Here is a 70270-nt window from a genome sequence, read left to right on the forward strand (position 1 = left end):
GACTCTTCACGTGTATTACGAGATCCAACTTCTCATGTTACCATAAATGTTCTTATAAAAGATAGGCAATTTTCTGACAGATATTGTGTTGTTTCAGAGGCTCAATTATTTCTGATTAGAACTTCCTTCTGTAATGGCATTAGTGACTCATTTCGCTTTTAAACCCATGGTTACCATGGTTCAATTCTGAAGCTATCCTTGAAAGCAAAAAGGTTCTGCAGTCTTCGTCTAGAGATGCTTGACACTCAGCTAGCCATAGCCATGAGCAGTCTGTTGTAGCTGCCCTTGCTCTGAGGTCCCTGCCAGCCTCCACTATTCTGTGGTTCTGTGAAAATATGGTCAACAATTTTCTTTCCCTTCTCACAAAGCCTTCTGCTCTTTTCTCTTCCCATAATTTGGAGTGTTCAAAAGGAACTTCTCTGGTAGTTATTCTGTAAGCTTAGATTGGCCTTTGCTGGTCTATTTATTTCCCCGTTCTAGGTGTGTAAAAAACATTATGCACAAATTTAGACACCACCATTTTATTACTTTGCTGCTTTCCCTAAAAACTTTTTTTTCTTTTAATTCCATGATGAAGTCTGAGCAGTTCAATATTTGGGGATCTGCATAGCTTGTTTGTTTGTTTCTCCTCAGTAAGGTGAATATGATTTCATGAGAATTTTTGTTAACACAATCTTGCTTATTTACGACATGTGAATACCAAGCACTGTTTGCTTGGAAAAGAAGAGGTAGAAGGAGACTGTTTCCATGCTAACAATTTCTGCGTGTTTGGTCTCTCTCTTTTAGCACCTTCTCAGGCCTATGCTTGTTTTTGTTACTGCTTCCGGTCTCTAATGTCATTTTTCTTCTGACGAGGAAGCCAGCTTCAACCAAAGAATGCCCCACACTGTCCTGTCATCAGTTTGTAGAGACAACTCCACCCATGTTGCTTAACCTCTCCTAAGACATTGCCCACATGTGGAGCTCTGGCTCAGAGCGTGCCAACTGTCTTACTCTCCGTAGACGCTCAACAGCTTCTTCAATCTGGCTGGAATGAGGAACAATTCCCATATTTATAGCTTACAAACATATTCTTTGGCAGATTAGGCTGACAGGTGTAAATGGCTGAAAGATGCGGATTAGGCTGACATAAACCTAGCTCCAAGAGACATGCCCATAAAGCTTCACTTTCAAATGGAAAAAGTTAAACACTTTCAATTCATGCGCATCTGATGAATGAATGACACTTCTGACCGCCCAAGAGCAAACACCAGCAACAACCAGTCATGTAAAAAAAAACACACACAAAACACAGCTATGGCTTGATTTTTTTCGGGCAATTTCATTGTGTGAATTAGAAAATTGCACACACATTTCATAGATGAAAGGAAAAAAATGTGCTAATTAAACATCCCAGTTTGGACATCAGATTTCTTGAAGTCATGCTGAGTGCCAACAGTCAGTAATTTTCTTGGACTAATATTTCCATCTTATATCTGTGTGGAAACAGCTGTCATTACAGATGTTGTGTTGTTACTATGGATCGTATAAGGAAGAAACAAACTCTGACGAAAGATTGAATCTCTCACTGTTTGGAAAACTGCAGGGCTTTCCTTTTCTCCCAAATGTAATTAAACCAGTAATACACTTTAGGTTGAAAAAGAGCACATTTTTTGGAAGATTGCATTTCACGTAACACCATACTGACATCTCACCATAAGTCTCCAGAAAAAGAGGTCTGTTGACCTTTCCAAGCAGAAAGGAAACATGCTTCTAGCTGACACATATAGCCTCTTTCTGCCACATGTAATGTGAGTTCTCATCTATGTTAAGAACATTCAGACAAACCTGTTGTATTAATGGGAGACATTTATGGAGGCTGTGAACCACCAAGATCTTTTCTTTTAAAACTGGTCTCAACTATTTCCCGAGGTAGATGATGCACAGTATTCTTTTTTTCCCACATAAGTCAACACATATGCAAAACATTATGGGAGGTTCCTTCCTTTCTTCGAGATGACTTTCTCTGCCTCCCCACATCAGTTTGGCTATACCAGCTCTTCTAAAGAACTCCACATGTTGATGAATAAACTGTCATTTCCCACTTGTAATAAGATTACTCAGTCCTTGGGAACAGATTTATTAGCTACAGTTATTTCATGTCTAATCACAGCCTTGCTTTTCATAAAGAAAAAGAACAAGGATGGATTGCATTTGAGAGTTTGTGGTACTAAATATTTGGATTAGGGCTAGGTAGACTTTATTACTTGGAAGGAATGTAAAAGGAAACAATAAAAAGACAGAGGGAGTAGGCTTTTTTATAAACTTAGCCTAATAAATATGAAGAGTCTTTCAATGGACTTGCTGCATGTCTCAGAGGTTTTACACAGGCCAAATGCACCTTCTCCATACTAGTCCAGCAAAGACGTCATCTGTTATGAATAAACGATGGGTGGGAACAGCAAAATGCAGTGTAGGGAATAAACTATAACACCAGAATAAACAGGCCTGATAGCAACTGTGTGATGGGAGAGAAACTTTGTGTGAGGTAGAAACCACATTTATACCAGATGCCATGGGCAGCTGTCCTGGAGGAGAAGGGGTGTGATGGGACCCAGTTGTAAATGCTACTCTCCCAAGAACCAGCCATGCAGGAGATTATTTGGGGAAAAATAAAATCCATGTGCTGCTTCCTCCCTTTCCACTTACCTTCCAGGGTGGAGTTTAGAGGGAGGATCTGGTCATAGGCTCCAGCTGTAGAGGCAATTCCAGATGTAACCAGATCCAGGAGAGTCCTTTGAGCATTTGGAAAACTTTCTATATAGAGCAGATTTGGACTTTTCATTACCATGCATTGACTCTTGCGTGGCTCTTCATCTTGGAATTCCTTCCTTATACTCCCTTTGCTTCAAATTAACGCCCAGCTGTCTCTCCTATTGCCTTCTCCCTTACCCTATTTAACTATCCCGTGTCTTCCGATAAGGAGATGTTCTACTCTCCTTACTTTTACCTCTATTTGATATTCTCACCTGTGCAGCCCCTATCTCCCTGATCATAACATCACCATGAGGTCTGCTACCATTCCACTCTTCATTCTTGCTGCCCGTGAAAACCATCCTTGACTCTATCATCTTGTCCATCTAAGGAGACGTTTTCTTGCAGCAAGCTGCAGCAGCAATTCTTCCAGGGCTGTCCTAATGTGGTGCTGAGACACAATCATTCTCCTTATTATTGTTAACACATATTTAAGCACAATATCAATCTTTTTTCCAGTTCCAGAATCTCATTCGGTACCTTATTGTATGGCCAATGCAATTAAGGTAATTTTCCAATCATACATTTTAATGTAGAAGTTTCCCTTCTCTTAGTATAATTTGTTGATGTGGTTGCAGTTTTGGGAATTTAGTCCTAAAAGGTACCGTCTAGTTCAAAAACTCCTGCAATATGGGAAGAAGTGGTATATTTGAACATAGTCAAATTCACTGTACATACATTTTAATGGTGGAAACTTTGTTTTTGTGATGACTTCACTCCTACAGCACACTGTAGCAATCATCTTCTCTATTTTCAAGGGAGAGATATGCTAACCACAAGGTCCAGGTGATGCTATTGGGAATTATAAGGCTCGCTAGCTCAAACCTCTCTCACAGAACACTTGTGTTGCCAAGTTACACGTGGAAAACAGTGCAGTGCTGCACTGCTAACGCAGGCTGCTGTTATAGTGCCTGGTACACTTCATACTATCACAGCAATTCAATACTGCAGTACATTTACCATTAGAACTAGAACTGAACTGACAAAATGGACAGCTTGGGGCATTCTACCAGACCCCAACAAATAGCACATTTTTGTTTTCCACATAAAAGCCAAGCTTCAACTCAGCAGAGCTAAAGGACTCTTGGAAAAGAGGTATTTTTTATGAATTTTGGAAATGAGAGCTCAATCCTGCTCTATTGTGAGTGCCTGCAGTCATTCCTACCCACGGTTCAAACTGTGGTTTTCCACAGGCATTTTCCATGGACCTCTGGCACTTTACACTGTCTATCCAGAGCCATGCAAAGATGCAGGATATGGTATAAGTACTTCATTTCTGGCGTGAATATGGGATGACTATTTATAGTTCAGTGCTTCTGCAATATATATCCTGCAATACAGTACCTGTAGATACCATGCATTGCACACTTTTGTATGGGCCCTTAACAAAAGTTCCTAAGAGTATGGCATGTTCAGTGGAGGTATTAAAATTGTGTCTTATTATGGCAAGACTTTAGTTAACCTGCAGTTATTAGCAACCAGGACACGAAATAACAGTTATGCAAAGGTGGTTTATGTGAAAACAAAATTAGTCAAGCTCAACCAAAAGCAATACTGCCCTGCAGCAAGAGAAGTGGGAATGGTGTGCATTTTGGTTTCATGCAGGGTTTCTTTTCACTGTTTTCTGCTCCAATAAAATTTGCTCACCAGACTCTCTGATGGCCTTCTCTTAAGGAGTTTTTGCTCAATCATGTCACATTTGTCATTCCTGCTTTCTTAATCTGCTTTTTTACTGCTTCTCCTCACTTGCATTGTGCTTTTGCTTTTCTTCAGCTGATGGCCCAGCTGCTATTGTGTACATGTTTCCACTGTTTTGGTCTGTCAGTGTTTCTTGTATGGCTCTGTCTTTTTATTCTTTTCCTTGGTATTGCTTAGCAACATCAAATTATCATGTTACCACTCAGTAATATAACTATAATGATTATTTGTATTGTGGTGGTACTTGGAAGCTATGATCAGAGGTTGTGACACATTAATGTAGTCCCTGTGCAAGTTCACCATGAACGACAATTCCTACTCCAAAGAATTAAAAAGTGTAAAAGAAGAGATAACACAGGAAAGTAAGTCACAGCTTTGAGAGGGAAGATGGAGAGAAGAAAGGAAGGAAGGCGGGAAACAGGAAAGGAAGAAAAGAAAGCCCAGGAGCGATGCTGCCTAGTTCGCTGCATCTGCAGCTCTGGCCTACACCTTTTTTAATCAGTTTCAACCCTAATCACTATTCCTTTACATTGAGGGGTTGCTGTCATCTTAAATGATGAAACCTGACATATGTAATGTGTTCTTTTTAGAGTCTACTGGGGTTTACATCAGCTCCTGAAATCCCTGAATTGCAATTATCATCTCAAAGATGTTTCTCTCTTCCAAAAAACAAACCAGTTTATTCTTATGTAATGTTTGTGGCCAAATTCTTCCAGCATGCTTATACGTAAGATAATGTAATCAATATAATAAAATTTTCCTTGCAGAAACACATCCACTTTTAAGGCGTGAACAGTTCTTAACACTTAAAGCTAATGAAGCAACTACTAAAAATCCTCCTGCAGCTGGGGCTTAGAAGGTTGATTTTTGCACATATGGACATAATAGACAGGAATTCCAGAGATTCATAAAAAAAAAAAATCCAGATTTGAATGACAGCCAATTCGTGAATTAATGCAAAGACCATAGGCTAGATCGAGTGGCATGTATGCTTTTTTGATTAAACTGGAATATCAGAAGCATTCTTACTTTTCTTTAGGAAAATAGGGGTACGTTTCTTCCTATTCATTTTTAATTAACACTGACAGGATGTAGGGAGCATTAAAGAGATATATTCAGTGCCAAAAATCCTTCTGTGGTGACCAGGGTCTACACTTGGAGAAGTTTCAACAGAAATTGATAGCATTAAGGGCAAAGTTTGTTGAGGGAACATAAATACAGATTCATGAGATGCTGCCCACAGCTGCAAAACCAGCATGGGAAGTTCCTATTGCTCTTGTACTACCACTGGTCTTTAATTCCCATCCAATGACACAGTTTATTATCTCCTCAGCTGCAGAGTTACAACTGGTCATAGTGTTAAACTGTCGAATGGCTCACTGGAGTTATTATAGACAAATTTTCATAATAAAGGAAAGTGCCTTTATTCCCCATCCTGACTGCACCACTAGTCTTTGGAGTGCAGATAAGTGAATGCAGGATATACTCACATTTTTTTTCAGATGGTTTTCCTGCCATGGCCAATGCCTTACCTGACTATAAATTTGCATTTAAAGAGAAAGTGAGAGAGAGGGTACACTATGTTTAAAAAAGAACTAAAAATGCTAGCAAACACAAGATAATTGAATATTGCTGAGCAAACCAATACCCTTCTCCTTCAAACAATTTAACAAGGCTGGATTTTCTAGCTAACAGAAAGGAAAATTGTACTTTGTGGCATAATAAGACTTAAATTAATGAAAACACAGGGAGCAAATCAATTATGAATTTCTGGTTCTCTGCCCGCTTACAATTCTTTTCCTTATTTTTCCTTCTCTATTTTTCCTAATTCTTCCACATTTGTCTACATCATAGTTTGGACACATTTTAATGGAATTTTGAATACAGAATCTCTGAGAGAAATGTGGCATTCTACATGTGATAAATGTAGTTAAAGCATCTAATAGCCATTTTGACAATGAAAGAGGGCAGAAGTTATGGTTCCTGATATGCTCCTGCAGAAATGAGGCAGGAGAGGTAAATGGGATCGCATTTGCAAATGGGCTACTAATTTTGGATACTTTTGCTTAATTTGTTACTACTCTTGGTTAATACTGTAGAGCATCTTTGAGCCCTGTGATGACAGCTAGTAGTTTTAAATGCTTAGCACCATGGAAATTCTTGTCTTGAAGTATCCAACAACTACCTGCATTCAGAAAAGGGCTTAAATATGAGACCTCGAGGCTAGGCGTAGTGCACTGGAGTATTTTTGTCTCCTTCAGAGGACACACCTGGCTACTAAGAGCTCACAAGATTTCACCACATCTTTCAAGGGTGGCATGCTGCTGTCTCATCCCCAGCATATGCCAGTGGCTGCATCCTCTTATGCTTCAAGTCACAGCAACAAGATTCGGCCTATGATGGCCCAAGGGGAGCAAAATTAGTTTTTGTGTCAGAGAGGTACTCCACCTGCATCCCAATTTTCTTGGACCAAGGACTTTGATGTTTTCCAAATTCCAAATTTCCAAATTCCAAATTTCTGAGAAAAACAAACTTCATTGGGTTCATACTAAGCAAATGGAAATTTCTGCTTTTTTTCCCCCATTTTTTTTCTCTTACCATTATTTCTCAATGGTTCCTCATCAGAAACCTCCTTTCATTTGAGACTTACAGTCCAGTAACAGACTGTGAACAAACAGTAAAAGAGAGGGAGTTCCTAAAAACAGTAACAGACACCTCCCTCTTTGTCTTCAGTATAAAAAAGCCTACAAACCCAGCTGTCTGATGTTAGTACAGCATCTGAACCACAGTGCTGTTTAACTCCTTAAGAGCTGAAATGCTGTATGAGCAGGGAGAATAGTCCCTTTTTTTTTCATTTGGCATTGGGCAATATAAGCATTACCAAAAGCTTGTGCTGTCTCCCAAGGACTTTCTGCCTTCACAAGTTCTGCTCCGACTACGAATATGCAGGAATCAGCTGAAATCGTCATTTGAAACAACTCTGTGTCCAAATGTATCACGTTGCTCCCTGGAGAGTGTTTTCCCATATGCTCTTCAAATTACAGCTGTTCAGACAATCCTCTTAGATCTAAGTAATTCAAAACAATGAATATTGTACTCATGCTATTGAGGCACAAAATGTCTTCATACTTCACGAGGAAATATTTTAAACCAATAAACAGGCAGGCAGAACATTCACAATTATGGTTGCCAATTTGTCCTCAGTTCACACATTTTTTAAACAAAATGCTGTTTTTTTCTGGGTGGGGGGCGGGAAGTGAAGCCAGAGATCAGCTGCAAAGGAAATGGAAGATAGCTGTCCTGGGGTGTATAGAACTGTTGTCACTGCTGCTGGCATTCCCCTCCTCTTGCAGTCTCAGAAAATACCATCAGCCTTATTCTGAAAGAAGCACTTTGCTGTCAGAAAGATATTTAATAAATTTGTTTCCACAGGAATGCAAGTTTGGTCTCCATTTAAGCAGCAAATTCAGTCTGTCAGGTTTGGGGAGTGGTGCTATTATCTTGGCCTCTTTTTTATTTTTTTGGTAGAGAAGAAATTGAACCTCTGGCCATTATACTCATTTGGAACATAACATGAACCCAAGATTGGTTTCACTACATTAACTGCTATTAGTGCTCCTCAGTTGCATAACATAAGTATAAAATGTTGGCCTTAAACAGGCAATATTCATTTTAAATCTATGCAGCCTTCTAGAATTTCAAGTGAATGTCAGTCAACAATTTTTGAACCTTTGCAATTTTTAACTTCTTTTTTTTTCCTGTAAAACCATCTTACAGTTACCTTCTAGTAATAGTTCCCAGTTTTCAATGTTACTCTTAGATTGTCGACTATCTGTTCCCTATAAAGTTTTAAAGGAGCATAACATAACTTAATGTCTGCCTAGTAAACCCAAACTTTTCCCTTCTGTGACAGTTTGCAAATACTGCTCATAGAATTGACAACAGAACATTTCCAGGGAAGTTTTCAGAGACAGCAGTGCTAGCCTGAACATCTAACTTTCTGCAGAACTTTTTTAGGAACATCATGTATTTTATGAAATCAATCTGAATGCTTTGTTGCCTTCGATTTGGCTTTCCTTATTACTGAGATTATTATTCATTGGGTGGCCTATGGAAATTGGCTATCTTTCTCCCCTTGCTGTAAAAATAGTCAGTGCCTGGTAAACATGAATAAAGAAACTTTGTAATTATTCTGAAGACAGGAATTGGTTTCTAATCTTTTGGGTGCATCTTGGACAGGTGAACTGACTGCAGAGAATGCAGAACCATGGGCCAGATCTGGGATCGTGCCCTCTTTGGAAGTGGCCATGACAGGAGCTGTGAGACCCATGGGCGCTGCAGTCCGTGCTCCCCTGCAATCACAGCAGTGTCTCAGGAGGACCTCGAGGATAAGCATGCCCAGGCAATGGCATGGCTTTTGGGTGAAGCCACCAACTGAGCCTAGGAATGGACTTTGCAGTCTGCTGTTTGCCCAGCGAGAAAATCAAGTTTTGGGAGATGTCAGGCTGACCCTGCACTGGTTAGCCTTAACATAGGAATCATTGTATGGAAAACACAGATGATTAAGAAGTGATTTTTTTTTTAAATCATTATTTATGAAACAAGAATAAGATATATATACAAAACAAAAACAAAAAACCCCTACAATTGGGAGCTTGGGGATGTGCTTTCCTGCCTGGAACGGAAAGGTTTTCTGAGTTTGCTACAGGTACCATAACTTCTTGACTTCTTCTCTGTTAGCTATTGAACTTTTAAGAAAAGAGTTGGGTCCTGGGGAATTTTTTATCAATGAGAAAAAAAAAAAAGAATTACAGTTCAGAAAATACATTAACTTTTTTTTTTTTTTGAATTTATGTTTTAGATGTTTTTTCTGCTGGAGAAAAAAAATCATTTCCTGTTAACAATTTCAATTCCATATTGCCTTCATACTTCTTGGATGTATCCATAAGGTGTATCAAGAAATATGAGTGTACATGTTGTGACCAGTAGGTTAACTAATATTTATGATTTGTGTGTTGATTAATATTTATGGCTTTCTTATAGAGTATAATTTTAACTCAGAATAATGCAAGCAATAATTTATCTGTAGGAACTGGAAGATTGCTTGTCTTCATGAATCATACCCAAAATCCCAAACAGCTGTAAGAAAAATTGGTAAATGTAAGGTTGTTTCTAAGAAAAGAGCCAGCACTTGCCCACGGAAATCTATTTATGAAAACATAGAAGTTACTTGGAATTTTCACACACCTGCTGTAAGTAAAAAGTTTAAACTGGGAGTAGGTCTGAGTTATCTCTGCATTCATATGCATATGAGGACGAAATATTTTCAAGCATTCAAGCAAGTTGTAAATCCTGTTCCTTTTGGTTTCTGTGTTTGTTTTCAGTAAATATATGTACATGCGAAAGCTCTTTCAAAAGAATATTTGAATGTTTTGTCCAATAATTTCTTAGCTCTTTGATCAAAGGAAATTACAACAAATATCAGCACATTTAAAATTTCCTGTTTGTGAATAATTCAAAGACAGAAGATTTTGATTTTGAAAGACATTATTTGCTAAAAATAAGTCATTCTAGTTCAGAGACTTCTATAGTTTTTGACTACACTGCATTTATCAATATCTGTACTTTTTTGAGTGCTGATAATTGCGAACTAATGACATATTTCGGAAAGTTTGCTCAGATGGAACATAGAATCATAGAATCATAGAATGCTTAAGGTTGGCAGGGACCTCTAGAGATCATCTAGTCCAACCCCCTGCACACGCAGGGTCACCTAGAGCACGTGGCACAGGACTGCGTCCAAGCGGGTTTTGAAGATCTCCAGAGAAGGAGACTCCACAACCTCTCTGGGCAGCCTGTTCCAGTGCTCTGTCACCCTCACTGTTAAAAAATCTTTCCTTAAGCTCCTGTGGAACTTTTGGTGCTTCAGTTTGTGGCCATTACCTCTAGTTCTGTCAGTGGCCACCACTGAAAAGAGACCAGCACCGTCCTCTGCACTCCCTCCCTTGAGGTACTTATAGACACTGATCAGGTCCCCTCTCAGCCTTCTCTTCTCCAGGCTGAACAGGCCCAGCTCCCTCAGCCTCTCCTCATAGGGCAGATGTTCCAGGCCCCTGATCATCCTTGTGGCCCTGCGCTGGACTCTCTCCAGCAGCTCCACATCCCTCTTGTACTGTGGGGCCCAGAACTGGACACAATACTCCAGATGTGGCCTCACCAGGGCTGAGTAGAGGGGCAAAATAAAAATCAGACTTCTCAATGCTGCTTAAATACATGTTAATATTTGTTTTACCACACCTAGGGACCTGAACTGACCAAGATGGTATATTTTCTTGTTAGTAGACAAATACCTTGTAATAGAGATGTCCAGTCTTTCACAATCTCCTGTTGTGTCCTATCGTTTCAACATTTCAGATAACAGAAATATGTTTTCTGACATATTAAACACATCCTTATTGATATTTAGCAATATTTCATGTGTATTAGAAACTTATAAAAGGTATTATTAGCAAAGAGGAATGTTGCCAAGAAATTGGTGTGTTCTATTTGGCACTGAACTTCAATTCAGCAGCAGAGCCTGATACTCTTCCTATTCTGATATCCTACATGTGTAGAGCAATGAAGTAAAACTTGGCAGTAACAAATGCAAAGCAATATATTACATGATTTTCTCAAAAATCTCTACATTAAGAATGTAAGGTCTATTCTATGCCAAGAAAAGATTAAAGTATGAAATGCAGGAATAAAATTAGAGAACTGTCTTGGTTATTTTTCCCATAATATTTTATTCATACATGATATCACAGTAGCTTACATTTTTTAACTCATGTCCCGACTTACATACTTGTATCCAGATATGTGGTCTCATTTCAGAAGTGCTGGATTCCCACATCTCCCACTGAGCAAACACAACTGAGCTGATAGACAAAACTGACCTATTTACTTATGGTCAAATCCAACATCGACTGAAATTAAGGAAAAGAAATGTTTTCTGTGAACTAACTAGCCTTATCCTTCAGCTTTAGGCACCCACTAGATTGAAATTTTGTCCAAAGAACCTTTAAAATGTCCAAAAGCATTTTTGCAAAAACAGTTTGATTTTGAAGGAAAATGTTTATAACTCATCATTGATACTTGTTCTGGAAAATATGTTTCTAAGTCTCTTCTACCTGATAAAGACAGTAGTTTAAAATATATATATGTGTGTGTGTGATATATATATAAAATATATAAATATAAATATTGTTTTTTCAAAATAGAACACAGCTATTTCCTTCCAAACTATGTGGGAGAAACATTTTTTTATTTTGCAATATTTTATCATGAGGCAAAAGAATAGCCTTAGAATAATTAAAATGCCTTTTAATAAATGTACTATGATTGCACAGTATTGTTATTCCAACTACTTTCATATCTCAGCCTATTAAATCAGGCAGCTTTCTCACGGCCTCCTTATATAATCTATTTATACTCTGACTGCCTGGACTGTGAATAATATTTATTTTACTTTTACATGATACCAGGAAGCGGTCATTGCCCTCTTTTAAACAAGTATTTAGAACCAACTCCCCTCTGCCCCCCGGGAAAAAAAGTCTTCTTTTAAATTATATGCAAAGGTGGCTGATTTTTTAGGGAAAATCTCTCACTTATTGAATAACTTGCACCACAGAACAGTGGTACTTGTTAAGTAAATGATTTTGTTAAATAATGCAATAATATTTGAGCAATAAATCTTATTAAAAGAAAAAGAAAGCTAGTCACTAAATAGTTGCCACTGGCAACTAATTTTTAAGGACCTTATGCCTAGTGCTTCCCTTTGGTTGCATCCTAGAAGTTTTCTGATTTACTTGTGAAAATCTTTACTCTTCTGCCCTTATCCTACTCCATATAATCTTAAAACAACACCAGGGTAGTCCAACAGAAATGTGCAAGTTAAGCCAGTGGCAGCTTAGCAGCCCAATTCCTTGTGCCAGAACTGAAATGCTTTCAATGGCTTTTATGCAATATAAAAATTTAAAAGGAGTTTTGCTGAGAATTATGTCATCCCAGTGTTCAGACCATCTATAGCGTTGAAATAAAAGGGCCCGCTATTTTTTTTTTAATTAAGAACCTTTAAACATAAAAATACAGGTTCCTTTTTCTAGAAGAAACTGAAGAAATTTCTCAGCATGGGAGAAAAATCAAAAGAAGTATAGCCTTGTGGGAGTGTTCAGGTGCCCATATTTTTTAAATCTGGTTGATGAATAATGGGAAAAGATGTCAGAAAAAATATATGTGCTAGGAGAAGAAATCCTTAAGTGATTCAGTTTAGCAAGCAATAGGTGTAGCTTGAATTTTAATCTTTCTCCATCTAGCACTCTCACACCCTCTTTTTCTTTCCTACTTTCTTTATATTTCCCCTCTAATTTATTTAATGGTTCTAACTATTCACTTGCAATCACATATGAGCGGCATATTTTTTGACAGAATATGCTCACTCACAGCTATCATCCATTATTTGTAGTATCATGTATCAGAGAATAAACTTGTTAGGTATCCAAGGAATACACATTTTGCATTCTGGAATGTCTTCCATTTAGTAGCCTTTAATATAGAAAACAATGAATTTAACAACTTTCCATATCCACCCTCCAAGAACGGCTTTCAAAAGAAAATATGTGGACTGCAAATAATCTCTTCAATGCCAGAAAAAAAAGAAGTGTGTCTATAGTCCTGCTGAACTGCAATTTTAAAGCTCCCTGGCTATTCTTTTGCGCTCACAGATCATATCACTGTGCATCCCAATGTTAATATATTCCCTCAGTAACTGGCTGACTTGAAATGGGTGTCTGTAAAATTTGCATCCACCTTTTTATTGCGCCAATAAAGAGGAATGTCCAGGCCCAAACGCACTGAAAATTTGCTTCATAATTTCTTACCTCAGACACATGTGAAAAGACGAATGTGCAGTGAGGCCGGGGTTGATCTCTTCTCTAGAAAAACTACAGATAGAACAAGAGGAAATGGCCTCAAGTTGCACCAGAGGAGGTTCAGGTTAGAGATTAGCTAAGTAATAGGACCAAGTGCCAGGAGCTGCTGGGGTCGCCTTGCTCCAGGGAGCACCACCGGCCACAGAGAGAGAGCAAACCTATCCCGATGTGCTTTACAGGGCCCTGCATCCTTCAGCAGGAAGGAGAACTAGAGGATCTATTTGGTCCCTCTCCCAGATCACTATTATCCATGTAACTTGCATGCTGAGCTTCATCTTCACAGACATGACATGTAGTTTATATACTATAAGGTGCCATGGGGCCATCAGATCAAAAACTAATCAGTGTCAAAATGGTGTTTACCACACTTGTCTACAACCTGTACAGACCACCAACCCATGAGACTGGTGTGTCAGATTAACTGCTAGTTCTCTTTAGATATTATATACTTTTTCTTTCTTTTTATGGAAATTAAGGAAGACTGAGGATCACTCTATTAAGCTCGGCAGCCCCATAAACACCATGTGGAGGAGTAGCCGATACCCGAGAGGGCTGCGCCTGCCATCCAGAGGGACCTGGACAGACTGGACAACTGGGCAGTGAAAAACCTCACGAAATTCAACAAGGCCAAGTGCAAGGTCCTGCACCTGGGGAGGAATAACCCCAGACACCAGTACAGGCTGGGGACTGACCTTCTGGAGAGCAGCTCTGTGGAGAAAGACCTGGGTGTCATGGTGGATGACAAGTTGACCATGAGGCAGCAGTGTGCCCTCGTGGCCAAGAAGGTCAATGGGATCCTGGGGTGCATTAAGAAGAGCGTCTCCAGCAGGTTGAGGGAGGTGATCCTGCCCCTCTACTCAGCCCTGGTGAGGCCACATCTGGAGTATTGTGTCCAGTTCTGGGCTCCACAGTACAAGAGGGATGTGGAGCTGCTGGAGAGAGTCCAGTGCAGGGCTACGAGGATGATCAGGGGCCTGGAACATCTGCCCTATAAGGAGAGACTGAGGGAGCTGGGCCTGTTCAGCCTGGAGAAGAGAAGGCTGAGAGGGGATCTAATCAGTGTCTATAAGTACCTCAAGGGAGGGAGTGAGGAGGATAGTGCTGGTCTCTTTTCACTGGTGGCCACTGACAGAACTAGAGGTAATGGCCACAAACTGAAGCACCAAAAGTTCCACAGGAGCTTAAGGAAAGATTTTTTAACAGTGAGGGTGACGAAGCACTGGAACAGGCTGCCCAGAGAGGTTGTGGAGTCTCCTTCTCTGGAGATCTTCAAAACCCGCTTGGACGCAGTCCTGCGCCACGTGCTCTAGGTGACCCTGTGTGTGCAGGGGGGGTTGGACTAGATGACCTCTAGAGGTCCCTTCCAACCTTAAGCATTCTATGAGTCTATGATTCTATGATGTCATTTTTATTTCAATATGTAGCTAGTTTATGAGTAATGTACATTTAAACAAAGGAGATGTGAGGCACCAGCTTAAGGTTACTTATTGAAAATTCTTATTCAAATAAAAGTAAATATGGCTTTATAGAAATGATCCAAAACCCTAAAGAATGAAATAATTAATGAGATTCTTTCAGCAGAAATTTTGTATAAATAGAATTCTTTAGCAACAATATAACTTTTCAGTTATTTTATATTTGATATTTTGGGCTCTTTTAGAAATAGTATACAAAAAAGATTGTCTGCTAAATGTTTTTAAACCCTTGTATAAAGACATATACTCAGTTCAGATGAAAAAAAAATCTTGTCTAATGATGTTTGGTCTTTTTAAAGTCTTTTCTTTTTTCAAAGATCTGAATGCAGGGAGGCTGGACTAAATGACCTCTAGACATCTCTTCCAGCCTCAAGCATTCTATGATTCTATGTTTCTATGAATGAATATAAAGGCAAGCAAGGATATTCTAACAAAGCAATTTAACACAAAAACTTCTAAATAAAACTTACATGTGAATATAAGCCATTGCTCATAAGCCATGTGTCCAGTTAATTACTATTACTATTACTATTACTATTACTATTACTATTACTATTACTATTACTATTACTATTACTTAGTGTTACTTAAATACTAATACTAGTATACCTTTCTTCAAAAGTGAAGAGACTGAAAGAATTAAGGTGAGTTTTCTGACTTTCTTTTCAAAAAAAAAAAAAAAAAGGAGTAGACATATCAAAATGAAGCTTTTACCCATAAGGTAAAAGGCCTGGATGGTCTGAGGAAAGGGCACACTGCAGGTCAGCAACGGGTAGTGCCCTTGCATACGTCACGTCAGCCACTTCTGTTCACAAGCCTGACACAAACTGAGTGAAACTAGAAAAAAAAGGGGTAAAGTATCCAAGATGTCTAGAAAAATCACATATAAGTAAGTCACATTCTGCACTAATTTGCAGTATGAATGCCGACTGCCTTGAATTGAGAGTTTATAGTCACAGGAATCATAAAATTAACACAATATTTCATAGAGTCCATCTTAGCAGCTGCCACATGGCTTCTCTCTTCTTAGTATCTGATAATGATTCCTACTGCTTTTAAAATAAAAAATGACAAAACTCTTTGTGTACATCACTTTTTAAGTGCATAAGACAAAAATATATACTTACATATTTGTTTCAGGGAAAGACAAAATTCACAGCTTTTTCAGAAGAGGCCAAGCAATTCTCAGATTGGTGTAGAAAATGAATTCATGCTACAATAAATATTGTACAAACTTTCATTATAAAGTAGTAATTTGACACTGTTTTTCCTTGATGAAAGATATCTAAGATTATTTTTAAAAGGTTCAGATGTGAAATACAAGAATGTGAATTTTCATCTTTTACAGACCCTGATCTTAATTATAAACAGAAGGTCATATTGTGGTTCCGTTTTTAAAAAATAAAATATCCTGAGATATAATCTCATAAGAGAAGCCATAAAAAAATCTCAGACAGGCTGAACCTTATTTCAAGGTTTAAAAGAATATTTTTAACAAGTACAAAAACATTTTGCTGTCTCCAGCATATTTGGCAATAACATTTCATACATTTTGTAGCTCTTTAGTCCCCCTAATTTTGTTCTCCTTTAATCCAAAACATACCATAAAAATTTTTCCATTTGCTGTTAAAAAATGGAATTGTATGAAGAAGCATCTTGCTTTGGAAATTACCACTAAACTGACTCAATGAACAGAAAACTGAGAGGACTGATAGGTCACAGATATATAGACTTAGAGGGGGGAATTTCAATAGATGGCGGGAACTCCATATCTCAGCACTAAATTTCACATAAAATGTGTAGAAGATAAAGTTTGTGAAGATGAGTACGTAGGGAGGAAAAAAAAAAAAAAAAAGGGAGGAATGCCCCCAAGTAAAGAGATGGCAAGGGATGAAACAGATCTTTTCTACCCGAGTGATACTTTTCACAGTTGGGTATCTTAGTTCATCAGGCCAACCTGGCCATTGAGCCTCTCATGCTGCTACTGCACTCCCGAATGTGTTTTGGTGATGGAGAGTAGGCAGGAGAGCCGGCCACCTTCCTAGTGGCATCACCACTTCCCTGCATTCAGAAATGGCCGGGAGCCTGGCAAGTCACTGGGACTTTCTGCAAGGATATCGATAGCAAAGTGCATGGAGCACAACCCCCCTTCAGCCTCCACATGGATACGTTTGTGGATTTAAGGATATAAAGCAGTCCCACCAACTTCAGGCCTTTAACACTTCAAGATCATAATAAGAAAAGAATAAATATTTAATAAAGTAATCCTAATCCTAAGAATTTATCTTCTGCATGCCTGCAGTATCCAGAGGTTTATTCTGTTGAAGCTGAGAGAACGCAGTATCTTTGGGACCTGAAATGAGAGGTGAGCTAACAGAAGTGATCTGTTGTAAACCATATAGCTTTTTATCCTGGAGGTGCATATGACAAATAGATCATGAATATTAGATAGACACTTCAGACTAAATTGTCCTTTAGGATAAAATATAACCCAAACCATAGCCATACTTGAATGCTTGAAAAAATAATAAAGTCATGAATGGACAGCTTTTCTAAGATTTGAAAGATTCTACTGAGCCCTCTAATTTCTTAGAATTTTATTGGACATACTTTTAAGGATTTTTTTCCCCTCCTCTCCTATCATTTTTTAAAAAAATTGTTCATTTTAGTTACTCCATTCCATCTCCTCTTTTGACAACTGTTTCTCATTTTAAACTGACATGAAAACGGCTGTAACTGTTTGGTAGGCTGTGAAGGGGTTACATACTGTTTTAACTGCTTCTTGGAGAGCTGAATTTCCTAATTGTGACTAAAATAAAGGTGCTTCTTCTTAAAGAGTTGATTCAAAGAATTTGGAGAAGAGAGAGAGCTTGGGAGCACAGTGGAAGAACTTCAACAACATGAAAAATGACTGCTCCAAATGCTCCAAGTCTCGAGATCCAACTTGAAGTGGTTTTGGTTTTATAAATAAGGAACAGTTCTTGAATAGAATTTGCTTGCAAGCATATATGTGGCTTCTTCAGATACAAGCTTTCCATCTCACAGAAACAAATAAAAAAAAAAGAAAAAAGCACCCTAAAAAGAGAATAAATTAATTTTAAAACAACTTTTTTTTTTTTTTTAATTTTTACATGTGAGGAAAAATAACTCCATCCTTAAATTTAGTCGGTATTTTCAAAAAAAAAAAAAGTTTGGTACACTGAGTATATCAAAAGTGTGTTTTTTGGGGGTATCCATTTTCCATTGCCTTAATAAATTTTCAAAAGCTGTGCTTTGAAAGTTTGTTAAAAAATCTGATATATTAGAGAGTCTGTGGATAAGTGTTCGTCACTTTTCCAAATCTTGACTTGGATCTGAAAGGAATGCTTGTTCCTGTTATATTATGGTAGATTAAGATGAGTCAAGAGATTCAGTGGCCAGATTTTGAAATGAAATTAAATCCCCAAATGCTTCAATTTCAATACAATGATGTGATTTATAACCACGTGGGTGTGTCCCAACGTGTTCATAAATCTATCAAATACTCAGACCTGCAAAAAATAATCCTCTAAGTAAATAAAAATCAAGCATATTTATAGTCAAAGTAAAGTTTTATTTTTCTTCAATTGGTTTAGAATGTGTGTGCCATCCTCGGAATTAAGAGGAATAATTGAAAAACATGTTGTAAAGAAAGAAATAAAACAACAAAAAATAATGTTAAAAAAGAGTGGTCTTTCACTTCTATGATTACTAGTAGGGTAGATCTTCCATTGTAATTCAATAGCCCAAGGAAGCGCAATCACATTAAAAGTTCTTATAGGCAGAATTAAACTCTCTTATGTTTGGAAAAATCCTTTCTCCATTACTTCAGTGTGGTCTTTGTTCAGGTTAACTATGGAAAATTGCTGTTGAGGAACATCAGTGCAATTACTAGGTCAGGGCAGTCCTTTGAAGGGTTTATTTATATAGGTAAAAGTAGAAGGTACTTAAAATAGAAAAACAGTCCCCAAAAGTGTCTGTTCTATCCATTCTACTGTTCAAGTCATCGGTAAATGGTGAGGCAAAGTGGTTTCTCTTTGAATGTTTAATGAAATGCATGGCAAATTTCGAAGCCTGATACCAGCACTATATCTCTGTAGTCTTCTGAGTTTACCCGCAAGTGTTTTATATTTGGTGACCCTAATTCCACGTGATCTTGAAAATGTAAGAAATATGATTCTGCATAGATAGACAAAGATTTAAAAAGTCTTCACATGTCTTTTTCAACTGTGAGACATGATACTGTGAAAATGAATTTAAAGCCTGCCTACACTTTCCTATTCTACCAGCTTCGACTTCACTCTTTTCAGAAACTTGTGTTCTAGTTTTCCATGTCTTAAAATGAGATAGAATTAGAATTTGAACCCCACAGGACACACATGTTTGAACAGAATTGGAGCTTATATACTCATCAGTACCCTTCTAAAGATCCTCAACAGTTCTTCAGTAAAATGAGGTCAAACCACCCAAACAGAAGCAGTAAGTTTTATGATGTCATTGTTTACATCTTTAAAATCACTACATCATATGTTTCTTAGCAGAACTTAATACAGAAATCTTTTATTTCCTCGCAGATTGCCAATATGGAAAAATTAGTACTTTAATATAGGCACACAGACACATATCCTACCATAAATGACCTCTTTTTGGTCCTGCACTCTTTATTCAAGACTTTCCTCAGCAATGCAGTCATTCTTTCCCTCTGAAAAAGTTTGCTCTCTGCGATGACTAAATCGGAAATGAAGGATATGACCTGGCCATTCACATGTTTTTCATAATCTGGGAATAGGTTCCCGAACGGCACAAGGCTGCACAGGATGTGTCTCATTTTGCATGCAGGTTCATAACCCCTGAGTAACAGAGGACATGCAAGGCGTACAGTTCCAACAACTGCGTGAACTACTGTGATCCTTTTCTAGGGCATTGTGTAATCCAGCTGGGATTGTAAGAGTTGTTCAGAAAATGATCTAAGGGCCATCTTTTTTTTTTTTTTTCTCCCGTTGCTCCCCGCTGTCAGAGTGACCCTCTTTACTGGGAAGGTTTTCTCAAGATTGTCTCTTCCATCAGGAGTGCAGCCTTGGCTTCCCACAACACTTCAGTGAAGGGAATCTGCCAGAATGCTATTGCTTTCATATATAGAAATTTTCCTCAGGGCAGGAGACTGCTAACAGCTGCACAGGTGTTAGGAAGGTACAATATGTAATGCCGGCAGAGGTACAACAAATGGAGTACCTGAGTAGCAATACAAAAGCTTATCAGTGCATTTGGAAATAAATGCTTTTGCATATGTTTTCTTCACCATTATTTAGTCAAGATGAGGTTTTGGGATCTCTGGTTCTATGATGGCATCTATTTATCTCTTGCCCTACATCTATTTATCTCTCGCTCTGTACTTCTAGGATGGCTGGTGGCTAGAAGGACCCATAAAAGATCTAGCTTTACCTATTCACTGTATTTTTGAGGTAGATAGATAATAGTGATCTTGATATGTGATTCTATAGTCTATACTACCAAAGTGTGAGAAGCAGTTAGGACAGACTTCTTCCTAAAGGTTGCAAGCTAAATTCAGAGCATGTGAAAGTGTGTAATAAGGTTGAATTGAAATATGGTTATCTCCTTCAGCTGCTGGATGCAGCTGGACAAAACAGTTTGATCCAGGAGAGAGTGCTAAGGGCAGTGGAAATGAATGCCAGCAGTGAGCACAGGAACAGATTGACCCTTCCAAAGAAAAGAGCCTAAGGTGCAGGATGTCATCACATGAGCGATGCTTTGGCTGTAGGGCTGAGGACAGGTTGAATTTGTTTCCTGCAGTGACCTACACATCCCACAGCCTTCTGCAGAAGACAGCAATGTCATTACGCTGCCAGGGGTGGTCAACATAGTACATGGCACTATGGTGTGGAGAAATGAGGGAAGACAGATAATGATGGGAGAGACTCTTCTCCCAAAAAGACAGTTCTCTCCTGTTTTGAAGAGACGTTTGGTTGTGTTTTGCTTAAACTTTTGCAGAAGAGATGCTTCCATGCTTGTAGAAAAAGAATGCTTTTGAAAGCACACATCAAAAATCTGATATATTGGTCCATTTGATATGTAGAAATGTCAAGAAGTTCAGGACTATCATTTTTAAGCTCACGGAGTACTGAAGAAAGCTTTAATACTGAAAATATCCTGTAACTAGATTTCTCTCTCTTTAGCTACCTTGTCAGGCTGTGCCTGGTTCAATATTTACCTTAGGTCAATATTTACCCATATCTCTAGTATAGGAACTCCACTGCTATAGTGAAGAAGAGTTTCCTACAGGTGCTTGGAAGAAATCATTACACACAGTGCAGAAAGAGCAGGAGAGACAGTCAGTGATACATTAGAGCTTATGGATGACATTGCTGTCCATGGGAACTCGTAAAGCCTAGGCATGAGGTACAGTGATGGTGGCGATGGAGAGGACCCCTAAAAGGCACCTCAATATATGATCTCCTGTCATTCCTTCCTGCTGGAGAGAATCCCTTACCTGGTTGGTTAATGAGGGCTTTGAGGTAGAACTTCCTGCCCCTTGTCCCTACCACAAAAAAAACACTATGGGCTTTGCTCGTCAAAATTGCGATCTGTGAGAACACAGCCCAAAACGACAGATATTGGAGGAGGGAAAGCTTTTTGCAAAGAAGAACCTGAATTTCTAGACCGCAGTGTTCTGAAGGATAGGTCTTTTCCTCCTGCCTTCATGTTTTTCTAGAACCTTTCCAGATTGCAATGATATGCTGCTTTTCCACGCTCACCAAATCTAGTCTTTTCTTCCACTCCCTAGAGATTGCATTATCCCTCTGTTCTCCATTTTTCTGAGGAACCTTGCAAACCATGCCAGCAGTGCCGGGCACCTGCTGGCTCTAGCTCTGCCTCGACTCCCAGTCCCAGTGCCAGAAGAGCTTCCCCCGAGGCATATCCTTCCTCATAAGGCAGCTGCTTTTCTTCTTCCTGCAAAAATTGCCACTGGAGCTGGGCACAACAGCCAACATAAGGCGAACATGCCTTCTGCTCTTCTTTCCTGCTCTTGCCCTTTGGAAGGTCCACAAAGTAAGATAGTAGCCAATGAAACAGACGCTATCCATCAAAATATAATAAAAATACAGTTATATAAATAACATTAACACAGTTGCCTATAACCTTTTGGGAATCAGTAATTGGAGCAGCATGAAGTCCTACGGGTTTGTTAAGATGGACTAATGAAATCTTACAGAAAACAGTTATTCTAACCATGATGTTTTTGTATTGACTAAGCTGTAGTTAAAGTAGATGTTTGGGAAGGACATGGATTGTAGTCACTGGCATTAAAATAACACAGTGACTTTTTTTTTTTTTTTGGTAAAAGTGTTTATATTCTAAGTTACATAGGAATGGAGGTAAGGGATTACTTGTACAAGAAAGGATCTCACATTCCCATTTGAGCATACAAATGACCCAAAGAATAGTGTTCACATGCACTTAGTAGGGTACTGGACCACACTTCAGTCTCCCAAGGTCCCTTTCCTCCCTTAGCCCTCCACATATTGCGCTTTGTATTTCAGGAGAGCTTGGGTATCCAATACATACCCAATCATCTCCAGATTTTGACAGAGAGAGGAGGCCCACATTAGTGATTTCTTAAAGGGAGTAACATGTTTTCTACCCTGACTTTCTTGGGATGGCTACTTTTAAGGAAAAAAGGAGGAAAAATCTCCCCCTCTGTACCGGTTCCTCTTCAGGAAGACCTGCAGCTCCCCAATTCATCATTCACCTGTTCCCACCTTGATATTTACTTTTTGCAAGTATGTTGAGTCTCCATAGTCCCAAAGACAAAAAAAAAAAAAAAAAAAAAAAAAAAAGAGAGAGCTGTCCATTCCCTCCTTTGTCGCCAAATAGAGAGATGATTAAGCTATGAAATTCTAACACTTCTCAACCCCTAAGTAGATGTTGGAATAAATGCATTAGGATTTTACTGGGAAAGGATATGGATAGATTTTGTGAAGTAAACTGACAACAAGTTTACCCTGACCTGTTCCTCATCAAAATCTTGCTTTGAAATGTTTTTTAAACAGCAGATGCAGCTGGTGACCAAGGTTCAAAAAACTGACATTACTAAGACGCAGCCAAGATTTCAGCAAGTCTCATGGCGACAATTCTGGACAAAGATAAGGCTTTGTTGTAATTGTGAAAGCTTGGAACACAGCTAATCATATGTAGAAAATGTCACAACAGAAATCATTGGCAGTCTTGGATCTAGTGGAGAGGAAGGAGAAAGAAGTTACCTCCAGAGGAATAAATGATGCTTATTTTCACAGTGTAATATAAACAGAATCTGTAATACAAAATCTCTGATTACATCTTTGTGATACTCTGATCAAAACTCACAGTCAATTATTCCACCATTCTTGCTTCCACCAAAGGAAAGAAGTTAAAATGGCTCTTCTTAAAATCAAAAGAAGAGAATAGCTAAAATTTCAATAGTTGATTGTGTTTCTAAAAATTCAGACTTCTTTTCAACAACCTTTCACATTTCACAGGCTTTAATTTCAGATTCGCACCTGGTCCTAGCCTAGGGGCAGAAATAAAAGGGTACAAGTCAAAACAGAGAGAGACAAACCTCCAGTATTTAGACAGGACATCTAACAGCACAGGGAAGCTACACATGTTCACACTGTGTTTGGGTTACTAAATAAATAGCAATTATTGTACTTCATCTCTTTTGAGCTTACTGAACTTTTAAAATTGTTCAGGAAGAGAGAAACTGCATTTATGTTCTACTGCTATTTGCATCAAAACAGGGTACTAAAAATAAAATATGAACAATGAGCCAGATAAGTTATTCCATGTATTCTTTATAAAAGCCCCACTGTATGTAGAAAAAAATGAGTTAAAACTAATTTCCCCTCTGTGTTGCTGCCCTGGTGAGAACGCAGTAAAAAAAGAAAAGTTTATATAAAGCAGTCCTAACCACAAATGTTAGAGTCATTCTACTAATGAAAACATGATTTTTATATATATATATCGAAAACATGCCCTAGTTTGAAGAAATACATAAAAAGTTTATTATTATACAGGATAATAATAGTATATTATAGGCTATACTACTTGGCTTAAACAATGATTATACCATAAGCATATAGGCAGGTTGATATCTGTACAAACAGTTTTACCTAAAGTTATCCTTTTTTTTCCTGATGTTTTTCTCCACTTTGACAAGCTCTAAAATTAATTTTATATCATGTTCTTGAATTACAAATATTATAAACAAGAGAAACAGCCAAACTTCTTTTTTATTGGTAATGAGCTGAAAAAAAAAACACAGTTAAGACTCAAAAAAACTTTACTAAAAATATGCTTTAAGGACATAAATAAAATAAGATGAATTACATCTGAACATGTTATATAGTGTACAAGTAGTTTGGGATCCTAAACAGATGAAAAAGAAATAAAGCAAGGGAAAAAAATAAAAAGAGGAAAAGAAAGCAAAAGAGCTGATAAAGTTTCTGGCTACAATACAGGAGACATATCATTACCATATGATCTAATGTGGGTGTCAGCCTGGATTGTGTTCATTGAGAGAAACCTTATTTTTTAACTGTGCTATGGAATAGAAGCAGGAGGGTTTTCCACCAAGTGACAGTCACTGAGCTGAACTTACCCCCTCCTCCTTTCCACACCTGCAAAGCCTTTTGCCTGGGTTGAATATTTAGTTTAATTACATCTCAGCTTTGAGAGCTCCTGTTGCAAATCCCTGGATTAAAAGGTATGGTTTTCAGTAATTCTCCTGAACTATGCTGCAGACTAATAAAACTTCAGGCAAGTCTACGGCACGAGCTAGTTGAATTCTAAGAGAAGGAAGAAAAATCCTACTAAAAGTTTAGCGATGTTAAATGTTGTATCCAGCATTTTTGTTGCTTGAGAACATGAGAATGCGATCTCAAGGGCTGTGCATGTTTCCTACTGTTTGTTTGACTGTTCTGTCTTTTGTTTTGATTTGTATAAGCACTGCTATAGTCCTTTCTTTTTCCTTACTGTAAACTTTTGCAGCAGTATATATTCTCTGTTTGCAGTACAGAGTTTTGAGTGGGTGATGTAGTGAGTGTTAAAAATGTGTGAGTTAGTTTGTACGTTTCTGGTTATAAAGTATGCTCTGTGAAATTTTTCTTTCAGACTTCTTCATATGTATTCCAAATGAGTATAATTACAATTTCAGAGAGAAAAATGTGCAGTCGATAGCTAGACAGACTGAATGTATGCCTTTGTAATGTTAGAGCGTGCTGTGTTACAGTATACAAACAGGGGACTTGCATTTAAAGGTGCCTGCAAATTCAATAGAGAAAAGGATATTTCTGGAGTTTAAACTTGTGTCAATGGAGTTTTAATCTCTTTAAACTCCCAGATCTTGGGTTTCCACAGCTAGACATTAGTGCACTAAATGGGTAAAACATATAATGTAGGGGATTTCTGGAAAATGCACGTATCGTTCAGCTTGCTTTTTTGTGGCGTTCTAAGAGATTTCTGACAGTGAATGAACTAATATTTAATACTTAATAATAAGGCAAACTGACAAGAAGACCACCAATATAGTGGTGACGTGAACTCATGAAGTATATTTCCAAGGCTATTTTGAACTGAAATGTGGCCAAGTGTATGCTATAGTTTCCTCTGTTTGTGGGAAAGTCTTCTTCATTGTAAACATATAATTAAAGCAAATTTAAACAGTTATGTCCTGCAGACATAAATACTGTGTCACAGGCGTTTAAGAATTCAGATAATTTTTTCCCTCCCTGTTTTTTCCTAAGTGAAATGCAAACATTCCTTACTTGCACAGTTCTGTATATATTTTTTTATCTCACTGTTTACATTAATTTACAAATACAAACAATAGGAAGAGGTGTGTGTGCATGAAGTTGGAATATGTTTATTTATAAAGATAGGTATGCACACATATCTGTTCCCATTCCCTGACAGATATGTAGTTTTTATCTGTTATATTCTGCACTTTCTCCTCAGATTAGATCCTTGCAATCCTTTGTTATCCTGCAGTTCTCTCTCATACACAACTGCTACTGAATTTGTTACAGTTTTGGCAAAGCAATGAAGGAAAGGCCCTGTGCAGTGTTTAACTGAGATAAGTGAAGTCATTAGTGTTAATGTGAACAAAAAGTGTTAAGATACTGCCAATGTGCCTTTGAATAGTTTTTCTGGGCAATAATTTATCTCCAGGAAAGGGTGAATGCACATTCCTGGAGTGCATGGTCCTGCAGCAGTGCTATTAGCAGGAATACAAGAAGATTTTTAAAAATATATGACAATATGTGAAAAAGAACTGGAGCAGTACCATGCCAGCTTTGTATGCAGCCTGCCCCATGTTTATTGATGCTAATGGGCGCTCTGAAATCTGATTTGCTCTGTTAGCATTTTATTGATCTTTTCCACAAAGCAGCTCACTACAGCGAACAGTTTACTGAGTTTGTCCTCCTGTTTCAAAGCATTCATAAGCTGCACTGTGGTTTTACAGCTGTGCACACAAAGGATGAGCTGGGATGGGGACAGGGACTCACACCACCCCGCAGTGTCATCCTTGCCCCTCTGCGGGGGCGGTGCTGGGGAAGGACCCGGCCCTGGCGGGGCATGTTTGTCACAGAGGCAACTTAAGTAAAGTCTGACACCACGTGAGCTTGCTGTGAAGTCACGAGGACATTTAAAGGCATTAAATACCTGCCTTCCTGTTAGGTGGAAGGCAGAAGTGCTGGCTATCTTTTTAAAACACTAGCATATTTTAGACGGTAAAAGAAGTGAAGATGAAACGCTTAGCAGGGTTGCATTAAGGGCAGCTGTTTGAGCAAATTTATAAAGGAAATTGAACCCAGGCATGATAGAGACTGCATCTAATTCCAGGCTTGTGATTTGTGTTTGTTTAACTTTTTCTTATACTAACCAGTTCCTTTATCATACCTGGATGCAGTATTCTAGAAAGAAAGGCCCTACTATGCTCACTGATCACCAGCTGTCTAAGGCATCTAGCAGCTTCCTTCTGTCGGTGGAGAGAGGGAGACTCTCATCCTCCTCTTCCTCTCAACCGTGTTGTTTTACTTCTCGATTAGTCAGTATGGAGCTGAGAAATGGTATGCCATAACCATAGGCACGGTAACTCCTGCTAGGTAAGAAAAATCCACCTTTAGTACCCTGATAATGTATTCCAGAAGTGAATTTCAATGCCCTAGTTGTGCACCCGAAGAAGCAAGTGAACATTTTTGCCTTATTTACAAAGAGTAACAACTGTATTTAACACTATGTTATCCATTTTAAGATGAGACTTCTAACCAAAGGATAAGACTTTCTGTTAGTAGATGACTTTAAGGGTTTTTTTTTCCTTTTTTTTTTTGGAGGCTGGTGATGACACCGTTTTGTAGTCCCATGAAGTTCTGTATAAAATAAAAGTTTCCTCATATAATGCAGATAGCAAAGGAAAATAATTTTCAGAAAATGGCTGATCTATATAGCCTTGATGCAAAACCTGAAAAAAGCTGTTGTGTAGTTTCTCTTCAGAATGCAACAACATATTGCAGTGTACAGTATTGTGAAGTGAATGTCTTAGTCCTGAAAACACATATTTAAACAGTTTTCCTTGAAAGCTGGCAGAATGAGGCCCAATATAAAGTATGCTGACAATTCTACAAGCACGAATTCAAATGCTTATGCAGTGCAAAAAGAGCTTTTTCAGAGCACATTGCTATAACATTGGATGCCATAGCCAAAAATCTGGAAAGAAAGCCAAAAACATCCAATATAACACAACATTGTATTCAGTTTTATTGTGCTATTTAACTGAGAAAGAAGTATAGTTCATTTAAATGGACAAAGATCTTCCTCTCTCTCTCCACCCCATCACTAGATCTTACTCTATTTCCCAATCGGTTTTACTAGACTATAATTTAAAACACACAGCAAGCTGGCACTTTAAAAAAAGTTTTTTCAAGACATGAAATAATGCGTTACAATGAATTTGGGAACCTCAGGTTCATCCCCAGGGAAGAAACTCATTGCCATGAAACAAATGCTAATGAAATCAAATAGACTGTTACGTTGGCAGAAAACGGACAAATGGAAAATGTGGCTTATTGTGTTGACTCTTTTGCATAACAAAGTTGACAGTGCTGCCTGTTCCTAATAAATATTACTTTAATATACAAACAGATGTGTTTACAATTGCCTCTAAACTGCTCTGTAAAAAAAAAAAAAAAAGAAAAGCTTATTGACAAGCAGTTACCAGACTCCTATCACATAACTGCCCTATTTTCAAAATTCAGTTTTCACTTACTGAAAGGAACAGTTATGCAATTGGTGGATATGCTGGACCTCCTTCAGCAGGAACTGTGCAGCTATGGAAAACTGCTACTTTTGGTTTAAATCTTCTGCTTTGATTCCTAGGTCCTGCTCGGAGTCAATGAACTAAGCCATGAAGCTGGCTTTCCTCTTCGTCCTACTGCTGCCAGTATGCTTGGCCAAGCCATTCCACCAAAAGGGCTTGTTTGACTTTATGCTAGAGGATGAAGGGTCTGCCGATCTGCCTCCAACAGAGGATCCTGTCATATCTGGATTTGGACCAATATGCCCCTTCCGCTGCCAGTGTCACCTTCGTGTGGTGCAGTGCTCTGACCTAGGTAAGCCATAAAGTACCTTCATAGCATATGCATATATTTACTTTCTCAGTGAGGGTTTGCAGCTAGGATGGCTGGGCTGCTGAGCAGTGCTGCATTGTGACTGGATTCTTGTCAAAGAGATACGTTAAGGTTACAGTTAGCTAGAAGGAATTGTATGTAGTAGGCCATAAAACCCTGGCAAGCTGAACATTTGTTGTGACCATACAACGTTTGATCTTTCATGTATATTTTCTATAGATATATTTTATTCATTCTTTGAAAGACCGCAGATATCTCTTGTAGGGAAGATCACTTTCAAGGCTGTTCCTAGCAATGCCTATTAAATAAATTCAGTGAGGTTAGATGTGGTGTTGGAAACATTTAAGAAAGCTTAAATTGTATAGTCCAGATTCCAGCACTCTCAATCATACTGACTAGTACCTCAACATAGAAATTGTCCTATTTCCATAGGATTACATGAGCATGGAATAACCAACCCTGAATCAAATATTCTGGGACTAGTTATTTGGAGGAAACAGTCTAGAAACACTCCAATGCAATGAAAACAATTTTGGAACTCTTTATAAAATATCTTCCTTAGGCACTTTTAAAGTCTAAAATATGTGAATCTTTTTCCCAAATGCCCCTTCCTCCGTCATGTATGACAGCTTGTCTATGCAGTTAGACTGAGAGTATGAAGCCATGCCCACATTACTGTATTCAGAATGTCTCATGCAGAAATCTCAAGTAATGAAGCTGACTTCACTGAGGCTGCTCTTGGTTTTAGCCAGCGTTACTCAGTTTTTGTAAGTCTGTAGTGTAGTGCAAAACTCGCTTGAAGATTTTTTTTTTTTCTCATAAGGAAATTAGTCAACTTCTTCAGGCAGACAAAGAACTGCTCTTACAATTTTATAGAGTACATGTTTTTAAAAAGGTCTTCTCTCAGCTGTTTCAACATAGTACTAAGTGTTTCTGTGTTCTGATGGTCTGCATTTCCTTTGGTTATTACTGTAAATGATGGCTCAGATCCACCTATTAGGACTTGGGTCTCATTGCGGTGGGCATTGTATAATTACAGAAAAGAGAAGGAAATGTCAGTTACATCCCTGGAAACGTCTGTGAACTTATTAAAGCAAGCCATGTAATTACACAACAGATATGCTTGGCAAAGACCCAGTGAACAATGTGAGCCAAGTTGCACAAATGAGCATGGACTAACCTACCTTTCATAAAGCTTTCACAGTACTAGCCCAGTTCAAAGATAATTTTTTTTTTTACCATTTAGATACCAGATAGTAACAATTACAGTATGGCCAGCATGTTGCCACACACACCGTGAAGACCTTAGGCTTTTATTTTTGCAACACTGGCTAACCTTCATGGAATTTAAATTATCTGGGGAATCTGTCCCCAATCTGCTTCAGTTCTGCAGAATGTAGGGAGCTTTGACTGAGCAAAAAAGTAGAGATATTCACATAAGGGCCCTTTGTTGCTCTATTTGCTTCTGTATTCATTGGGTTCTCCTTCACACACACACAGAGTTTCCAAAGGGTTGCACCACAATCCACTACATACAATTGCTTCTGGGTTAATAAATTTCCATACTGTCAAGAAGACTCAGAAATAAAACGATTAAAGCTCCAGGTCTGTGTTTCCCAGATAATTCCAAGAGGGGTGATAAGAAAGAAATACATTTTCAGCTTAGCTTAAGCCCACACAGTGCAGATATGGGAATGAGAAGACTGTGCTTTTGAAGTGGCTGACCTGATAATATCCAGTCTCTGGGCACCAAGGAAGAGAGATCTTCCTGGGATTAAAAATATATAGCCCTGAAAAATCAGGGCCTATTTGCCTGGCAGAGCTCAAGGAAGTGATAATTGTTCGTATTTCTCTCATCTTAGCACGAATTTAATCCGTCCTTGCTACACATGTCTATTGCAGCCCCTTATGGACTGTGACCCACACACAAGGCTTGTCAGGACCCAGGGCAGATGGCCACCCCTCAGAGAGCAGAGGCAGGATAGCTGTATGTGCCAGGTCAGATACCTACTTGCTCACAGGGGGAACCTGCCTTTAACACTCAGTTTCTCTGCTCTCTAATTCATTCTATGTGTCTTGGACTCATTCAGTACCAAATTAACCCTTGAGTTGGATCCAGGAACTCCAAACTGTTTCAACCGCGGAAGTCCCGCCAGGACAAGACAGCGCATTCTTGGCTGCCAGATGAAGGGGTGCTCAAGGCACAGAGATCAGAAATGCAGACAGAAGCCATGAAACCCCCCAGTGAGAATTCTGCCTCCATGCAGATGATCACTTTTGGCCTCTGTTTCCCTTAAGCTCTAGGCATTTTCTACCCAACCAAATTAGCTACCTCCCTCCTCCTAAATTACAAGATTTTAATCATCTACTCCCATGGGCACTTACTGAAGAAACACTAGCAAGCAATAACAGAGCCTTCCCCCCAGGGATATACAAGGAATTTACTGCATTAAATCCCTGTCATGAGGCAGATTGAAATCTGGACATCATATCTGTTGTGGAAGGAGGGTCCTCTGCAGCCACGCACTGCAGCAAACCATGAGCATACTGGCTGTGGGAGGCATGGAGTAGCCACAACCTCCATTCACCAGGAGACCCACAGCTTCAGAAAGCTGCTAAATCAAGCTTGCCATTGACAGGTCTCACATATTGAGCTTCTCTTATCACCTGAACTTCTGGAACTTGGTTGAGGTAATCCCTAACACTGATCACGTATGGTGAGGTCTCCCTTTTATTGTATGCTTCATTTTGTGCTCAGAGAGGCATTAACTTCTTGTTAACTATTGCTACGTAAGGAACAAACCCACTGTAAGACTCAGTTATGTGAACAGGACAGGAGGAGAACTAGCAAAGTCCAGAGATCAGCTTTGTCCTTTTTACACTCCTCTTCTTTGTCCAGCTGCCACATCCTATGAGTACTGGTTGGAAATATTTTTTTAAAGTCCAAATTCAATAAAAACAGTGAAAAGTGCCCGGTGGTCCAGTTACACTCATGTCAGCTGAATTTCTGCATTCCTGTATTTTTAAGCTTCAGTCACATCTTCCTAAGTGCATGCCTTTGAATTAATTTATTTTGCCTCCAAGCCAAAAGCTGAATTAGCAGGAAGAAGAAAAGCTGTCTTCTCACACTCTGAAGAAGAATTCTCTCAGAGTTGTGGTTACTGACAGATCAAGAGCAGGGTCCAATCTGCCTACCTCATAGAAGATTTATTACCTTTGTGCAACAGGCCCAGTCCTCTCTTCAAAGAAGGGGGATTGCTATGGAAATGCTGCACTTTCTGAATCTGCCTCCTGTTGCCTAAAGGGAGCTATTGGTTAATTTTTTAATCAGTTGTAGGTATGTGGCATTACTGTGATATAGTCAGTCTTCCCACAGAGACTGCAGACATCTTCCTAATTAATATGTGCTACAGATACAGGAGGGAGTCAATATAGTTGGTCAGAGGCAGCTCCTCATCTGTCAAAATAATATATACAGAGAAGACATCCGGTCAGCTGGCCAGCCAAACATGCCTCATAAAAGAAGGAAGGATTAATGGTTCCCCTGTAAGTCTCATCTCCCAAAGGGAGTTGCAAGACGAGGTTCCTCCCAGAGGTCTCTGGTGGGCAGGAGGACGTGTGTACTATCAGCCTTTCAGCAGATACAGAACACTCCAAAAGTATACTCAGAGGTGTTGGCCAGTGTTTTTTATCACCTCACTTTCTTCCCTGTGCCTGTCTCCCCCTAAAAAGAGAGCAGCAGTGGTATTCTGCAGACTGCAGGAAAAAGCCTGTGCCTAGAGGCTGCACAGGACACAAGGGGGTCCCTCCAGCCCTCTTACCATCAGCACCATGGGGACTTTGTGGTCTCCAAAAGGTGCACAAGAGATGCATGTCAGGAATGAAGGTTCAAGCCATATTACAGCTCAAGCTGGAATTTTACTCACAGCTCAGAAATGCAGAGTTTCTCCAGCTGTAAAATAAAGAAGGGTGTATTTAAGCTCAGCATGGGTGCTGGAGTGTGTGTTTGAAAAGCACTTTGAGATCAGTGGGTGAAAAGCTCACAAATGTGTAAAGCATTACTCCAGCAACATGAGGCATTTTATTTGAAAACATACAGCATCTAAACTGTTTTAACTGAAGGCCCTTCAACACTTGAACCCTGCTAACGTGACAACAGTTAATTTATCTCTTCATGAAACATAATTTATCTTCTTGCATAAATTTTTCCAGAAAAAAATGAAAAAATGTTTTCTGATCATGAATCAGTTTGGGAACCTCATCTATATGTAAAGGAAATTATGTTCCTTTGGGGCATACCTAGTTTTGAACTTCGCTTGTCAACAAGAAATCTTTTTAAAGAAAAGTAATATCTACTTCATTGGCGATCAATGTCAGTCATTTATGAGTTCAAGAAAACTTTTTGTTGTGCACTTATCTTTAAAATCTCTGACATTCTGTTTGAATGTTTTCTTTCAAAAACTTAATGTTTCAAGGTAAATGTATTGCTGATGGGTATCTAAACAGATAATAAGAGAAACCAGACCTTATCAAATACAATGGGAAAGGAAAGGAAAGGAAAGGAAAGGAAAGGAAAGGAAAGGAAAGGAAAGGAAAGGAAAGGAAAGGAAAGGAAAGGAAAGGAAAGGAAAGGAAAGGAAAGGAAAGGAAAATTTACATTCTACTTGCTGAGCCTGGAGGATAAGTTATTGCATGTTTTATGCATTTTTTTTTCCTTTTAACAATGAAGACTAGAGATTTATTCTTATTTTGTTTAATAAAAGCTGAGTATGTCATGCAATCCCCTGGCTCCAGGAATTGGGATATTTAATAAAATATTAATAAAACCGGAACCATAAAATCTGGAAATGTTGTCATTTAGAGTGAGATAAGCCTTTGCATTCTAATATCATGGTCTTCACATGTCCAGAAATTGCCTTTCTGGACAATATGCTCTAACCAAACTTTTGCTCTTGTCAAACACAAGCTGTTGGGCTTGTTACAGGATAACTGGCTGAATTGTAATGCTCTCTGATATCTTGGAGGTCAGACTGCAGTATCTTTGGAGTTTTTTGAGACTGTCTTTAAAAGAGAGCTGCCAGACTAGTCAATCCATGGTGGATGGTCTGTTTCCATCCAAGCATTTCTGTGTGCTCTACAAGAAACAGAATGGATCTCAGGTAAAGTTCCCTGTCTAAAACTCATCTCAGCTTCTTCTACAGTCGTGGGGAGGGTTAGGCAACCACCTCCTTGGTCATTTCACCCTTTTGAAGGCAGCTGTCAGTGACAGGATCAACCATACTGGTCAGGAATTCCAGTGCCTAGAAAGGTCTCAATGACCACTTGAGACTACACAACTATTTTTAGATGAATGAAACTTCGAGAGATACAGTAATAGCATGAGAAAGGCAACTCAAATTGACAGCATTAATTGCAGTATATTTACCATGAATTGTTCAATGTTAAGTATGTATTCTGTTTAGATACAATTATTGAATGTCCCAGAAATTAAACAAAGCATGAATTACAGCCCTACACTCAGTATAGCCCACAAAATAAGCCAAGAACTCATAAAAGCATAGAACAGCTCTTGATAAGATTTCAAGAAAAAAATTATGGTCTGGAAGTAAACTGTTTCTTATTTACAATCTCTCATTAGCTTTCTCCAGTGTAAAAGCCAGGTCTTGTTGCATTACCATTAGTTTTGCAGCCTGAATTGCGGATATTTCAGTTCCAACTCACATGATTCTGGCTGAATATTAGTAAATAAATATTTTATTAGCTGCTTACACTATGGTAGGATTACTACCTCCATGTGACATCTTCTACTAACATCATTTCTATTTATATATAACATATATGTGTATTATGCACTTACCATCTTTTTAGGTTATGATATTTAATAACCTCTATAAACTATTTAGAAAATATATAAGTTTTCTCAACCTGAAGTCTCTGGTTCTCATCTGCTAATGACTCTAGGCCAAGTCTTAGGAAGAGGGAATGAATCCAAGGACTCCTTCCTTGTGTTCACTGAGAGCACACTGCAAATCGGTATGAGACCTCCAAATTTAAATCTTGCTTGAAGCCATTGGTGATTGCAGCAAGGGACTGCTAATGCCAGCCTCCAATTGCTCAAGAATATTCTGCTCATACAAACCCCAGTTACTGTGGCATTTAGAAAAGATCCTAGTTTTAACTATGTCTTCAAAACACCTTTCCCTAAACCAGATTAGAACATGTAATTTCTCACCTATCTTGCCTCTTCCTTTCAATTTTGGACTCACTAGTCTGTTTTTTGATTTATCCTGGATCCATTATGTGACTAAAAGGCAAAAAGCGGATAATGAGGTTATGGGGGGGAGTAAAAAAATATTCTTCTCAATATATTTTTTTCTTTTGTTTTTAAAGTTCAAGAATATGTTCCTTACAATGCCTTGGGCTTTTTTTTTTTTTTTTTGGAAAGTTATTTCTTCCACTTTATGTGCTTTTCCTCACAAACATTACTATCAAATACTAGAATTCTGCGTCTTAATGTGCATAAGGGTTCATTCTTTCAGAAATTTATTGACTTTAACACTAAAAAAGCAAAATAGATGGAGTAGACCTTAGTCATTGGCTTCTCAGTGAAGAAAGAGATGGAAGCACTGAGTTCGAACAGAAAGCATCATTAAAAGGGTTGCAGAGCACCAGAACAGGCTGCCCAGAGAGGTTGTGGAGTTTCCTTCTCTGGAGATCTTCAAAACCTGCTTGGATGCCACCCTGTGCCATGTGCTCTGGGTGTCCCTGCTTGTGCAGGGAGGGTTGGACTAGATGATCTCTAGAGGTCCCTTCCAACCTTAGCCATTCTGTGAAAACAAAGGACCATACCTGCACCTTCTTTTTATTGAGTTGTAGTTTTTAACTCATGGGATTAGTTGCTTCTAATAGCTCTGTACAAATTAAGACTATTGTCATCAGAGTTACATTTGCTACAAAGACAACTCTACTGCAATCTTCTTATGGGGTATTTAGGAATGTAAAGGGAGAAAAACAGCGGTTAAGGCTCAATGAGCATTCTATGTGCATACTCTTAAGTAAAAGCACACCCAGGAGAGCAGCCCATACCAATCTTGTTTTGGTTACCTGGAATCTATCATCTGGACTGCCTAGTGTTGCCAGAGAGGATGTTTTTGATTTTCATTTCAATCTGAAAATTAATGGAATAAACATGAAATAAAACATGCTTAAAAGCAATCAAACCCAGAAACCTCCCTGTCCACCTTACTACATGACAAATTTAGGGATTTCATGTCAAAAAAATACCCCAGTGTATATATTACTTATGGGAATGCCACAGCATTTAAGACATGCAAGTATGGCTGGGCTTATAGGCTGCTTTAGTATCAGACAGGATAGAAATGCACTAGGTTATCACAGAAGGAGGTTGCACCACCTCTCCTAAAATGTGAAAGCCCAGCATGATTACAATTTCTATGCTGAAGTGCCTGATCTTTTTCACTGTGGACATAGCCACAAACATTTACGCTAACCAATACATGCAGAAGTTCATTTTCCTACAAGTTTCTTTCTCCCGCTTCCTCCCCCCACTACTCCAGTGCAGATATCAGAAACTAGAGAGTCTCTCAATAAATTTAAGTTTTAGTGTGACAAGGAAGAACAGTGTTGTCATTGGCGTCATTACCGCTCTCTGAAAGTCTGAAAGAACAGTCTTTGCTGAATATCTCTGCCCATGAGGAGTAGGTACAAAGATGTAAGCGAGAGAGCCAGATGTTACTATTCAAATGAGAAGTCCATTCTGTTCAGAAGTTCGCTTCAGCTTTCATGTCTGTACCTTCAAAACAGGAGGCTCATACCTGCTTTTTACCTCTGGGAAGAACAGAAAGGAAAGGAAGGAGGACATTGCTGTTTGAAGAGTCCAGAAAAAAGCAACAAGCAGCAGAAAGGTAGATAAGAGAACAACAGTGAAAAGACAAAGAAGAAATACCAGAAATATAGATATGATAGGAACACTTCAGAGAAACAAAAGAATACGGGGGACATGAAAGAGATTTTTTTTTTTCAAAGGAAAATAGCAACTCAAATGTTTTTAAAAACAGAAAGGAAAAAGAAAATAATTTGGGATGAGAAGTGTAAGAAAATCTTAGTGTTTTCAAGATTAGATAAAAATGATTTTATTTGAGGATAATATTTATCTTCTCCTTTTTTATTTTTTTCTTTATTTTTCTCACTTTATGGGAGACATCCTATGGATTTGAGGAGATGGCTGTTAAAATGATATGTGACTTGCAGAAGGAATATCACTAGATGGCTAACTAGAAGTAATTAAGTAAGAAGGTCATAATATCTAGGATACCCAAGGCTAGATGTGTGACATCAGCTAGTAGAAAAAGGAAACTAACAGCTCCACAGACTCCCTGATTCCATTTGGAAGTTTTCTCTCGACATGTATTTAAATGTTATGAACTGTGTCCGTCCACAGTTACAGTGACTCTCTTCTCTGCTTGCTTGCATGAATGTAGGCTGAAAGCAATCCTAAAACATCCTGCAGGAAAAAAAAAACGGTCATGTTATCTTCACAAACACCCCAAAAAACTCAGGAACATACCTCCACCGCCCATGGGCTGTGCAATGAGCATGGTATAAGAATCAGAAGAAATAAGTTTTTTGGAAAGTACAAAAGATGCTTTCAAACTAGTCTTTACAGCTACTCTGTTATTCCAGTGCTAATTCTTCTAAATCACAAATTAAAATTTAGAGCAATATCCTTAGAAATATATCCATTACCTGCTGCTTAAAAACTAGACAGACATCAGATAGTATTGCCTAAAAGGATCATTCAAATATTAATTTGTTAGATAATGGTCACATTCCCCCAGATGTTGAAATACTCTCTTCTGACTACTCTAAATATTTGTAAGGATAAATATTTCACTCTAATGCATGAGTAGTCGCAGATATAACATCTGTATTGCATTAACAGCGGTTAAAGCCACAATGCACACAGTACTGGTAGATTGCACGAGTCACCCAGGACTGTTGCTCTTCTCTGATGGGATGCTTTGTATGCCAGTAACCATGACACTAGGAATATGTTGGCAATTCTAGCAGTTCTATCAGAAATCTCACGATATTTGAATTTTTACTTAATGCCTTAATCCCTGAAGACTCATAATGCTTTCAGGATATTTTTCTCTCCCTCTGAAATACCTCTGTGCTTCTTGATAAGGCCTAAATCTCCTAGACCTTTGAAATTACGACTGAGTTAGAAGGAAGCCAGAAATAGATGTTGTTGATTTTGAATTTAAGGAACATATCATTACTCTTTTGTATTAGCTTTTGAAGCTGTGAGGTTCAAATTATCTGTACCAGCAATATGACTAATGCTGAAAAATAATTTGTAACATATGTAGTTTGCAATATCCGTTACACTTCGAAGTATATGCTCACTACACTGAGTGGGTGGAAATGGAAGTGAGCACTTAAAGCAAAGCATTCATTTTGTAACTGCTGCTGCTATCATGATGGAAAATTGTGTGTTTGAGTATGATGTGAAGTTTTGTTTCTATTTTTTTTTCCTTCTTATTCTGGTCAGGGAGGCAATGTTGTAAATGTTAAAGCAAACAAAGTGTAGTGACACGTCAGTAGAGCCAGAGCTGAAAGAGGCCATTTCAGCAGGGGTTGGAGTTCATTTTCTGTCTTTCCTCTGGGAAGGGTCAGAGATATATAAAAATAATAAATTGTAGAGGGGGAAAAAATTCCCACCTCCAAAGTGGGTTTTAATGGATTGTGAGTCTGAGGAATGGTTGAGAGTCACCTCTAAGAAGATTTATGTTATGATTTTCATAAAAATTCCCATGGGCATTTCATCTTTTTATCTCTCTCAAAAAAATCACCTGAGACCAATAATCCTCAAGCTTCTTGGGCTTTTCTTTATATATATATATATATATATATATGTATTCCATGATACCAATGATTTCATAGTAAACAAGGACAAAGTAGAGAATAGACTTAGAAAATGGGGGAGAGACTGTGGATATTTTTCAGTAAAGAAGTACAGTTGTTTCTCATTTTATGGGTGGTAGGACACAAATAATGAAATTACTACTATTTGCAAATTCCACACAATGCAGAAAAATCTCCAGTAAATCCTGGAGTGCATACTCCGGGAAAGCTTTGGTGGACTCCTCAAACATCCAGAGCTTTGTTACAATCCCAGCCATCCTTCCTTGCTCCTACAGCTTCCTTGGTAAAAGACATTCTTATGTCCTGTTATTTTGCACGATTTGCTCTCATGATCCCATAATCTTACTGTTCACCTTCCTGGTCCCAGACTGCCCCTAGAGCACTACTAAAGGCATTCCCATTGCAGAGGGCTGGATGAGGATCCCCACATGTCCCCACCGCCACCAGAACTGGGCTCTGCATCGAGTGGGGACGAGCACCGCGGCATGTGCAGGAAACGCCAGCAGCTGCCAGAGAGGCCACTTCCATTGGGAAGTTGGGAATTGCGTATAGCTAAGCCCAAATTCCTCAGCTGGCAGCAGCTGCTTGTGGAAACCAAAGGAGACTTGCAACGAGTCCCATTTTACAGCCCCTGCAATAATGATCATGAGCATTTCCATGTAATTGTGCACATGTCAGAGCTAGTGTTAATCCCTCTTTCTGCTTTCCCGTCCCCTTCTCTCGAATAAGGGGGGGGAAGGTTTATTCCCCTAGATACTCATCCCTGTAAAATGAATAAGTGGGGAAAAACAGGAAAACAAGCTGTGGGCCCTGCTGTACTGCTAAAGTTATTTATCATTGGCAGTACTTGTGTATTTGTTATTTTGACTATGGGGCCCCAGTGTTGCAAGAACACGATTCCCAGGGAAGTGTCCTCATCCCTGGGCTCCAGGCTCAGGCTCCCATTTGCTTAGTCTCTCTTGCTGGCCCCATAAATCTCACATTCCTTTTCTGCACAGTTGTATGGCTCCAGCAGGGAAGTGGCCCCATGCCAAGCTGCAGACTAACTCTAGGCTCTCACTTCTGAGAAACAGGAACCGTGAGCTGAAGCCCCTTCATACCAAGGAGGGCTCAAAAGTTACATTTCTCACTTTGGGGGGTTAAACCAGTCCATAACTGCTTGATTACAGCTTCTGTAGTTGAAAAGTTATTCCCTAGGCTGCAAAAGGAATGGTCCTGGCTAGTAGAACAAACCCCTTAATCTCCCTTAGTCCTCACAATATTCCCAAATTCTTGCTACATCTCCCACACCTGTTTGGCAGGGTGAATGGCAGCGTGTAATATTTGGGCTGGTGCAGTACTGCAAAGGAACTATCTGACTGCTGTTTTCTCACGCAGTGGAAAAGGGCTGATTTAAAACAGCTTTTACTTCAAAATGCCATTAGTTTGGCTCTTTTCTGCCTAATCTCTGATCTGGTGATGTACAGCCTGTCCAGATTCTGTCTTCTCCAGGTAGAAAGGCAATCACAGATAAGCAGCCAGACAATGTAATTGCATACCACTACTTCACTTAAGCCATTGTGACATGAACCAATGTCCCATATAGATAGGATTCCATAAAAACAAGCTTGATTTCTGTTCAGAAATGGAAAATTTCAGGATATTCTCACATAGATGCATATTTGTGTACATACATGCCTCCTTGGGGGAACAGCTGAGTGCTATATGTTGGTAATATAGAATTTAAGACAATTCCTACTTGTAGACATCTACACAGAATACTCCAAGCTTGCTGCAGGAATTAATGGGGGCTTAGTTGACAGCTGAAAGTCATGATTGTTTCCTGAAAAGATGACAGCATAAATGGCAATAGCTTTTATGGTTGTGGAAGCTCAGACTTGTTCAGTCCCTAAATTTCCAGGATGTTTAGGTTCTTAATTTCTGCTTGGAAGAATGGAGTCACACCATTTCTGCTTATTATGTGAACAAGTAGATTAATAATGTATTTACCAACTTAAATAATAACTGATTTAGTCTTATTTAATCAAAATAAATAAAACTATATGCATTGTTAATGCACTATGAAGTGGGAAAGGCAGAAGAAACTAGATCTTTAGTCAGTTATAAGTTAGTCTTCAGAACTAGAGGCTTGAATATTTTCATGGAACCGAATACCAAACTGTACAGCACTGTTAATTTACATGAAAAACTGAACTGCTATGAGGGGTTGTCATGTGACTTTTTAGGAAGCAAGCTTTAATATATAAAGTCACCGCCAACAGTGGGAATACTTGTGAAAACCCTTCTTAAAACTATTAAGCATTGACTCAATTGGTATTTTCCCACACCAGTTTCCCTTTGAGATGTTATTGCATAAATTTCACTGGAAGGGATCTGCAGGTGGACATACAGTATGCACACATGTCTTGAGAAAGGAATGCTCATCATCTGATGTTCTATGAAATGAAGTAGTAAGGACACCCTACAACTCCCCCCTGAAAACTTTAGTATCCAAGCCAGAGGGGTCAAAAATCCTCATGGGTCGTGCTAATCCTAGTGATGGAGTCGATAGTCATTTCAGTTCCTAGGGGGATTATGATTTGCTAGACATTCAAATTCAGTTATGCTGTCAAGATAGTACAAAATCCCTCATTCCTCAACATTAACAGTGTAGTTCCCTACACTGACTCGGAGGTTTGCCTTCTAGGCAGGGAAGCTCAAGCACAGAGCCAGGTTTGTACCACGTCACTGCTCTTGCACATGGTCTAGATGATACAAGTGGCTCTTGAGACCAGGACCTGCATCCCAAGCACACCTCGAGGAGGCAATTGAGATGTGACAAGTGATCAAACACTTGGATCCAGCCCACACCTCAAATGCAATTTAGTCCTGAATTATTAAACTGCTGATTTTACCAAGCAGCATCCAGATCCGCCCATTTGCAAACTTTTCCTCCAATGGCCCTAGCTGATTCAGCTTTCAGCTGGTGGATATATAGTACTTATTAAACTGCTTAATGAAAACTGCACTCTTTCTACAGCACCAGAGGTGCATCTTTCCCGCTAAGTTGTGCATGGTGGTTTGTTCTTCACATATTCAAAACTCAGACAAATCAGGGAAGAAAAATATCATTTCTATAGCCTTTTTTTTTTTCTTTATTCTTTTTAACAGGAGGATGAAATTATACAACCTTTTCTTTTTGAGATATGGTATGCTATATGATAGCATATCACTTCTCATAACATATAACATATGATAGATATGTTTATTGCGTCTATGTGTTACATCTTTTGAACATGAACAGGAAAGTATAATTTAGTTGTTCTGAGAAATTTTCAGTTCTACCTCATTCTTAGATCAAGCTTGAGCTTTTAGGAAGTGAAGCTTGAAATACACAGTTGAAAATTTGAAGTTCGATGTTTATCAAATTATCCCCTCAGTGGCAATCCAAATATTCTTACAAAGTGTATTCCAAAGGTATCTCATAATATTACATCTGCATAGCTTTAATGTACCCCTTTTTTGCCATAAGCACTTAAATTACAGATACCAGCATGTGCTGCCAACCAGAACATAACACTACTGTGAATGTAAATAATCAAACTAATTTTGTATTATATGTGAAAAATGCTATAAAAATTGACCAAAACCCTCCAACAACAGAATTATGATTTTAAACAGATCGGACTTTTGGGAAAATAATTCTTCATTGCTGACATCATTGCTGTCTGTTGAGAGTAGACACTTTCTAAAGACAACCAACATGGAATTATATGGTATCACATTTTTTTTTATATTTAGTGCTCTAATGCTCTGGTCAGATACTTTCGAGAGTAAAGGGAGTTTTCCCACTGCATTTAAATGAGGTGTAATATTTCAGAAATATTAAGAACCTTAATCTGTGTACTCACGCACAGATATCAGTAAGAAAAATAAGATTAGATGTTAGCTTTGACTCTTGTCATTTTATATAAGTATATGCTGTTATTCATCCCAGATAGGATGATTCTGTTTAAAACTTCTGGATGTTGATGTGATCAAAAATCAGCCATGACTCTCTACATTTCATTTAGCTTTGAAAAATATCAGATCTGTATATTTGAAACTTGTTTTACTAACATTAGAAAACTTGCAAGCGAAAAAAAAAAGAAGCACTGTCTTTGATACTTTGAAATTTGGCAAGCAAATTTTGGTAATAGCCCCCAATAAATAGCTAAAAAAGCCTAAGAATTTGAGGCTCCTGAACTTCCTAGGTGCAACAAAAAGTGAGGGTTCCCAGAGACACCCACACCAACCCAGCACGTCAACAGATAAGCAGGTTTTGCCCGCACCAGCAGGGGTGGGAACCAGTGGGACCTGCCAGGTGCTTGATATTTTGGAAGATTCAGACCAAGTTCCTAAATACAGGTTGGATACCTTGTCTGTATGCAGATAAATCCTGGCCAAATCTTTAGTGAATTCTCAGTGAGTCACTAGTTGTAGTAAAAAACTCCAGTGCCTGGCTCTGTGGCCTCTCCAGGATTTATGGCAGAATTTTGCAATAGTAACTATAGGAAGAAAGGAAAAGTTGGTTCCCCAAATAACTAACTTTGAAGTCCAAAGATTTTTGATTTTGGGCGATGGAATAAGACAACTGTACTGAGCACCATTTACAAATCAGTATTGACTCACGGCATCATGCAATGGTCTGCAAGTGGCTGCTGTATGCATCCAGAGGGATGCTCATTTAGGGAGCAGGAGGCCCCAGGTGCACGCTATCTGAATGACATTGCCTTGCTGGATACATGAGTTCTTCAGGCTTTTTATTCCAGCACTATCCCAAATTAATCAATATTTGACATGCAGTACTTGAATTGTCTTGACTTATCAATGACTGTTAAAATTTGATTGGTTCCTTTAATGATTTGCTATATTTCAGCCGAATAAGAACCAACCACATAACATTCAAATTTACACTTAGATTTGTGAAGCATCTTAAATACATTTTAGTGTTTGCAGTGTTGACATTTAATTAAAAATATGCAGATTAAAAAAAAAATCAATTTGAGAACAATAGCATGAAGTCTATCAGCATATTGATAGACTCATCACATTGAGATAACAAAATTCCAGAAAGATCTTTCTGAAAAGAGCTCAACTATATTTTCAGAAATATTTGTTAAAAGCTTTATTGGTAAAAAGTTTATTGTATTGAGATTGCTTCACTTAAATTAGATCACATATAGAGACTTTATTAGTCCATTTTCATCATTTCTTCCTGCCATTCATCTAGTGTTTCACATTTTGTTGGAGAAAAAAAAAAGAAAAAGTAAAAAAAAAAAAAAGACTAGTTAGGATAGAAATGGGTCATTTTAATTTTGTGGTAAATCACAGTGACTAAAAAAGATTTGCTCTATTCCAAGTCACAGTATGAAAGGAAAGCTGGGTAAGGCAAGTGTTATTTAACACTAAATAATTTCATTTCCATGACTTCATCGGACTTACATATCAGCTATTCAGAAAATAGTCCCAAAGAGAGTCTTTAATTTAAACTGTCTGATGTTCTTTTGGCAGTTGCAGTGAAACCAAGAGATTTGTTCTCCAGAAAACTTGGACATCGTTTCAGCTGAAAAAAAAGTGGGGGTTTTGTTTTTTTTTAAGGTGGACTTTACTGCAAGTTACTGCAAGTTACAGCAAGTTACTGTAAAACAAATAGTATATTTTCTGGAAATGATCATAATGAAGCATCATCCTCTTTCCAAAAAGCCTAGTATCTTTTAAAGAGTAGGAAGTGCTTTTTGTTCAGTAAAGTGAATAAATACCATATCTCTTTCTGAAAGCAATTTTTAACTACACAGTTTAGCGGAAAAAAATTAAGTAATTTTTGCCAAACTGGATCCTTTGCTTCAAGCTATAACTCAGATATATTCTCAGAAAAGGGTGGAATGGAAATGTGAATAAATTAATTTTGTTTTGACATGGCAAAATAAAACTCCTTTTGACTGTTTAGAGACAAAAATACTTTCAGACACGTCTTCATAAACTTCTTAGGAAATGAGTTCTAGAAATTGTGGTTTACTACAAAGTAAAATGCTGCTAAGAGAAGTACTGACCCCTCCTCAGAGTTTCTTCCAAAACCAATTGTTTATTCTTTTTTACTACCCCTAGGTCTGGATAAAGTGCCAAGGGACCTCCCCCCCGACACAACTCTGCTGGATTTACAGAACAACAAAATCACTGAAATTAAGGAAGGGGATTTCAAGAACTTGAAAAATCTTCATGTAAGTGTAGAATTGAACTGGTAATTGTTACAAAACCAGGGAGAAAAGTGTCTTCAGCCTTCATTATTTTTAAGGAAAACTGATAAAATACCTTGTGATTATCCTCTACCAGACCAACCTGTTTAATTCCCATTCCCCTCCTCTTTTCTCTTTTCTTTTTATTGCACTGCAGAAAGTTCTCATCTGTTTTCATCCCCTTGGCCCAGTGGTTCCACCCTGCCTCCTCATCAGCATCATCTTTCTTTTGCCTTTTTCCCTACTTATGTTCTTATTTCTTTTGGCACAGTGACTTGGTCATTTCTATCTAAAAAATGAATCCTCTTCAACCCTGCCACGTCATTCACTCACTACTGTATCCCTCCCCCTTTCACTTTCAGGCTTATTGAGCACTGTATTTGTCATATTTCTCAGCTGTTGTTCTTTACTAATTCTGTCTTAAGCATCCTTTCAAACCAACTGTCTGTCCTTGGCACTATATTGAAACTATTTTTGCCAACAACTCCCTCCTAGCAAAACTCCACCCTCATTCTCCTTTACCTGCTAGTCTCTTCCAACACTACTGTCCTTTTTCCTCTTTGCTAAGTATTTTCTTTTCCTGGTTTCTATGACTGCTTTTTTATTTTTTTATTTATTTTTTTTTGTGGTTCTTCCCTTATTTTCCAAGTTTCCATCAGAGAACCATCTTATGCTTCAAAATTGTTGTTTCTCTGTCTGAGTTCCTTCTCCCTTATTTTTATATTTTAATCAACATCTTAAAATTCATACCTCATAGGTTTGTTTCCTTTTTGCAGAAATGTCATTCTTTTCATATTAGTAAAAAAAGGTATTACTTCTCTGTGAAAGTAATACTCCCAACTACAAGATATTTCAGCCTTTCACCAACTGAATTTATTCTGTGTATTATTCCATTCAAACCTTTTTGATTTTAACTATTATGAACTGCTTCCCTTCACTTTTCTATTACTTCACAGCCTATTTCAATTCTATTGTTTCCATGCACTATCAAGAAGCTAACTCTGTACAAGTATGCTATCACTCAAAGAAGCACATTTTCAAACAACAAACTGTGTGATGGTTTCCATACTGTCGCTTGGAAGAAATACTCTGCAAATATTTCTCTCTCTTTAATTCATCCTTTAAATTCCTCCTTAAATCTCTGTCTTAATGCAGCATGAAGAAAAAAAGTTTAAAAACATTTCTAAGGTTCACAATGCCAATATATCCATAGTGCAGGGAGGCACATGAGTAAATCATGATGGGCTTCATGTCATATTATTTTAGCTGAATTAGGTGTTTACACCTGAACTGGTCACATAGATAACATTTGCAATCAGCAATTTGAGCAATTTGTACTCAAATGAGATGACTTACTTCCTAGAGCTGTTTATTTATTTATTTATTTAATCTTAATTACTAAACTCAGATTCAGCACCCTAATTACTGCCCGTTTCTTTTTTTGCTTCCTTCCATCCTTGAGAGAAGTCCTGCGTTTTCAGTGAAGATCACACTCTGGATGCTAGAAAGAGCAGGTCCTTGTCAGTGATACTAGCTGTCCCTCCTGACACCTCATGAAATGAATCAGAGCAGGGTACTGCAGATGGAAAGCCCTGGCCCCACTTACTTCTGCCTGCCTGCATGCTATGCAGGTCTCTGCTATACCTCATCCTGTGTCTTAAGCAACCTTTAACTATGCCATCTCATGGAGGTTAATTCCAGGGATATTTTTTTATTATTTCTCCTATTACAGAATACACAATAGTATATTAAACAGTTAACTCTTCAGGGAAAAGATTATATCTTCCTTTTAATCCCCAAAGTACTCAGGACACATTTAATGACCAGTAGAAATCATACAGAAGAATAGCAGCTATAATGTAAGCATTAGAAAAACACCTTTAAAACAATGCACTTTTTACCTGCATTTACTTGAGAGAGGAAGAAGCTTGTTTTCTCCTTCCCAAAATATTAATTACATTAACTACGTTAACTATGCACCACCTTTACTCCCAGCAGGTATCATTCTCCTCCTTGTGCAATATCTGGAAATGATTCCTGTTATCCCTTACAATTATTATTCATAATTATATTGAATATTCATAATTTAATAGAGAGTGAATTCAGTTTATTCCTTCTAAATCTAATCCTCACTCCTGTAAGCATCTATGTGTACTAGTTTTAGAGGAGACTGTCATGAACAAGTTGGGTTGAACTTGAAGTTCAACTTCTGTTGAAGTCTAGGTAAAGTAAGGAGAAAAGAAAGGGTCTACCTATGCCTTTCACAATGGCTTTTCTTTATGTACAAATGTGACTGCTTAAGATCTGAGTGTACAATACATGGATATAGAAGAGAAAGAGGAATTAATAACTACAAAGATGTAAAACAGAAAAATTTCCTGAGCATAAAAAAAGTCCAATTAAACTTTGTGGAAATAGGACAATTGATTAAAGAAAAAAATATGTAATCAAGAGAATATGTGCATCTGCAAATAATAGATTTCTGCAAAAGGAAGACAGCCAGAAAGCCAGAGTCAATGATCAAGGTGCACTTGATATTTTAATAGTTTTCAAATAATCCATGCAAAAGTAGCTAAAATATGAAAGTTTTGCTGTAAAAGCTCTGTAAGACTTAACAGAATTTGAAATGAAACATCAGTTACACCTTTTTTCACAGGACTCAGAAGGATAGGGGAAAAAAATGGAGAGAGTCTTTTTATATTGCTGAAGAATTAGTTTTGCAGTTCCAGAAAATTGTCTGATGTTATGTAAAAGACACGGTCATGACTTAGATCTATGTCAGAACAGTTAAAAAAGATGCAATTGGAGAAGACAGAAAAAAAGGCCTTTATAAAACTGTCAGAATTTTCCAGGCAAACTGAAACTTCTGGAGAGAGTCTGGTACTTTGACCCTGTGGACATTATAAAGAATCCAAAATACTCCATGAGTAAGAGCTCATGCAGAGTGAAGTGGGAGTCTACAAAAACAGCACATAGAGTTGCTTGCTCTGTGGCAAAGCCAAAACAAACCAGCATAATGCCTGGCATTTGGAAAAGGAGGTAAAAGAAACTACTGTGTATTAGATCACTGTAAGCACAGCACAAACAACAGCGTAGTAACAGTGCCCTTTTCCAACAGGAATTTTTCAATGGCACAGTGTTAGTTCTGCAAAAGACGATAAATGCATTATTGGCCTCAAATCAAATGTATGATTCTCAATGTAGAGAATGTATGTGTAAGTAAATGTATGAATAAGTAAGTGAAAAGACAAGGTTTAGCAAATATATGGGGAAAATAATGTATTTGGTTAAAAATCTCACTTTTTTTTTTGTAAAAGAAGGTTCCCTATGGAATGATAAGAGCCCAAATAACTGAGGAGAAGTCTAAGAATATCTTCCAGGGTGACAGAAAACTCCTAACAGATCAGAAAAACACGAATGAAAGTACACAGCCTTCTGATGATTCATTAGAGCTTCAGTTCCCTTTTCCCAGGCAGAATCAACAGAGAAGCTGAGTAAACATGCTGCTCTGCAAATCACAGAATGAAGGCTCAATGGCTACTGAGCTTTTACTCTGTAAAAAGAGCAAAGACAGAAATCTTTGTCCTGTTTCTACCTCTGAACCCCATTCCCATTATCATCAATAGCAGGTAGTCCTAACAGGTGTAAGACATACCTTTCCTTTTACTTCTGATTGATTGGTGAATCTGTAGGCTTCTGACAGATGTTCTGCACAAAGTGGGGGACAGAATACTAAACTAAGAGGAATTAAAAAGGAAATTCTACAGAATGGAAAAACAAAATAACACAAGTAAATATGATAAAATAGACAACAAAAATGTTTGCCTTAGTAGACAGGAACCAGGTTGAAAGGCTCTTTGGAATGCCAGAGCATTAGGATTATTTTTTATTAGAGTAAGAAAATGTAGGAGATTGGGGATTCACACAAGACTCAGCTGTTCTCTGGTCATCTGTGCAACTCATATTACACAATACTTATCAGCAAGAGCTCAAACTTTGTAAAAACTACGTCCACAGCAGGCTCTTTGGCTTAGAAAGATTATCCAAGAAGGCACTGAGGATGTAATCAAACTGCTTTCTACAGTCTCCTTTCCTCTGCACTGACAGGCTGCTATTCCAGTGCTTTTCCATCTCCATCCACACAACTTGTCATCTTTCCCTTTTCTTTTTTATGCCAACCCTTTTCCTTCGTCTTAGCTATGTCTGTTTCATTAAACCCCACCAAAGAATTTAAGGAGCAAACAAAAAAAGAACCACATTACCACTGTGTTTTTCATGGCCTTTTCTAGCTTTTTCCTTTTCCTGCTTTAACCCTGTAGATATGAGCCCTTTAGGACACATAACATCTGGAATTCTTCTCAGACACCTCCTTGTATTCAGGAGCTCTTGGTTCCTTCAGGTTTTCCACCTTTCCATGTTTTTCTAAAAGAATTTTTAAGGAACTGCTTAGTTTGTAAAGTGCTATCTCCTTCTATAATACAATTAGATGAGAAAGTGAAGGTTTTTTGTGTAGCTTTTTTTCCCCCAAGTATGTATGCAGTCATAACAGTTTTGAGAAAAGCTTAGCTGTATGTCTGGGAGATGAGTATGCTTTAATGATTAAAGCCACAAATCAAACAAAAAGAGCAAAATTTATTCTTATCATTTCTCTTTAGAGGTCTGAGTCTTGAGATTACAATATAAGACGTTATTGTTGCAGGACTATGATAAAACAACAGGTAATAGTGTAACAAAAAGCCTAGGAAATTAAAGAATTTTTGCCAGGTCAGTAGGTTGACTTTTCAGTGTAAACCCCAAAGACCACGTGCATCATTAGAGTTTTGATGTTACATAAGAATTCCATCTCCAGCTGGCAAACAAGGTATTTTTAGGCAGATAATAATTTGCTGATCAGTTTTACAGATTTACAATTTGCTTCTAATTTTGTCAAGACTCTTCAAACTGTTCTCTTAAAGAGACTGGCTTAAGAATACTTAAGAAGTACTGACTTAAAAATAGCAACCCCACAGCACAATCTTCTGAGTGTCTTCCAGACTCATACAGCTTCAGAAGACTGGACTTTATTCCCCCAACTCATGGCAAAATCAAAAGCTTTGGTAGCCTCATGAAGAAGAACCCTACAGCACTTCCTACCTGATTGCCATGCACTCCCTGAGCATTTTGTCAGATCATATTTGGGCAGAGCATGCCAACAAGTCTTCCAAAATCCTCCTGAATTGTGAATCCTCCTTTTTGTTTCCGGGAGTAAATATTTGAGGTAGAAACCAGGCCAGAGAGAGGTAAATGGCCAAACTCCCACTCACTCCAACTGAGCCAGCATCTATTCCTGTCATACAGTGAGTTTTGTTTTTCTTACTACACTAATGTCAGAGGTGTTGCAGAAGGGACCAAAGCAGCTTTGGAGCAAATTTTGTACTTTTTTTTCCCTCTCTGAGCAACTCTTTAAACTAGTAGTCATGACAGCATGGTCTGTAGGTATTATTACAGTGCAACATATAATAATAAATATAACAGGGTCAGTATTCAATAATATACTTTAACAGAATCAATGTTTGCAGAGAAAACTTCATGCCACATATGAAGTCACATGGACAAGGGAAAAGACTTCAGCTCAGGAAAATGAGGAAGGAAGCTACTTTTTCTCTTATTCATCATAAATTGCTGTGAACTCTTTAGTCCTGATTAAATGGTGTCTGTGATACCAGATTTATTTGATCTTCTTTATTTTCTCCTTCTTTCTTGCCTCTTTTCCTGCCTCTCATTAAATACCTTAGCACCCATAACAAGTCATCCTGGAAGCTGTGTGTCGATAGGCTCAGCATTTTTTTACTGAGAAATGGTGATATAGTTCAATGCTTTCTTTCTTGTTTTTGTAAATTTATTTTAAAAAGATATCTTTTTTCCCACTGCAAAATGAAACATAGAAACATAAAAGAGGATGGATTTTTGAAAAAGAAACACCAATTCTTGTGGCTCTATTCAAGTATTGCCCTAAGCTGTCATATTTCTTTCCTCTGCCTAGTAGCTCTATACTAGCAGCACTCTAAGTGCTAGCTGTGGTCCAAGGCTCAAACGCTTTCAGTACCTTGATGTTGTTTTTCCTCCTAGAATTTCTTGCTCTGCACAAAGTTTGTATATATGGTTACCCTTTAAAAAGATGAATATAATGCCCTATCATGCCATTTGTGCTCTATTCAGGCTATTTAGCCCATGTGGCGCAATGTTGCCTAACATCCCTTCCTCAATAGCACTGCCTGCAGATGTTTTCCCTAGGTGTTTCTCCTCTAAGTTCCTGTTTTCACTGACCTCCAAATCCCCCCAAGTTTTTTATATTATTCTATTTTATTTTGATTTTAACTTTCGTTACAAGCAAACCATAAGGGGCACATTCAGAGAAAAGTAAACAAGAGCACTCCAAGGCTAATAATTTCTTTCTCCAGGTCCAGCACATAATGGAGTTATTGTGAAGTGGAAAAGGAACATGTGGGTATGGCTTGCCAGGTGTAGTGCTACTATGTTATCCTCATCATTTGCTGTTGCTCTGGGAAACTGTAAAATTTTGCTTGCATATTATGTGTTTTATTTTCTTTTTTTTTCCTTTGCAGCTACACAACAGGGTGAAAAATAATGCAGACTTAAAACAGCAAGAGCAGGGACTTACACAGCAGGGGTGTAAGTGGGAAATGGAGTTTGAGTCCAAAAAACATTTAGAACCACAGGCTTGTAATACATTCCCACCTAACACCACTGTACATACATTGCCACGCTGAATGGTGGCATTATTTTCAAACACCCTTGGTAGATGCGATCATCTATAAGTGAGAACAATCTTATGAATGTTTGAATAAAGCAGTAATTTTATATATTTCTCTGAGATAGCACAAAAATATTCAAGAGGAAACAGAGACAAAGCAAAGCAGAACAGATTAATCCTAGATTAATTCTAGTTCTGCTCTGAAGGAGTCTTAGCAATGGTGTTAAAAACAACTAGTCACTGAATATTTACATTATAGGTCCAAAAGGAATGGACTTAGATATCTATGAAAAAAATCCATGATGAAATAAACAAAAAGTAATGTAATTACCAGTAATAAATACAGTTATACTATTTATGAAAAAAAGCAAAAAAAAACAAAAACCAAAAAACAACAAAAGACGCTATTTTGCGTGATTTAAGCTGTATCCTTCATCATGAAGGATTGTGTGGGTAGCTTTATTATACTAAGGCTAGAGGATACATTTACTTTCAAATTCTGGCAGCAGCTACTGTTAGGAAACCACAACCGATGTGTCCTCGTGGCATGTCTTGTAATATTGCTTCAAACAGAACTGTATCCATAGCTTCCACTGGCCAACGAGCCCATTATTTTGAGAGAGGCTTATTGTGGGTGAAATACTCCGCTGAACTGTGAGTGACCTCTTCTACCTCCTCTCACAAATGTGGGGTTGCTAGCTAGCATGAAAAATTAAAAACAGATATGTACCGCTTTATGTGCACTTTTGTGAAATGACCTACAGCCAAAATGCTGTTTGCTTTGCCTGGGATGAGCTGCAAAACGAGTCCTTTGGGGGCGGGGGGGAAACATTAATACAATTTTGAACTATCTTCTTGTTTCTCTTTCAATTTTTATGAGAGAGGTGCTGTCACAGACACTGGCAGACTTCTTGATACATTTTAACGCTTAGCTGATTGCTGAAAGTTTTAAGAGATTTTTTTTTTCCTCCAGGAAACAGTATTTTTATAATAAAAGTTTTGTGTGTTTCCTATATTAAAATACACTGAATGTTAACTGCAATAGAAAATTATGGTATAGCAGCAAGTGCTTTCTTGTAAGCAATAGGATGAAGTCAGTGACCAAAGCTATTTATTACTATTTATTAATATGTCTAGAAATAAAAATAGATAAATAAATGATGCTATCCATATTTTTATAACCCCTTTATTTCATTCCTTGCACAAACATGCAACACTGCAAATTCTTAAGGGAAGTAGACAGCAAGCAGCTGGAATGAAAAGATTCATTGTCGTATTTGGGGTATGTGACATCCCTTCCATTAGACACATTTCTCTTTTGACATTCATGGGACTTTCTTTTTATGTCACAGCTGGTTAAACAATAAGAGAGTTAGCACCACTGTAAAATTTCCAGATCAGAGTACTATTAGTGGCATACACAGACCACCTAAGCAAGCTGTTACAGAAACTTCTCTTCCCTCGGGATAGATAGATAGACAGACAGACAGATAGATAGATAGATAAATGTGGTAATGTTATTAATCCTATGCAAATGACTTCACAGCTTTCAAGTGAAAGGATTGTGTTTCATCTTGGATACTGATTATGGTTCTCATGGGTATTCACAGAAGCTGCATGTACCTCAGCAACGAGATGCCACCCGTAGTTGTTCTCAGGTCTTTTTTTCGTCTTTCACTGTTTCAGAAGCCCTCAATATTTTAGTCTTGCATTGCATTTTGTGCAGCTCACTTGGTTGGCCATCAAAAATATACTATTAACTAGATATACTATTTTTTTTTAATGTTTCATTTTCAGAATAATTTTCTTGGTGGTCATTTGGGATCTCCTTCTTTATTACTCCACAGGCATTGATCCTTGTTAACAACAAAATCAGCAAAATAAGCCCAGCAGCTTTTGCTCCTCTGAAGAAGCTGGAAAGACTCTATCTATCCAAGAACAACCTGAAGGAGCTTCCAGAAAACATGCCCAAGTCTCTTCAGGAGATACGTGCTCATGAGAACGAGATCTCCAAGCTGAGGAAAGCTGTCTTTAATGGACTGAATCAAGTGATTGTTCTAGGTGGGTACATAAAAAAAATATAACTATATCAACTCAGTACTCTGCAGAGTTTTCCAGGAGTTGCTCTTAGTTCTCATAGAGTGTGATTTTATGTGCAAAGTCAAGAATTGCTTCAATAAGTTATACCTCCATATGAACTTTGACCTGGTAGGCACCTGAATTTTGACAGATATAGAGGTATATGGTACAGCCTTACTCACAAATGTGTTTTCTTGGCAGAACTGGGCACCAATCCACTCAAGAGTTCAGGCATTGAAAATGGAGCTTTCCAGGGGATGAAGAGGCTCTCTTATATCCGTATTGCAGATACCAACATTACTAGCATCCCAAAAGGTAAGAACTTCAATGAATCTTTGTTAGATTTCTCCAGGTAAAATGTAGTAATTTCTAGTTATCTAACTTAAAAATAAAGAAGAAACTTAAAAGCCTTTTGCACCCGTCCCTAAAGTATTCATAATTTGACTGCTAGTAGAAGACAGTTTTTTTTTTTTCAGTTGGCTTTTATTGTTTTGGCAAATCTTATTTTTTCACTATTACAAGCTCCAGAGGAGGTGCATTTTCAAAGGTAAACCTTTTTATGTCATATTGTTTTCTTTTGTCTCAGAGCCAAAATATAAAGTGAAAGAATCTTTTTGCCCTCCAGTCTTCCTTCGCTAACCTGAACAACATTATGCAGATATAAACCCATGTAGTGGGTTTGAGCCAAAAGACCATTCCTGCACAAAACAAAAACATTCACTTTTTTAAGAAGTACTTCATTTTAAAATAAAAACATCTTCAATATAACCTTTCAAAAGGAAAGACATACAAAATGATGATCTAGAGGAAATTATAGTCAATTTATTCATACTTGAGACAGGAGATTGTTTTGAAATAGCTTTACCTTTTTGAAAGTTAATATTAGTTGTTTTTTCTTCCAATGTTTCCTGTTTTGGCTGTTCTTTTGAGGGAGCTCAGACAGTGAAAAAATTTGGTCCTGATAAATTTTCGGAATAGTGGGTGTTCTACGTAAGAGAAGGTTAAAATGTTTTCCCGCAGCTTTATTGTTATTTTATATTATTGTTAGCTAGTGTTATTTTTTAAATGCATTGGACCAAAATGTTTATAGATTTATGCATGTGGATAACCTGAGTAAAATGAAGGCTCTTTTTCTTACATTATTATATATGTCCCATATGTCCCATTTATATAATCATGAAGACCAAAATTAATATCTGTGAAGGATGTAATTTATCTATTTTTAAGAACTGAGTTGTATGCTGACCTAGAACTAGGTCTTATTTCATTTCATTCAAAAAAAATGTTACTTGAAAAATAATTGTTTTCAGGTTTCCTTCATTGTGAAAGTTCTTTGTTTAAATTCAGTGATTTTCAATGTACAAAGTAAACAACTGCTCTCTCTTTACTGATGATATTTCAGTGTTCATTCATTCATGGAAATTATCTTGTCTATGCTTGGTAAAAATTCTTCTGTTGCTGTAAAAGAGTCTAACACCCGTCAAGACAACTAAAAAAATAATAAAAAAATCTACCAAAAGTAATTTGATGAAGTTATCTTTCAGGGCTTCCTCCATCCCTTACTGAACTTCACCTTGATGGCAATAAAATCAACAAAATTGATGCTGACAGTCTGTCTGGACTCACCAACTTGGCTAAGTAAGGATTTGTTTCCTCTTATCACATATATACAAACAAAACCATAACTACTACATAAACAATTATAAAATATTCTAGACTTCAGTAGAGTATTTCAATACATGCTTGATGTTCAGATTTTATCGCAGATTTATCCTTGCTCAAAAAGCGGTCTGCTCCTGGATTTTCATGAATAAAGGAAAATTCTGAAAATACAGATTAACATCTTAGAAAATACAGATTAACATCTATAAAAATATAAAAAATAGCATTAAGAATATAAAATATTTTCCACAGTAATTATAGAAGAAGGAAGAAACCTTCCAAATCTAAAATGAGATCTTAATAACTTAGATAAAGAATATCATTTCCTGGACAGCTGGTAGGTCAGCTGTCCTGGGAGTAACTGAATTTTCCTGCTCTTTCACATTAATCCTTGGAAAACAACACAGACACAACATTGTTGCATATACTGCTGACCAACAATAGTAGTCCCCTCAAAGCACAGGTAGCCTTTGGGTAACAGGTCATTTTATTGACTGTCTGTGCTAATATGTTTTGAACTGTAAATTGCTTCACATGAGACATCAGTGGAGAACTGCAGAGTTTTTATTCACTTTTGAATTCCTGACTTCTAGTAGACCAACTGTACTTGTCATATTTCTTTTCTCCTCATAAAATTACCCATATATAATACCCATATTCACTACCATACTCCTTCAAAAGTCTTCACATAGTGCTGCAGTGGAAAAAAAAAGTAATGAATGTAAAATGAATGAGGACTCTGCTGGTTTAATGAAGAAGGAGCTCCCCAGGAGAGTAAACGTATTACACAACTGATGTTACTAAACTCTAGAGTCTACTAAAGTTTATTAAAATTTACTTGAAGAAACTAGCTACATACAGCAGAAGCTGCATCAAGTCCCGTATAAGGATGATGTTCAGCTGCATGAAGATTGTTGAAGTGCATATGAGAAAGTGCATATATATATAAAATATATATACATATTTTTATGTATAGATAATATTTATATAGAATATGCAAGAGTGATTTTCCAGCTTCCTGCCTTTTCACTTCCACGAGGAAAAGAAAGAAGATGGAGACCATATCCTTTCCTAGCACTTTTAGTCTACTTTACACACAGATACTTCTTTATTTCTTTTGTAAACATACCCTGGAGTAACGTAGAGTTCATTTGGGTTCTCTTGTAAGAGATTTAGATGAGATGTAATTAAACATAATTACATACATATACTTGCACTGCTTGTGAGAGTTAAGTCCATTTTAATTCAGATTCTTCCAGCTTTCACTCTTTCCCTAAAAGAGTTCTTCCTTGCATGAGCTATTCCAGATTTGGATCTTGTCCATCTTTACAGTGTGAAAGGTGTTCACTTTCATCTCAGCAGACCAATATCAAAGCCAAATCTGCTTTTCTCATGCTCTTCTCCTTAGGTGTGACACATCTGCTTATAGACATGAATATCTACTGAATATATTTTCTCATAAATGTCCACCAAGAATTTACACAATCATCTGACAAAATGTTTATTTCCAATCTTTCTAAAAACACCCACTATGAGGACACAAGTTATTTGTAGGAATTCTGTGTTTCTCCAGACCAAATTGCACATGTAGGATCAAATTCCCCAAGCTTTACTAAATCTTGATGGACTGTACTCAAAAGGATTTTATTCTAATAGCTTTTAAATGAGAGTCATAAAAATTGTTCCATGAGCAATTTTTAGTAAGGATATGAGATAATGCAAAATGCATTTGTGAGTGAGGTAAAACCCTACTGATGTCAGCAGGAGATCTCATTAAGCTCTCATTTGTCCTTTGCTGGTTTAACAACATTTCAGTGTTTAAAGAAGTAGGATTTTGACTTTGTGTTATGTAATAGTAGTTATTAAGGATATGTACTTATTTATTTTTTAAAGGAATTTTATTTATTTTTTAAAGAAAATACATAAAATGTGCTTGTGACGTATTTATTGAGACATCTATGCCACAAAATCCAAATAGGCCTTTTTAGCACTGTGATGTTATACTAGGTCTACAGTATGTCTTCTGAAAATGGCACAGAGGACTACAAGTGGTAAATTATTGTGAATCAGACTTTCTCTAAAAGTATTACTCCATAGCAAGTTATGATATCATCAAGATTCTGATTACCTTTGTCAAATTCTTTACTTGATTTAGTAATTAATAAATGTCAGAGCATTTTTCTTCCCTGGAAATTAAACATGATTGCTAAAATAAAATAAAATAAAATAAAATAAAATAAAATAAAATAAAATAAAATAAAATAAAATAAAATAAAGGAAACTAGATGAAGTAGCTTTAGCCTTTATAGAAATAGTTTCTCAAAGGACTACACTTCTGCTCACAACTCCTGCAGTAAAACTATTGAATTCCTCACTACAACACGGAATATTTAACTTATGTCATGAGCTAGTCTTGAAAAGATTCAATAGTTTGTGGAGTGCAAATCCTAATAGTCAGCACAGAAATATACAGGTAGGACCACATTTTATAAGTTGGATATCAATTGTTCCAATAACCCCAGAATGAACATGTCTAAAGCAGGAAGAAGGATTTTCTGATTAGGGTGCTTGAACCCAGGAGAAATGTGTATATTTTCCTTCCTGTGTTTCGCTGAGCCAAACGTCATGTATGACTCAGTTGTAGCTCTCAGTCTGTAAAATAGCTATAAACATATTGGTATCTTAGAAGATTGTGGTGAAGATGTAAAATTAACAGTTCTGTGGCCATGGATCAAGCAGTTGGACAAAGAAAGTTATTCCTACTGCCATGTAAGAAATTTTATTTGTCTTTTAAAGAAAGTTTAGTACCTCCCGAGGTACGTGCTATATCTTACAGTGACAGTAGTCATTGAAATATAAAAGAATGAAGTGCCATGAGCATGAATTGAATGTTGCGGTGTTAATTATGATAGTTCACCGCAGATGTCAAACTTACATAACCTCATGAATAATTCTGCAAATCAATCAGCCTTGTCTATAATATAACAGTAGTGTAGAGAACACTCTGTGAACTATGATCATCATCTGCTTTAACATAGTTTGTTTTGTTTTGTCTCTCAGATTGGGTCTTAGCTTCAATAGTATTTCTTCAGTTGAAAATGGCTCCCTTAACAACGTACCTCACCTGAGAGAGCTTCATTTAAATAACAACGAACTTCCCAGAGTTCCTGGTGGGCTGGGTGACCATAAATATATCCAGGTAAGGTTCTCTGAATATTCAATTTTGAACAATGTACACAGTATTTGTGTAAAAGGCAAGCTGAACTAAGCTTTATAAACCACTGAATGTGCATTGAAAAGTTGAAAACAACAAGAGGACTCCTACTGTATATGATTTATGTGTGTGTAGGTGTGCATTTGTATCTCTGTGTGTAGGCGTACAACAAATATGAAATTATTTCTGCATTTTTATTCCCTCTTTGCTCAGGAAACATTCTTTCTAAGAACATTTCTTCACTTGCAATTGCTTTAGCACTACTCATTGGCATTTTTCAACCTTTCCCAAGAACATTCTCCTTGGTATCCCGCAAAGTTATTTGTTTAGGGAGGCAAAGGGAGGCAAATGTGTTTCACACTATGTACGTGACTGAATAGCTGAAAATATGGTTCACTTGGAATCCATTACAATCTGTTCTCACTGGGTGTAAGATTTTACTGGGAAGAAAGCTCCTGAAGAATGAAGACTCCCAAATATAAATCACCACTTGCACATAGCATAGAAAATTCATCAGAAGTGGCAACTCTGGAGCAACATAATATCCATCAGCTAATTTAAATTATTATTAGTGATTGAAAGCACTAGATTTTGAGAGAAACCAAATAGATCCTTTGTATAGATCACATGCTGATGAATCACAGCACTATATTAATATTTTCACATATGCGACTCTTGTTTCAGTTATGGAACGATCATATCGTACAATCAATAATACTACTAAGTTCCCTTGCGCAATTTCTACTTTCCTCTGTGTTTTTTTTTTATCTAGAAAGTATTTCAAAATGGGTATAATCTCCATAGTTCAAAATGTAAGCAGAATAAAGCATACCTTTGAGAAAACTGATATATTGTTACTCTACATGGTACCGTACAATCCTTGCCAACTATCTAATGTCAAATCATTTATGTCCTTTACACTGTTCAGCACTATTGTTCACTTACACACTTCTATGCCTTCCAGGTAGTCTATCTTCATAACAACAAAATTGCTTCGGTTGGTATCAACGACTTTTGCCCTCTCGGCTACAACACCAAAAAGGCTACCTACTCTGGCGTGAGTCTTTTTAGCAACCCTGTGCAATACTGGGAAATCCAGCCTTCTGCTTTCCGGTGTATCCATGAACGCTCTGCGGTACAGATTGGAAATTACAAATAGATTTCTAAAGACAGGGTTCGGTTGCATTTCAGTTAATGTACCAGTTGTAATAGGCCTGTTGTTTGAAAAATTTTGCTAACAATTAAAGCCAAATACCAGAAACTTCATTGTAAAGTGGAGATGATCCATTGATGTAAAAGAAACAAATCATTACAGATGTACAAGATCAAGCATACCACCAAAAAGAATTGTTGACTGTGCTTTAATCTGATTTATTTCAGCTTTCTTTTCCAGCATGCTTTCTGTGGTGTTTATCAATTTGCTGAATGCTACAGGTTCCACTGTATATGAGATTCGGAGTAAATATTTGTCAAGCTATGATATATATGAAAAAAAAAGATAGCAATTGAGGGTATTTTTATAGTCACACACACACAAAAAAAAGACATGGTAAAGGAAAAAAGATGACTCTCAATCTATTTTTTATTCTTGGGGAGAGTAAGCCCCTTTAAACTTACTTCAAGCCCTGGAGGTTTTAAAATATCCACTATAACACTAAGCTAATTCTGAATGTATCTATTTAGCAGAGGCAAATAAAAGTTGTTGCTAATGTCATTATTTTGGGAAAAATAAAATAAATTCATATTGTACACATGCTTCTTTTAAGTTTGCCATTCTTCTTGAGCAATGCTGTTCAGAATTAGGCTAACATAATCCTATTGAACAAAATAAAGAATAGTTTGCAGTGCAAAACATTTAACCTATGTCTGGATCTCACTATCCCTCTCACCTTAATCACATGGGCAGTTTCACTAATTTCAGTGAGACTACGTTGCAGAGTAAGGTATCAGGGTTCAGCCACCAGTCCGTGTATATGTCAAGTTCATCATTCACTTGCTCTGCAGTGTACATTGGTCTGTATTTCTTACTGTGTTACTGTGTTTAAACTATGTTTCTAATTGCCAAGTAGAGATGTGCAGGTTCCCCATCTGAAGAATTTGTGGGATTTAGATTATAAGACAAAGAATAGCTATAGTGAAATATGAGGTGAAATAACTACCAGGCCTACCTGAAAGTTGCTTGGACATCATTCACAGAGGTATCTTCTCAGCATGATTTGAAAGCCCTCTGCAAATCAGGGTTCTTCAACCCATACAATGGGTAGCAAGCACATCAAAGGTAGGCTGCATATTTCTACTGTCAACTTACAAAGTTAAATATATGCTCAGACCAAGTGTCTCATTAAAATAGTCTTCTGCAGCCTCTTAATTCTCCAAAGTCAATCTCTCTAATTTGTAAAACTTGTATGTCATTTATATTAAAGAATACTGTAATACAGGCAAACTCCAGTGTTTGTCTTTATTTTCTGTTTTAATAGCATAATATAGTGTGTGAGAACTTTAATTATGATTAAGTCCAGAAAAAAAAGGAATATATTTGGCATATAAATGTTTAAAATAAGAACAAGTTATGTGAAAGTTCTCTTCCCTTGGAAAAAAAAAAAGAGAAAAATCATGTCTCTGTATTAACAGTCATAGATTTCCTTTAATAAAAGAAATATATTTGCTTTATAGTTTTCATCTTTTTAGGCAGTAAATAGTTGGAAGTGATAGTAAATCACTGTATAATGATACAATAGGGAAGGATTGTCATTGAATCCTTATTTGATGGCATCAGTGAGTTCCTCCTATTTACATCTGATTTTTTTTTCTGGCTTTCTCATGTTGGGGCTTTTATTTTTAAATAAGACTAGCAGTACCTGACATCCTTTTGTCACTGGAGGAAAAAAAAATCACAAAAACAAAATCCTCAGAACTTTTTTTTCTTTTCATTCTTGCTTGGATATCTGATATTATTCACCTGGAGAGGTCATGCAGAGAGCTATGCACTGCACTCAATAGAGGAGAGGCATTTTCTTAGCCAGAAAGTCTCATATATGTTCATATGCATATAGTTCATAGTTCATATGCATATAATTCAAATTAACAGATGCAAATTATATAAGAAGAGATTTATCTAGCAAATAATAAAAATGAATTAGTACAAAAAATAAAAGGCCATATAAATATACATACAACCCCTACAAGGATTTAGAATCTCTGCAAAATAAGGTTTTTCCTTCAAACCAGAATCAACATTAATTCCAGAAGTAAATGTCCTGGCCTTGTCTTTCTCTGGCTATGTAATACCCATGGTATACCAAGCACTCCTGCCTTTGTGTTAAAACACAACCTATTTCGCATAAAATAACCCTGTTAACAGGTAAGGGCTGCAGACATACTGGGACTTTCCTGTTTCCCAGCTCTGTACAATAAAATTGAGTAAAGATATCCTATCGTATGAGACCAGAACAAATTCATGACAAAAAGTGTAAAATCCCACTCAGTTTTTTACGCACTGTGAAGTCATACCTATAGTGTCTGCCTGATTGGACCCTCTCCTAAGTCAGCCCAACCCCACACACAGTATTTCAGACACAGCATCTGTGAAGACTTCAAAGCAGTTGAAAGCCCAATACTTCTAAAACTGCTTTTCATATAAATACAGAACAGATGGTGCTTCCACTTAAAGAAAAAAAAAACAAAAAAAGGCAGAAACACAATTGGGCAGGAAGCCTTTAGGTCCAGCAGTGCGTCCCCAATCCTGCCATAAAGTATGAAAAGTGTAAACAACCATAAAATAACCTGTACGATTTGAATCAAACTCATTAAAGAATAAAATCCTTGTCTCCCTGAGGCAGCCTAAGGCATCTCTGTCCTTCCTGTAACTGGGTCACTGAGGAGTCTCTTGACATATTCGTATAATTTGCAAATTTAAGCTAGTTGAAACGAGATATATGAGAAGAAGAAGACAAGGCAACAGATCCTCAGCTGCTAGAACATGAGAAGGATTTAACTGACTTAAAAAGCTTCTTACGTCTCTCACCAAATACAAAGTTACCATTAAAAATCGACACTAGAATAATAGCTGTTGTTTGCCTTTGCTTTTGAAGATGGGTTTACTTATTGTAATCATTTTAATTTCATCCTTTATGTGATAAAGAAGCTAGAGTAATAAAAGTGGAGTCAAAACTGTCGAAATGTCCAATGTCAGAGGCAAATTCTGCCATCTTTAGTTAACGATGTCTGTAACTCATCACCCTCCTTAGGAATATGCTCAAGTTTGGACTTAAGTTTCTCCCATCTAAAGAGCTTTTCAGAATTAAGGCCAACATTTTCTTTTATTTTATGATATCCTAATGTGTAATTTTTCCTCCATACACAAACTTTATTACAGTATCAATTAAAGTTTCCTTAAGAAGTTTTTAACTAAGAAAATAACCCCTTTCTACTTTCTCACTGAATTGACTAACTAAGCTTGAAAATGAAAATGACATCTTAAATTAGTAATGCTTTTTAACCTTTATAATGCCTGGTTTAGTTTGAAGGCAATACTGTAAACTTATTTTGCTTTTGCAGTGTCCTCACTTTTTTCTTTTCATTAATGATATCTCTCAGATTCAGGCTTCTCTGAATCAAGTACAGTGTCTGTTAATAAAGCCAAATATTCTTGAAGAACACTGTTTTTCAAAACTTGTCTACAAAAGCTCCAAATAAATCAGACTGTTCATATATTCTTGATTCTAAGGCCAGGAGGGAGGTGGCTGGTTTCACTTGAAGTGCACCAGGTTATGTACAGAGATCATAAACTTGATTGCTCTTGCATAAACAACATCATTTCTGTTTGATTCTCAGGAAATGATCATCGCTTAGTTCACCAGAGTTAAATCCAGATACTACGCAGACTATTTTACTCTGGTTTCCAGGCCTATAGATCCTCCTCAGTTCCTTCCTTAGACTGCTGCTCAAGTCTTCCAAATGGCATCTGGCAAGAGCTCTTTGGCTCACGATCTGCCTTTTTCTGACCTGCTGGTGAACCATGATGTTGAAATCTCTTTCCATTTATATTTGCTACTTTTTTAAAAAATGTATAGTATTATTTAATTCAGATTTGTATATACACATTAGCAGAAAGCTGAAGAACTACGTTTCTGTATGAGAATAGCATTAATTTCATGCAGCTACACACCAAGGTAGAAAGCACTACAAAAGTGTCTGATCCCATCACTACACTGAAGTGCCATCTAGTGTCACTGAGGCAGAGTAACAAAGTCATTCATTAACTGTGAAACCAGAAAGAAAAAAAGCTCATGAGGTTTATGAAAAGAAGCTACATGAATTCACATAATTAATCTTCTCTACTTTGCTTTTTTTTTTCTTTTTAATCAGAGTGATTTTTTGAATCACAGTAACCTCAATCCTGTTTTTATGCAGCTAAAGCCAAATATTTGTGCTTTGCACATGGATGGATTTTGTACATTCTCTCGGAATGTACACAATGCATATAAGTCAGTTTTATTGCAGGAATTGACTGATATCTCTGTCATTTTGTTTAAGAAGTGGCCATATTTTCTGCAGTCATCACCCAGATATTACACAGTGGGATATTCTCTTTTTCTCCTTTTTATTTTGTAATGAGAACAAAGGGTTTTCGTTGGCTCTAATTTACCAAGAGGTAATTCAATAATGACAAAGAGAAATTAAGGAGCTATGTTGTGGAATCAAAAACTCTGTGGTAAGTTTTAACATAAAACATCACCCTAATAGCGAGGAAGCGGTGGATCCTTATCCTCCAAGAGCATCAATGGAATAAGACTTGTGCATCCCCCGAAAAGTGGAAAAAAAAAAAAAGATTTAGTATTTACATTAAACACAACACAAACTCCCTAACTCAACAACTACACAACAACATTTAAAGTGGCACAAACAGCCTGTTGTCTCCTGTCCTGTGGCGGCTCCAGTAGTTCAGGACTCTTCACATCTCTTAGGCGCTGGTATATCAGTCTGGATGCTTGGAGGCTGCTTCCCTTCATATTCAAGACCATGATTTCCTCTTTGACAGACAGCAAAGAAGCAAAGATATGGTAAGAATTTATTGGAAAACCTCTTTTGTCAGGCTGTCCTCTTCCTCACTATGTACATCATGACCCTTGAAGGTTTGGGAGATCACCTCTATGTTGGTGTCTTCATTCAGAATATCTAAAGACCAGTTTTAACGCTCTATCTTACTTAAACTAGCATGGAATACAAGTGTAGAAGAAAGAATGCAGTGGGGCAAAACTATGAAAAGTGACATTACCACTTTTCAGGTGTACGTACAATCTCTTTCAGATTTTAACATGCTATAAAAGCATAAAATTAAGAAATGAAATAATGCCATAACTGGAGAATTAGCTGACTGAATGAAGTAAACATATTCAGACCTTTGACTCTACACTCAGAGGTGCAGCAAAAAAACACAGATGGGCAAGTGGTGAAATTTTAGCAAAAATACATTGTAGGCCTTGAGTCTACAGCCATAAAGGCACATGAATAATTTCAATGACTTGAGTGAGATGAGCTGAAAGCTATAGAGATGCACTCAAATTTGGAAACAATGGATGCTGCCCATTGTTTAACTATGAAACAAACAAAGAAAGTGCCACCCAGAACACCCTGATCCAAAGCATTGTCTCAGTTACTGCCTTTGGCTCATGTCCTGAAGAACATAAGATTCATGCAGACAAATGATAATGTCTGGTGACAAACGGTAGGGTATTTTGCTTGGTTGCACAAATACACTTTTGAATTGGTACTTTTCATCTTTCCTACCACTTAGAAGGATGAATGGTAGCAGGTGTGTACTTCTTTGTAAAAATGCTTAAAATTTAGCAAACTTTTTATTTTCATAAGTAGCACGAAATCAAAGAAAACATTAGTGATCCTTTTTCCACATTTTTGAGTTATATGATTCAACAGCATAGTTACATCATTTATTATATGTCATGTTTATACCTTTTATTCATTTAAAACTAATATATTTGAGTATGTATTGAGGGAAATTAAGGATTTTTTTCATTGTTTTTTACAAAATAGAAGTTTGGGCAAGTTCAATTATTGCTCCCAAATATCTGAGATGAAAAAGTGTTCAAAGTGTTTGGAAAATAGGAGATATGTCTGCTACTAAAGGTATCTTAGAAATAACCAATTAAGCTAGTCATATAGTATTCTCCTGATGAATGCTTTAATCTTTTAATGTGAAAGTATTGAATCTTTATAGGAATCAAAATATTATAAGCCAAATTCAAGAGTGCAGAAAACATAATATAAAAAAAAATCATAAAATGATTCCTGAAATATCTTGATATGGAAGACAAAATCATTCAAAATATTGTTTGACTGTTTTAAGAACTCTAGACAAATGAGTTATTAACTTCTGAGATTAATCCTTCAGACATTTGCCCATGCACATCTTCCTAATGTATAAGGAGAAAGAGAGTATGTTGCAATGAAGTCTTGAAACAAAGCAGTGTCTTTGAAGTTTTGACTAATGGAAAGCATTTTAAATATCCTAGACCTCAGGCTATTTAATATTTCATACTGCCTCACCAAAATTAAACAAAAATATTAATCTCTTGGGTACATTTTTTTCCTCTTCTTTCCCTTACTGCTTATTTCCAGCACCAAGCTCTTTAAAGCCATGCCAAACATTTTAAATATCTAGTAGGAGCAACAGTTTGTACAAGTTACAGGGAGATACTCAGGACCCTGCAAATTTATGTTGAATAGTGAGATAGTCAACTGGATCATGTTATGGAATTTACAGAAGAAACAGGCATGTGTGCTCCTTGCTGCTATCAAAGGAAAGAATTACAGCTAAATGATAGCATTTCCTTTGAATTTCACTGTCAGAATTCTGACTCACAGGATTGTTGTCTTCCTCACAACTTAAATAGTCAGGTTGTGTTTGCGCAAAGAAAAAATAAGATTGCACAATGACTTTAGATTAGTCTGCAGAGCTAAAACAAGAAAAAAAGAGAGCATGAATAGAAAAGAGAGAGAATCCATCTCAGCAAAGGTGTCATCTTACCAAAACTTGCAGTATAGAGGAGGAAGGTGGGGAGGTCTACTTAGCCTTCTCTTCTCCCTCCCAGTTCAGGTTAGAGCGAAGAAAAATAAGTAGAACTCTGTAAGCTAAAAGAGCTACCACACTTTCTATTGAGAATGAAACATAAAGATTAGGTGGGCAAAAGGTGTGACGGGTTGGTTGCTCTAACCATACCACATTGTGTCTTGCTTGCTCTCTAGTCACTCTGCTGGTTCACAGACAACTCTGAGGCTGGTAGGGAAGTCCTCTAGGACACAACCATGCTCATATCAGTGCCCTCTAACAGAACTCAGTGACAGGTCCATGTGGAGGAGGCAGGTTCGAGGTCAAGGTCAGAAGTCAAGTCAACCACCTAATGTCTGTGTGGGCAAGATGCAAAACCAGACACATCTCAGGCTGGGAGTGGGGTTTAAGCCAAGTTGCTTGCTCAATGAGGGGAGGTTGCACGTACAGACTCTAGATAAGGGGTGTTTTCCTGAGCACAAGCTCATCTCCTACCTTAGGAGGGGATTTAGACAGACAAGGTGATTTTTCTTTAGCTGAGAGGCACACAGTAAAATTTTCAGCAATACCTCAATGACTTAGGAACTCTAATCCTGTTTTCCAAGTCTCTGGAAACATATACTCCTCCTGAAAATGTTTTGGCATGTAAGTGTGGGACAAGACATTTTGGGGACCTTCAGGAGGAGAAGGATATCGCACTCATTAGCAAGGCAAGCATCTTCTTCCCTCCACCATACCCTGAATCAAAACATCACTGGCCATCACCTGCTTATTTTCAAGTGTAAAGAACCTAGAAAAGTTAGCGAGCTGAGAAACATCCGTCTTCTCTGATGTACCTGGAAATAAAGCACATGAGGAAACAGGCTTCCATGAGCTTGCTCATTCTTCTCAATTTCCATGAAAAACCTTCAGAAAAAAACTCATAACATTGAGTTATTCCTGTGCTGAAAGTTCCATGGTAAATGCAAATATTTATCTGCTAACAATCATTCTAAAAGACTTTCATTCACCAGCAAAGCTATTATAAATGTATGAGACAATTCAAAAAAATTTGATGACAGAGGTACAGAAGCAGTGAATTTTGCTATACAGAAACTGGTGAGCCATTTTGCTCTAGTGATATTATTATGGTTATCTGTGGAATATCAATATGACCTAAATAACAGTGTTATTCATTGCTACTGCTGTAGCTAAATTTGTGTCAGCATTTCTATGAGAAACTGGCTTTTCCTAAAAATTATTACTACGCTAAAACTTGGAATCATATCCTATTCTTGGATCATTTTTTTTTTCTCTCCTGCAAATTAAAAGTAATTTATGCATCTTCATCAAAATTTTTATTTAAAGTGAGAGTGACATAAGCATACACATATTAAAAAAAAAAGAATTTTAAGAAACTGAGGAAATTATAATTTGATAAAAATCAAGCTGTGGATCACCCCAGGTCAAGAAATTTGAATTTTCACCACTTCCCACCCCACCTTGCCCTTTTTTTTTTTTTTTTTTTGATGCTCTTTGTTATATTCCAGAGTCCAAACCTGGATCTGCACTACTAAAAGAAATAGCACCATTTTCCAGCTCTGAAACAACTGGCACGACCTAGCCACATCTCTACTATAAAACTAGCCTGTTCCCTCCCTCTCCCCTGCCCCACCTTCATGTAAACTGTCTATGAAATACTGAATCCCAAACCATGCCTAGGAATGGCTCAGTTTAGGCTAAAATCATGCAAGAGCCACTTCTAGCAAATTAAAAAATTAAAAGTATCAGCAACCAAGTTCCGGTGCCTGGGTGCTGTCTGATTTACTATTGTACAAAGAGCCAAAAGGGAGGCCTGTGACCCACTTGTTTATATGCAATCATTTTAAACTTGGTATTGTAAATATTTTGCATGGATTTTTCTAAATATTGACAATGTTGCTATCCGCTAATCTGAATATTTTCCTTATTTTTCCTTTTTTTTTTCTTTTATTTTTCTTTTCTTTCAAACTATTGTAATACATCTTTTTCAGCCCTTCACATGGGAAATTGCAACCCAGGCTTCAAAGAAAGTAGGACAGAAATTCTCTGTATGATAACTGCAACAAGCGTGTTGCTATTCCAGAAAGATGTAGTGTCTTTGAAAATGTTATTTTGCCTTTTTTTTTTCCTGTAATAGATCTATATATATACAAAAGCATCCAAAAAAAAAAAAAAAAGGCTTGAAAGAGATTACAGTGTGGTTAATGGGACAGTAGCTAATTCCAGTTTTAGGTCAATCAGTTGATCTGCTAGCACAAAGACACACAGGTATACAAACATAAATAATAACACATGGTTATCATGATACATCCATCAAGTGTTTCCTGAAATCTTAAAAATATATAGGCAAATAAAAGACTCCCATACAGTACACAGAGCTCTAAAATCTTAGGGAGATGAAGAATACTTAAAAATTGTGTATTCTCCTCCACCAACAGGGTGAAGGAAGTGCTAGTGTAGCTTCTCCCTTCATGCGTGGAATGGAGAGCAAACTAGACCTCAAGAATCCTTGTGTAAATAAAAAAAAGTCCATGAAACCCTGTGATGCAAACCTGAGAGATTCTCTTAAGTTGTTTCTATCCTTTCTACTGTTTATAATTTATAAAAGTATATATGAAATCATTTGAAATCTTTGTGTGACCAAAACCAAAGGGAACAACCCAGCAGAGTGATGAAACAATGGAAGCAGAAATCTGTCTTGTAAATTTTTGTTACCTATTTTGGCATTTTTATCATATTTTTCAGACACAGTAAGTAAATGGAAAATACTCTGGGGGGAATGGTTATGACTATTTGCCTCCAGACTTGTGTACGTCATTTTGCTTGGCACTAACTCTGTGACATTTCTTTGCAGATATAGCGCTAAATATTCATCTAAAATAACTTTGAAGAGATTTTCTGGAGCAAATCTATATGTAGGACCGTCTTCTGTTATTTTCATGAAATGATGCACACTGAAGGGCTTACTAGACTCTTGAACTTTAGTATGAATTTTCTAATCTTCTTGAAAATAATACACTATCCTTTCCTTTCATCTTCAATTCTTCTCATGATTGTTAAAGTAACCATTTAGTATTTTGGTGACATTTTGTGCATTTGCATTTAAAGACTTTAAGACATATCATACATATTCTTTTTTTGGCTGCAATTATTAATAAGATAATATATAGGAATGTGGGCTAGGAAAGAATCAATAAATATATTATATCAATATCAATATATATATCAATATATATATCAATAATATATTGATCGAGAGACATATCTAAGATCATCTCGACTGACTTTCAAACTTTTCCTTTAAAATTTTTAGAAATCTGGGCTAATCAGAGATGTAGCACTTCACAGAGTCATAGCACAAAAAAACAAACAAACAAGCAAACACAAAAAAACCCCCAAAACCTTTGTTTTTGTATAACATACACAATGTGCTAAGGTAACATAAATATATAAATGATTGACAAATAAATAACCAATAGATAAAATTTCAGTAGATGAGCTTTGGACAAATGAGGCCTATCATGCATGACTGGAGGATTATAGATGCATGACAGCAGAAGCAGAGCAAGAGGTGTTTCAATCGTGCTAAGTTCAATATCTATATAATGATCTTTGGTAGCTATGTAATGAAGGAC

General features: G+C 37.3%; 1 protein-coding gene across 1 annotated transcript; it reads left to right on the forward strand.

The window, feature by feature from the left end:
- Nucleotides 1-24523: 24523 nt before the first annotated feature.
- DCN (decorin) lies at nucleotides 24524-60295 on the forward strand. The gene is made up of 8 exons (XM_010224242.2): nucleotides 24524-24713; nucleotides 28385-28617; nucleotides 44710-44822; nucleotides 53439-53652; nucleotides 53872-53985; nucleotides 55215-55308; nucleotides 58393-58531; nucleotides 59511-60295. Exons 2-8 carry the CDS (start codon nucleotides 28413-28415, stop codon nucleotides 59703-59705), a joined length of 1074 nt encoding a protein of 357 aa, XP_010222544.1. The 5' UTR covers nucleotides 24524-24713; nucleotides 28385-28412; the 3' UTR covers nucleotides 59706-60295.
- The last annotated feature ends 9975 nt before the right edge of the window (nucleotides 60296-70270 follow it).

This window comes from Tinamus guttatus, unplaced genomic scaffold (genome assembly GCF_059628265.1).
Source record: "Tinamus guttatus ecotype Peru unplaced genomic scaffold, ASM5962826v1 Tinamus_guttatus_pri_ptg000472l, whole genome shotgun sequence".
Lineage (NCBI taxonomy): Eukaryota > Metazoa > Chordata > Aves > Tinamiformes > Tinamidae > Tinamus > Tinamus guttatus.

Excerpts from the sequence above, each read along its gene's own strand:
- DCN (XM_010224242.2), top strand. The coding sequence starts at position 28,413 with ATGAAGCTGGCTTTCCTCTTCGTCCTACTGCTGCCAGTATGCTTGGCC. Across the intron at positions 53,653-53,871 it reads GAATCAAGTGATTGTTCTAG|AACTGGGCACCAATCCACTC; the intron begins GTGGGTACATAA and ends TTTTCTTGGCAG. Across the intron at positions 55,309-58,392 it reads GGACTCACCAACTTGGCTAA|ATTGGGTCTTAGCTTCAATA; the intron begins GTAAGGATTTGT and ends TTTGTCTCTCAG.